Source organism: Manihot esculenta, chromosome 14 (assembly GCF_001659605.2).
Source record: "Manihot esculenta cultivar AM560-2 chromosome 14, M.esculenta_v8, whole genome shotgun sequence".
Lineage (NCBI taxonomy): Eukaryota > Viridiplantae > Streptophyta > Magnoliopsida > Malpighiales > Euphorbiaceae > Manihot > Manihot esculenta.
Window position 1 is genome coordinate 8649347 of NC_035174.2, and position 69729 is coordinate 8719075.

At 38.1% G+C, this 69729-nt stretch overlaps 9 protein-coding genes and 1 non-coding gene across 14 annotated transcripts in view; 2 read left to right on the forward strand and 8 right to left on the reverse strand.

Annotated features, from left to right (window-relative positions):
* The first annotated feature begins 3818 nt into the window (after positions 1-3818).
* Positions 3819-4887, forward strand: LOC110600346 (VQ motif-containing protein 8, chloroplastic). The gene has a single exon (XM_021737183.2). The coding sequence runs from the start codon at positions 3939-3941 to the stop codon at positions 4581-4583; it is 645 nt and encodes a 214-aa protein (XP_021592875.1). The 5' UTR covers positions 3819-3938; the 3' UTR covers positions 4584-4887.
* A 26463-nt stretch (positions 4888-31350) lies between these two features.
* Positions 31351-33091, reverse strand: LOC110631026. The gene has a single exon (XM_021778724.2). It carries the CDS (start codon positions 32535-32537, stop codon positions 31527-31529), a length of 1011 nt encoding a protein of 336 aa, XP_021634416.1. The 5' UTR covers positions 32538-33091; the 3' UTR covers positions 31351-31526.
* An 895-nt stretch (positions 33092-33986) lies between these two features.
* Positions 33987-35177, reverse strand: LOC110631182 (universal stress protein YxiE). Its single transcript, XM_021778918.2, has 4 exons — positions 34803-35177; positions 34613-34710; positions 34347-34465; positions 33987-34264 (listed from the first exon to the last, which is right to left on the reverse strand). Exons 1-4 carry the CDS (start codon positions 35023-35025, stop codon positions 34189-34191), a joined length of 516 nt encoding a protein of 171 aa, XP_021634610.1. The 5' UTR covers positions 35026-35177; the 3' UTR covers positions 33987-34188.
* Positions 35178-39914: 4737 nt separating this feature from the next.
* On the reverse strand, positions 39915-45655 carry LOC110600474. Its single transcript, XM_021737342.2, has 10 exons — positions 45112-45655; positions 44913-45004; positions 44726-44844; positions 44521-44593; positions 42467-43471; positions 41873-41887; positions 40599-40869; positions 40359-40450; positions 40142-40260; positions 39915-40008 (listed from the first exon to the last, which is right to left on the reverse strand). The coding sequence occupies exons 1-10, from the start codon at positions 45299-45301 to the stop codon at positions 39930-39932; spliced, it is 2055 nt and encodes a 684-aa protein (XP_021593034.1). The 5' UTR covers positions 45302-45655; the 3' UTR covers positions 39915-39929.
* Positions 40841-44495, reverse strand: LOC110600066 (GDSL esterase/lipase At5g03980-like). Its single transcript, XM_021736773.2, has 2 exons — positions 44011-44495; positions 40841-43715 (listed from the first exon to the last, which is right to left on the reverse strand). The coding sequence occupies exon 2, from the start codon at positions 43565-43567 to the stop codon at positions 42461-42463; it is 1107 nt and encodes a 368-aa protein (XP_021592465.1). The 5' UTR covers positions 43568-43715; positions 44011-44495; the 3' UTR covers positions 40841-42460.
* Positions 45656-45809: 154 nt separating the features above from the next.
* Positions 45810-49617, reverse strand: LOC110600067 (acyl-acyl carrier protein thioesterase TE3, chloroplastic). 3 transcript variants are annotated; one of them, XM_043950292.1, is made up of 7 exons: positions 49239-49617; positions 49057-49157; positions 48578-48665; positions 47249-47298; positions 47028-47137; positions 46347-46442; positions 45810-46271 (listed from the first exon to the last, which is right to left on the reverse strand). In XM_043950292.1, the coding sequence occupies exons 1-7, from the start codon at positions 49433-49435 to the stop codon at positions 46155-46157; spliced, it is 759 nt and encodes a 252-aa protein (XP_043806227.1). In that variant the 5' UTR covers positions 49436-49617; the 3' UTR covers positions 45810-46154. The 3 variants fall into 3 exon arrangements, with proteins under 3 accessions (XP_043806227.1, XP_021592468.1, XP_021592467.1); XM_021736776.2 differs by having other exon boundaries at positions 48578-48669; positions 49239-49279; XM_021736775.2 differs by lacking the exons at positions 47249-47298; positions 48578-48665 and having other exon boundaries at positions 49239-49613.
* A 1164-nt stretch (positions 49618-50781) lies between these two features.
* On the reverse strand, positions 50782-52225 carry LOC110630635 (transcription factor bHLH75). The gene is made up of 6 exons (XM_021778147.2): positions 51930-52225; positions 51717-51836; positions 51467-51532; positions 51321-51389; positions 51150-51227; positions 50782-50946 (listed from the first exon to the last, which is right to left on the reverse strand). The coding sequence occupies exons 1-6, from the start codon at positions 52212-52214 to the stop codon at positions 50860-50862; spliced, it is 705 nt and encodes a 234-aa protein (XP_021633839.1). The 5' UTR covers positions 52215-52225; the 3' UTR covers positions 50782-50859.
* Positions 52226-53460: 1235 nt separating this feature from the next.
* Positions 53461-53532, reverse strand: TRNAT-UGU. The gene has a single exon. It is a non-coding gene; the product is annotated as a tRNA-Thr (tRNA).
* Positions 53533-55266: 1734 nt separating this feature from the next.
* On the forward strand, positions 55267-56798 carry LOC110600317 (transcription factor MYB62). Its single transcript, XM_021737143.2, has 3 exons — positions 55267-55597; positions 55679-55808; positions 55918-56798. Exons 1-3 carry the CDS (start codon positions 55417-55419, stop codon positions 56573-56575), a joined length of 969 nt encoding a protein of 322 aa, XP_021592835.1. The 5' UTR covers positions 55267-55416; the 3' UTR covers positions 56576-56798.
* A 4808-nt stretch (positions 56799-61606) lies between these two features.
* The window catches only part of LOC110599741 (glutamine--tRNA ligase, cytoplasmic), an 11096-nt gene continuing 2973 nt past the window's right edge, over positions 61607-69729 (reverse strand). The window contains exons 11-23 of one of the 3 annotated variants that reach the window (XM_021736305.2): positions 68530-68620; positions 68365-68451; positions 67844-68041; positions 67658-67756; positions 65971-66102; positions 65743-65879; positions 65539-65638; positions 65361-65456; positions 63930-64030; positions 62633-62738; positions 62387-62476; positions 62161-62290; positions 61607-61839 (exon numbers count right to left, since the gene is read on the reverse strand). In XM_021736305.2, coding sequence (XP_021591997.1) covers positions 61745-61839; positions 62161-62290; positions 62387-62476; positions 62633-62738; positions 63930-64030; positions 65361-65456; positions 65539-65638; positions 65743-65879; positions 65971-66102; positions 67658-67756; positions 67844-68041; positions 68365-68451; positions 68530-68620 — 1462 coding nt within the window. In that variant the 3' untranslated portion in view covers positions 61607-61744. The other 2 variants (XM_021736306.2, XM_043950366.1) reach the window with 2 other exon arrangements.

Consider the following 69729-nt stretch of genomic DNA (forward strand, 5'->3'; position numbering starts at 1 on the left):
CCCAGAGAGGTTGGACGCTCATAGAGATTTTGATTTCTCAATCTCACGACACTTATGAACTGTGATGCCGAGGAAGGACGCATCTGTGGACGGTGGATGGCAGCAGACCGTGGATGGCGGCAGACAATGGTTGGCAGCAGCGGACGATGGTTAGCGGCGGTTGATGATGGATGGCGGCAGCGATGAAAGACCTAGAGAGGTTGGACGCTCAGAGAGATTTTGATTTCTCAATCTCACGATTTAGGGATCTCATTTACTGTAATTTGGGTTAAAATTCACTAACGGATCCATTAGTGAAAACACATTACATTAAAAAATAATTAAATCACTTACGGATTACTAACAGTAAAAATATCCGTTAGTATTTCACTTACGGATTATTAACGGGTATATACTTCCATTAGTGGAGAATACTGTGCGTCCTGTTCTGTTGTACATACCGTTAGTATCACTAACGGACTTCAATCCGTTGTTGAAGTCCATTAGTGATCAATATAAATCTTGTAGTGTGAGCTCGACCAAATAAAGCCAAGCTTGTGTTTGCTAGACCAATGCTATTTGCAAGATTGAATTGACCAAAAAGAATTTGAGCAGCAAAATGAGCACCACGAGCTGTAGAGGATTGGTGATTTGAAAATGGAGAGTTGAAAAAATAGTATGAGGAAGAAGAAGAAGAAAAAGAAAAATCTACAATAAATAGGCATTGGGTTTTGATTACGTGATTTTGGAATACAGAAACTTTTAGAGAGAGTCAATTTTGTCAATTTATGTGTCACAAATGACTATTTTGGATGGAAAGACTATGAATTTGGACGGAAAAGAAAGTGAAAGACTTAAGTTTTGGATCGTCAAAATAGAAAGACAGAAGTATTAATTACGTTAAATCTCAGGGATTAAAAAATAATTTTTTTAAAAAAATTTTTATGAAATAATATTTAATTTTGATAAAATTAAATTTTAAAAATAAAAATTTTAAATTTTAAAAATAAAATAAAATAAAATAATTTATTAATTATATTTTACATCAAGAATTAAAAGATAATTTTACCTACAATTTTTTTTTTTATCGTAACGGAGAGAGAAGGGTTGCGAGAGGCACGGGCCAAAAATTTTTTTGAAAAATAAGAGTATAATTTTATATTAAATTCTAATAAAATAAAATCCACCCCTGTATTTCCATCAATTTTCCTCACGGTAGCCCTCAAACACCCTCTCACCCTCCAACCACGATTCTAGCTAGGGTTATTTATGTTTCGTATAATTTTAAATGAATAAAAGAAGAATTATTATTAAATCCTCGATATTTTAAAAATTTATTAATTTATTTCTATTTTAAATGTTAATCGACTAAAATATTTTTTATTTTATAAAATTAAATTTTTTTATTCATTTTATTAAAAAATAATTAACATATTTTAAATATTTATATTATTTAATTTTTTATAATTTTAATTCATATAAATATTTATACTATTTAATTTTTTTATCAAAATTATATATAAATATTTAATCAGATTTTAATATAAAAACGAACTAAAAAATCAATCAACTTACCATAAATAAAATGTAAGAACCCCTCACTCAAATATTATTTTCACAGCAGCTATCATCACCTATATTTTTTTATTTTTTTCAAAATATTTATAAAATAAATTATTCACATATTACATAATTTATTTTTATATATTATTTTTTATTGTTGAAAAGATACAGTTATTTTTTTATTTATTTCTATTATGTGATTGAAATTAAATATTAAATTATTTAAATTTGAAAAATATATTTTGTTTTTTTAAAATAATTTTATAAATAATAGTTAAATTATTTAATAAATTTAATGGGTTTCAAATTAACAAAATATTAAGTATAATAAGTTAAATTATTTAAAATTTAAAAATCTAAAATATAGATAAAAATCAAATAATATTTTATGGGTAATAAGTTATCCTATTAAAATTATATAAAAAAAAAAGATAAATTGATTCAATTTATAAATTTTTATCACTTTTTTTTTTCTGTAGAAAATATTCTTCTTCTTTTGTTGGAAAGTGATATCTCCTACCTTTTGGGAGAACCAGAAAAACTCCTCCTAGATATAGATTGTGCTCACCACTTCTAAGTGGAGGGTGTATATATTTTCTGTAATTTTGTTTGATACACCAAGCTTCCAAGCCTCTATGGGCTACCCTCTCATGGCTGTGGAATCACTGTTTGTTCTTCTTGGCTGTTTGATCTCCTAAAGCTTTTCAGTAGTTTGTGTTTTCTAAATTGGATTCAAGAGATGATTGGTTTCACCTTGTAGAAGCAATGAAAGACGACCATGGCAGCGCATATATATGGAATCCTTCCTTTAGATTTAATATATGCTGTAGTGAATCGGGCCTCTTATGTTTTAGTATTTTTTTTAATTATTATTTTAAGAATTTTGATTCATTAAAGATTATATCATATGGAATGTTTATATAATATAACGAATAGTGTTGAGATATTTTTAAAAATAATTACTTTTTTTTTTAATTATTAAATTAAATATTTGCAAACATTAACCAGTAATTGGCTAGTAACTACAAACCAACTGGTAAAAAAAAAAATAGTCCATAAAAGACGAAAGAAAAAAGAAAAGAGAGAGAGTTCAATTTGACTTTCATAAATATTAAAACAAAAAAATTCAAAGTGTAATTATCTGTGTTTACTTTTAAAATATTATCATTGCAATTTGACCTTTGAAACCTTGACTTTTGATTTTGACTTTGACTTTTTAAATTTGAACAACTTCATACAATCATAATCTAAGCCAAGCCCAAAAAGACAATCTTCATCCTAAATTGTTAAAATTCATCAATTGGATCAAATCTCCTCACTAAAATTCAATCATCCAACGATAAACACAAATGTAATTATTTTACAGTTTCTTGATTTTCATGGATTGTATGTCTTATATTTTTGAAATCTATCAGTAAAATATTTTATTAACATAACATTTCAGATTATTGAGATTACTAATTTTTGTCTGAAAGAGTTCAGGTGAAGGAAAGATCTACAAATATGTAATAGCTAGGTAGCATTGATGCTTAAGCTTCTATTTTTAGGTTTTGGATGACCTGAAATCTATCAGTTTTTATATATAATATTGCAATTATGAGTGATAAATTAAAAATAAAATAATAACAAGAAAAAAACTATACTGACTAATCAAATAAATTAGACATATTTAGTAGCTAGGTATATGAACAGTTGTTGGAGAAAATTTAATTAATTTTTCCTGAAATTCTAACTTTTGTAATTAAGGAAATTCATGCAAATTGATTTCGCTGTTGCATTATGTGAGCCAAGTTTTATTCTAACAACTTAGCTTCATGAACATGGAATCATCCACAAGTGGCTCAACTAGCACAAATTGCTCAACAACTCATTAATAAAACATAATTCTCGATAGTTGATAGATATTGTTATAACTAATTAGTGGCAAAATTAAAAAAAAAAAAGTTTATATTTTTAATATTTTAACTTAATGTGTATCTATATTTACTGTCAATAATATTTTTAATTAATTTCAAGCAAAGATTAAACTATTCGTGGAGTGATCTTAAGGAGATGAGGACACTAATAAAAGAAAACAAAAGGCGACAAAGCCAGCCGGGAAATTAGGTATAGCAAAAGAAGGAAACTGCCGTCTAACAACTGTTTTCCGCTAAACCCTTACATCTCAACACCTTCCCTTTGTGTCAACGGTCAGAATCGCTGGCTACTGCTACATCTCTCTTTTCTTCTTCTATATATATGTTTATTTATTAACAAATATCACTCGATGTGAAAACTGAATCTTGTTTCTTGTTTCTGCTCTTGCGTCTGAAGTTGCTGTATATATATATATATATATCTCTCCTTTTCTCTCTTCTTGTTTTGCTTTGTTGGTTTCCAAGAATTCAGCAGCCATAATGAGCCCAGCAAAGTTTAATCACCAACAAAACATCATCAATGGTCTCCGTCCATCTCCATTGAAGATCAACAAAGAATCCCACCTCATTCACAAGCTGTCTTCTTCTTCTTCTTCTTCCACGACGTCCAATTCTTCTCCTCCATCTGCTTCTGTAATAGCTCCTGCTGGTGCTGCAGCAGGAGTCAAGCAGGGACGAAATCAACCGGTTATTATCTATACGCATTCGCCTAAGGTTATCCATACGCAAGCCAGGGATTTCATGGCCTTGGTGCAAAAACTCACGGGTCTTTCCAGCTCTAAGAATGACGAAACCACAAAGGCAACCCAACAAGGGAAAGAGAGCGGTGGCTTTATTAACAATAAGGGTTTAACGTGTGTTGGTAGTGATGATAAGGAGTCGTCTCCGATTTCAACTGATGGGAATTACGGTGGTGGTGGTGCTGGTGACGTTTCACCGATTCTTAATCCGCCGAAAAATCCTTGCTTTGCTGATATCCCACTTTTTACCCCAAATTCGGTTGATTTCTTTTGCTCCCCCAGGCCTGTATATAGATATTCTGACGTGGCTTATGCATCGCCAAGCATTGGGAATTCGATATCTCCTTCTGTAATGGAGTTCATGAAAGGGCTACCTGAATATTGACGTGAAACAAAGGATCAAAGTTTTCGCTAGTGAATTAACGAGTTCCTTGTCCATAAATTCTTTTATATTGTTTTCTGGAGTCTTCCTTTCCCTTATCTTTTTTCCATTTGCAAATTTAGAGAGATGGGCATCCATCAAATAATGTAAATTTTATGTTAATACAATTCATTCTTATAGGCCACAAGAGAAATTATTCAAAGCGATTATCGTTTTATCTACAATGGTTAGATATTGAGAGTTAATCATGATATGATATCACTATTTAATGCTTATAATAAAACTTTTAGTTTTGATCTTTCTGCTACTGTATGGCATTAATCATAATTAGATGAGTTCTCAGTTCAAAACTAGCGACAAGAAATTGCTTTGTCGTAAAGTTTCAATCATGGACCTTTCTCTATTATTCTCTTTCTCCCTTCGTTTTGGATGAAGGCGATCCATGCTTTACTTTTTCTAGCACTTTATAACCTGCTTGTCTCTTCAGTCTAGAAGATGCTGGTCCAATCCACCTCGTACTAGACCCTCAGTCTGTAGCATGGTAGCCACGTCCCAACTCTTGTTTGAGTTGGAATGCAGAAGGATCAGCCATGGATGTGTTTTACTTATAAGGGGACACCTTCTTTGCATATCTTCTTGTCCAGCTTGTATAGAGGATTCAAATGGCGCTGAACTCAAAGCTATTAGTAAAGCTTTGGAGCTTCTCTCCTCTCCCCCTAACATCCATAATAATGCTACTTGTGTCTGACTCTCGGATCGCACTGCTGCTCCATTAACTCAAATGTCTCTTATGTAATTGGTTTGCGAAGATTATTTTCTTAAGAGAAGCTAATTCCATTCCTCTAACGTCTTTCCGATAATTGGCCTACGGTACTCGATAATTCTCCAGGTGTTGCAATTTTGTTGTCCTCTAATGGTGTTTTTGGATGCTGATTGTGTTCTTAGTGTTGTGGTGTATATGGTTTGCTGATCATTTGTTTAATTATTACATCATCTTGCCTGTGTCTCGTTGCTTGGGGCTGTATCTTCTATTTTTGTTTTGATTATACTATATTTGCTTGCTTCTGCTCTTGTTTTATGCGCGCTTTTTGTTTTTGTTTTTGTTTTTTTTTTCATGGAAAAGAACAAAATCAATTGGTTTTATAGAATTTAATTTAACAATTTACATAAAATATAGTTAAAATAATTAATTTATATATTAAAATTTTAATATTTAAATGAATTATTAAATTATATTTATTTAATATGTGACATGTATAAAAATTTAAAATATTATTATAAAAATATATAAACTGTATTTGATTTCAGAAAAAAAAAAACAACTATATTGAATTACTTATTTATGTACACAATTTTGAATAATAGATATACAATACATAAATTTCAAATGAACCTAATAAATATACATATTACTTTTAAATTTGAACATGTCATAAACCTAATTATATATTTAAATGTGTGTTAATAATGTTCAATTTCAAATTGGTTTTCTTTAGATTCATTTCTCCTTTAGGTTTACTCTAAAACTAGTCTCCTCCCCTACTTACAGTATGGATTATCCCTCTTTCCATGACGAGTCTCTCCCCGAGTGGATTGTTAGTTGCCTTTGTTTCAGGCTTTATTTCTCTATTGATTTTACTTTAGTTTTCTTATATGCTGGAGCGGATCCTTATCCACAGCTCATTTACACTCGTTGTTGTTGTATGCGTTGAGAGAAATTTAATATTGGATGAAAGATTTTGATATTATATTAAATTTTAGTCAAGTTTAATTCATTAAAAAGCTAGCGAATATCTAAAACTCTTATAAGAGACATATTATACTTATTCCAAACGGACGTGAAATTCAACAAAAATATCCTCTTATATATGTGATGGCCATTTTTTTTTTTTTAATCTGTTTGTGCTTTGATATAATTTTAAATCTATTATTAATTATGTATGGAGGATGTTTTTTTAAATAATATAAAAAATTTTAAAATTTTTAGCTTTTTTTCTGTGTTTCAAACAGTCGATCCTTATAGCCTTAGACATTAATGAGCTCTTCTTAGTATCCTCTTTTTACAGGTCAAATTAAAACTTTAACTATACGATGATACAATTATTTATTTTGTTTATATAGTGACCCTTGAATAATTCTCAGAATAAATTTTTTATAGTGTTTGATACTTCGATTGGAGTTTCTTCTTCCACGATCTTATTAGTGCCTATCATTGATCTTGGCTCTAGGCAGTAACGGTGACAAAACTCGCTCCATCCCAGCTTGCTAGGGTTCGTTGGAGATCTTTGACCTTTGTGTGTTTTGGTGGTTTTAGACTAGTTGTTGGCCTTAGTCGTTCTATTATTATTATTATTTTTTTTTACTTAAAAAACCTTTTCTCTTTTGGTATGAAAAGTTGTAATTTTTGAATCTTAGTGCCCTCTCTCTCATCATATCTATCTTTCGATGAAAAAACAAAATCGCAACCACCCTAACCACCCTAGTTCATAATTATCAAAGCTTTGAAAAAATAAAAAAGGGAAAAATTAAATGAAAAAGACTTTCCCCTGATGACACATACCACGTGGAAAATTATTTATAATCACCTGCAACATGTGATTTGGTCTTGGTGGAAATTACTTCTTAACAGTTCCGTTCCACTCCCTCAAATTCCTCAACTCTAACTTTTAATTCAATCACTATCATGTTTTTAAACTTCATATCTAAAATTCTTGTTCTTTAATTGTTTGCTATCGACTCAAACAACAAATCTTTCATAAAATAAATTATAGAATTATATACTAATTAAATACATTTATAGCATTATTAAAATTTTAAATTCAAATTATCTTTTTCATTTCAAAAAAAAAATTCAAATTGATGACCGCTGGATTTCTTCACCCCAGAACAGGGGCTTGACCACAGCCAAAGGCCCATGACACAGAGGCCCACGTACTTGATACCCCCCAACAAGCCTGGCTCATTCCAGCTTCCGGGCCGGGCTCGACCAAGCTTCCTCACTCAGTCCAGCCTGATCCCTGACCAGCAGACCCCTCTCAGGCCCAGCGTCCAGCCCAACTCTCGGCCCAGCCCGGGGTCCAGAACAGTACTCACCAGACAGCCTGGCAGATCCGCTCGAACGTACGCATGAGGAGAATCAGAGGCCGTTACGCATGTAACAGGCAGATGATACCCTAGTACACCCGAATCTGTATGGCAGAGACGCGTGGCCCAATCCTGGAGAGACCTTTACACGTCACCAGCAAGCAAGACAATGTATAAAAGAGGAGTCCCCTCCTCAGAAAGTTTTAAGCCTTATTCTGTAACACAAAACCCTTGAAAAACCCTATTCTATTGGATCTCAGATCATCAATTGGCGCCGTCTGTGGGAAACGAAGGAGATCTTTTCATCACCGGAGTTTTCACTTTCAAAACCCACTGAGATCCACAATGGCAAATCACCAAGAAAGTAACCTTAATATTCCAAATGACTTAAGCTCCGCCCAAGAGGGGCAGTAGTTCTCTTTTTCTAGCCCTACGACGTTGAATAACCAAACACCCATCTCTCTTAATCCCTCGCCAGGCTTGGCAGGGAATACTCCCACCATGACCCTGTCTAACCAAGACATTCAAACCATGGCTCTCCAGCTACAAACCACTGCTCACTGGTTGGGGCAGATAATGCAACAAAGGGGACTTAGCACCCCAGTAAACGCACTCCCAGTAGTGGAGGAACCCAGAACCGATGAACCCCGACCTACCTCTATCCGCCTCCAAACTAACAACCACGATGCCGGAGAAGAGGAAGAACCGGAGGCCCGAATCCATGGGAGAAGGGCAAGAGAGATGATAGAAAATGAAGAGGTGGACGACTATTCTGCTGAAACAACCAGGGAAACGGGAATTGAAACAGAGGAGGAAGAATGTAGTTTGGGCAAAAGATCCAACCCAGAAGACGAGAAAATGAACCAAAAACTGAAAAGGTTGAAGGAGCAGCTCCTAGCCGAGCTAGGTAAGAAAGATCAGAGTCAAACCTCCTTGCCTACTTCTTCTCCCTTCTCAAAGGTAATGCAGCAGGAGACCGTTCCCAAAAAGTTTATGATGCCGCCGATGGCGGCCTATAATGGGGCTGGAAACCCGAGAGAACATGTCATGAACTATAAGACCTTCATGGAGTTGCAAACTCTGTCAGATGCTCTGATGTGCAAGGTGTTCCCAACAACGCTCTCGGGACCAGCGAGGGCATGGTTCAACAGCCTGGAGGCCGGAAGCATTAAAAGTTTTGGAGACCTTGCCCTCCGCTTCATCAGCCGGTTCGTAGCCGGGGTGCCAGCAAATAGGAAGACAAGCTATCTGGAAACAGTTAGGCAAAAAGCTGGTGAATCTCTCAGAGAGTATGTCGCCCGTTTCAATACGGAGGCCCTGCAGATTCCCGAGCTCGACGAAGGAAGGGCGGTAGAGGCCATACAAAAGGGAACAACCTCTGCCGAGTTCTTTGGTTCTTTGAGCAGGAAACCTCCGACCTCACTGGCCGAGTTGATGAAGAGGGCGGAAAAGTACATAAGGCAGGATGACGCCTTAGTAACGAGTAGATTTGCCAAAGGGGTGGCAGGAAAAGAGAAAGCCCCGGAGGAAGGAAGGCTGGAGAAACACGAGAAGAAGCGTGGGAAGAGGCCTGAGCCATATAAGCAGGCCTGGGAAAGAAGGGATCAAAGGCCCCCACTCCTCCCAGGGCTCATGAACCACGAGTGCTCCCCCCTTGGGTTCCTGAGAAGCCTACTCCCCTCAACGCTTCCAGAGCCGAAGTGCTCATGGCAGTCCAGGATAAGGAGTTCCTCCAGTGGCCTAAACCCATGAGGTCGGAAGCAGATCAGAGGAATCCTGACAAGTATTGTCAGTACCACCGGACACATGGCCACGATACAAATAACTGTTTTCAGTTAATCGCGGAGATTGAAAGATTGATAAAAAGGGGGCATCTCAAAAATTTTGTGAAGAAACCGGAGGGGCAGAGGCCTCCGCCCAGTCCGGCAGCCCAGATGCCCAGGAGAACCGGAGCTGGACCAGTGAATGATGGGTCTAGTGGGACTATTAATATGATTGTGGGAGGAACTGGAGGATGGATGAGCCGTCGAGGAAAGAAGAGAAACCGGGAAGGAGAGATCAGCAATGGCGAGGTCATGCAGATCGTTGAACACTCACCCATGGCCATCGTTTTCTCTTCAGAAGATGCACAGGGCATTCAGATGCCCCATGATGACGCGCTTGTTATTGAAGCAGTCATTCATAATTTTCGGGTGAAGAAGGTTCTGGTGGATGATGGGAGCAAGGTCAATTTATTGCCATATCGGGTTTTCCAGCAGATGGGAATCCCGGAGGAACAGCTGGTTCGGGACCAGTCACCCATCAAAGGGATCGGAGGAGCACCGGTATTTGTAGAAGGGAAGGTGAAGCTGGCCCTCACCTTGGGAGAAGCACCCAGAGCTCGCACCCATCATGAGGTGTTTTTGGTGGTTAAACTCCCACTGAGTTACAATGCGATTTTAGGGAGGCCGGCGTTGTTTAGCTTTGAAGCTGTCACCAGCATCAGGTATTTGGCACTCAAGTTTCCAACGGAAGAAGGAGTGGGAATGGTTCGGGGCAGCCAGGAAGAAGCAAGGGCGGTATACTTGGCCACAGTAACAGAACCGAGCTCAACTGGAGAAGCACTCGACTCGGAAGTTCTGGAGGTCAGAGATGAAACAAAAGAAGCCCGGACAGAGCCAGTCGGAGAATTGGAGACCTTCCCCTTATCAGAAGCATATGCAAGCAAGGTTTTCAGTCTTAACGCCAACCTCACCAAAGAACAAAAAGGTGAAGTCATGACTCTGATCCGAGGTCACGCGTCGACCTTCGCATGGAAGCCCTTAGACATGCCAGGAATTGACCCCAAAGTGATGACACACCGATTGAATGTCCTCCCCGAGGCCAGACCAGTGAAGCAAAAGAAGAGAGTAGTAGGAAGAGAAAAACAGCAAGCCACCCGGGAGGAAGTGCAGAAGTTAGAAGAAGCAGGCTTTATTAGGGAAGTAATGTACCCACAATGGTTGGCAAATCCTGTGTTAGTCAAAAAAGCCAATGGCAAATACAGGATGTGCATAGATTTTACCGACCTAAATAAAGCCTGCCCCAAAGATTGTTACCCCCTCCCCGATATTAATAAAATGGTCGATTCAACGGCCGGATTTGATTATATGTCTTCTTTGGATGCTATGTCTGGTTATCACCAAATCCCAATGGAGAAGTCGGATGAGGAGAAAACCTCATTTATAACTGAAGACGGGACTTACTGCTACAAAGCTATGCCTTTCGGATTAAGAAACGCCGGGGCAACTTACCAACGATTAATGAATAAAATCTTTAAGAACCAGATTGGCAGGAATGTAGAAGTGTATGTGGATGACATGGTGGTTAAAAGTTCAACTTTTCAACAACACATAGCAGATCTAAGGGAGATATTTGGGGTGTTAGATCAATACAGAATGAAGTTAAACCCAGCAAAATGTGCTTTTTTCATCAGGGGAGGAAAGTTCTTGGGATACATGGTGAGTGGAAGAGGCATTGAGCCTAATCCGGAGAAAGTAGAAGCCATATTGAATATGCCAGAGCCGACCTGCGTAAGGGACGTCCAGAGATTAACCGGGAGAGTGGTGGCGCTTAACCGATTTATGTCGAAGTCAGCAGAAAAGTGTTTACCATTCTTCAAAAAGTTGAGAAAGGTACCAAACTTCGAATGGACGGAAGATTGCCAAAAAGCTTTCGCGGAACTTAAGAAATATCTTAGCTCGCCTCACGTGCTCAGCAGTCCCATAAAAGGGGAAGAGCTTCTGATATATTTGGCAGCCTCAGAACAGGCAATCAGCGCGGTACTAGTAAGGGTAGAAGGAGGAGAGCAGAAACCTGTTTTCTACATCAGCAAGGTACTTAGAGACACTGAGGTCAGGTACTCGAACATTGAAAAATTGGCTTATGCCTTGTTGTTAGCAGTCCGGAAATTCAAAGTTTATCTGGAAGGCCACCAAGGAGTTGTGATGACGAACCAACCCTTAAAGAAGATCCTACGTAGGCCGGAAACTTCAGGACGGATGTTAACATGGTCCGTGGAAATCAGCCCCTACTGTCTGGAATACCGACCTCGGACAGCAATAAAATCTCAAGCGCTGGCTGACTTCATAGCAGAATGCTCATTCAACGAGGAGAAGGAAGAATCATCCTCGGAGATGCCTAGAAAGGAAGGAGAGCGATAGCTTTCCCAAGAATTTAGCTGGAAGCTATATGTAGACGGAGCATCAGGATCTGAGGGCAGCGGCGCAGGGATAATGCTTAAGGGGCCGGAGGGCTTCAAAGTGTGTTATGCTTTACGGTTAGAATTCAAGGCTTCTAACAATATGGCCGAGTACGAGGCCTTGGTGAATGGGATGTTGGTAGCCTCGGAAGTAGGGGTAACCGACCTCGAAGTAAATAGTGACTCTCAACTGGTGATCAACCAGGTAACGGGGGTATATCAAGCCAGAGACCCCATCATGCAGAACTATCTTGATAAAGTAAAAGCCATAGAAGCCGAGCTCGCAGAACGGGGAGTTATTGTCAGATTTCAAAGAATACCTCGGGATGAAAATGAGGAGGCAGACCTGCTTAGTCGATTGACCAAAGAAGAATTAGAGCAGCTCCCTGACGAAGTATACATACAACATATCCGCACACCTGCTTTCAAGAAGACAAACACGGTACTGCAGGTGGACCAGAGCCCAACTTGGATGAGCCCCTATCTGAAATATTTGGAGAAGGGCGAACTCCCTGAAGATAAAGACGAAGCCAGAAAGATAGCAGCTCGAGCTGCCAATTACCAAGTAATAAGGGGAACTTTGTACAGAAAGGGGAAGTCCAGCCCATGGCTCCGGTGTGTAAGTCCGGAAGAAGCTGCAAGGGTAATGGAGGAAATACATAGAGGCCTATGTGGGGCTCACGAGGGAGCAGAGACATTAGCTAACAAAATATTCAGGCAAGGATACTACTGGCCCACTGTTAAGAAAGAAGCAGAAGAGTTTGTCCGAAGGTGCGACGTATGTCAGAGATTTGCTAATGCCATCAGGACCCCTGCCACTCCTCAAGCAAGCATATCCAGTCCATGGCCTTTCTCGCAATGGAGAATTGACATCCTGGGCCCTTTCCCCAAGACTACGGGGCAAAGAAAATTTGTAGTGGTAGCTGTGGAATACTTCTTGAAATGGCCAGAGGCAGAAGCAATAGCAACAATCACAGCCAGAAAGATGATAGATTTCGTATGGGGGCATATCATCTGCAGATTTGGCATACCCAGAGTGCTTATCTCAGACAACGGCAGACAATTTGACTGCAACACTTTCAAAACCTTCACGACGAACGTGGGCATATGGCATAAGTTCTCCTCCGTGGCCCATCCTCAGACCAATGGTCAAACGGAAGTCACTAACAGAGCAATCCTCCAAGGATTAAAAAAGCGGCTGAATGGTGCAAAGGAAAACTGGGCAGAAGAACTCAATAGTATCCTATGGGCACTCCGAACTACTCCCAGAGCACCCACTAAGGAAACACCGTTCGCACTCGCTTACGGTACAGAGGCCGTAGTTCCAGTTGAATTACAGATCCCCACTCATCGAGTTCAATTTCTCAGCGAGGACACTAATGGGGACAAGTTAAGAAGCAACCTGGATGCTCTTGAAGAAGTTAGGGAAGAAGCATGTAATACCCGGCTAGACTCCGGTATCGGAATCCCTACCGTCCGGTGGGACCTCGGATGTCGGAAACCTCTAGAAGGGTAAAACCATGATTTTATGAAATGTTTTCATGTATTTCATGTTTTTAAGTAAGAATTAAATGAGTTTTTGCATGAAAAATCTTTGGAGGAAAACCCAGGTTCGGCCGCCGAACTCCCCAGATCGGCCGCCGAACATGCATGCTTTCGGAGGGACTTTAGGCGCCCGAAAGTTTTGAGTGAGGGAAATGCAGGTTCGGCCGCCGAACTCCAAGTTCGGCCGCCGAACCTTGCATGCATGCGGAGGCACCTTCGGCCCCCGAACGTGGCCTGGCCAGCCACTATAAAAGGGACCCTTAGCCGAAATGGGCGAGGTTTTCTCCCATTTTCGGCCACCACAAGCTTCCGATCTCCCTCTCCTCAAATCTTGTGTTCTTTCACTAGATCTCCTCCATCTTTCTTGAGTTTTAAACCCACATTGCAAGTTTTAAACTTTAAAGGCAAGTTTTGGAGCTTTGGAAACTCAGGAGCTCTCGTGCTTGGATCTCCGAGTTGAGTCGTCTCTTTCTCGATCTTCAAGAGGTAAGAGCCGATCTTAAGCTCAATGTATGTTTTAAATGAGTTTTATGAAGTTTTAAGGGGTAGAGATACATGTTTGAGTTAGTTGAGCATATGTTAGGTTTATGTGATTTTTGAACAATGTGGCTTGTTTGATGTGTGTTTGAAGTGTTGTAGTTGGGGTATATGTTTGTATGAGGCCCCTAGGAACTGGTATGATGTGTATGCATGAGTAGAAATAAGTTTATGCAGGTTTTGAGGTGTTTTGGAGGTTGTGGACACAAGGGAACCAAGTTTCTGCCCTTCGGCAGAAACTCAGGTTCGGCCGCCGAAGTGACTTTCGGCCGCCGAACCCCCTTGTGGAGGCAGTTTCGGCTGCCGAAGCCTGCCCCCGAAACTCAAGGTTCGTCTCTGTCTGGGAGGTTCGGCCGCCGAAAGTGCCGCCGAACCTGCATGACTTTCGGCTGCAGAGGGACTTTCGGCCGCCGAACCTGCCGCCGAAAGTGCCCTGTTCAGCCAATTCTTGCATGTTTTCATGTGATGTTTTCAAGATGTTTTAGGGGGTTTTTGGGGAGCTTTTCAGAGTCACGTTCATGTATGTTTGGTGCCTCATTTGAGTCCACCTGTGTAGGTTCGGACCCGAGGAACCGAGACCCCCGGTTGTGAGATAGTTGTTCAGAGTTCGTTGTCAAAGCTTCAGTTACCAGGTGAGTGGAACACCCCCTTAAGTTTTTAAGTAATTGAATAGATGAATGAATCATAAAGCATTGCCCATGCATCATTATGCCATGCAATATTAGGTTGCTTGCATTAGAATGCACGAATATGTTGCATTGCATAATTTGTTGTTGTTGTGGATGAACATTGAATGATCCATTAGCCCTCGTATGACATGATAGCCTATGTGAGTCCAGGTGTGCCTGCTACGGCTCTACGCCCCTGGCACTATGATTGATGATGGAAGTCCGGGTGTGCCTGCTACGGCTCTACGCCCCCGGCATGTATAAGTAAGAAAGATAGGGGCTAAATGGTGACAAGTTCATCCTTGTTGTGAAATGTTTGTGTTATGACGCATACATGAAAGCATGAATAAGAAAAAGAATGAAAATAAAAGTTATTTGATAATAAAAAATAAAAATGAATAATAATGTACCTAAAAATGGAGGAATTAAAACAAATGTTTTTAGTTTCTGCTCACTGGGCTTTTAGCTCACCCCTCTCCCCTTATCCCCAGAGTTGCAGGTGCAGGAGAGATCAAGAAGTCGGCTAGAGTGAAGTCAAGTCATATGTATGTAGTAGCTAGAGTATGTGGACATGACATATGATAAGAATGTAATGTAAAGTTTGAACAGTTATGTTTATGTAACTATGTTATTGAGGATAGAGTTGTGCTTGACCATAGTATATGTTAATCCCTTGGTATGTACATGATCTTATTTTATGATGTATATGTGAACCAACTCAACACAGATTACGTATTGCCATTGAGGCTTTGATGAAATCCCACAGAGGGACTAATGTTTATGTATATGATGAATGCAGTGCATGCACAGGTTGAGCTTGGTTTATGAAGAAAAAGAAAAGTTTTTATTCTTAAGTATGTTTGTTGATCATGAATGGGATTAAACAGGTAAACAGGATGTATGTAGGCTTGCTACGGGTCCCGGCGGCCTTAAGCCGATCTGGATCCTAGCGCCGGTAACGGGTCGGATTTCCGGGTCGTTACAGAGTGGTATCAAAGCCCTAGGTTCATATGATCGGACCTAGAGTGTCGGGCTCATAGATGTTCTAGAAGGTCAAGCACACTAGGAAAATCATGTCCACTAGGATAGGATGTAGAGTCCTGTCTGTATGATGATATGATATGCCATGATGATATACATGTGCATAAATGCTATGATGTGATGCTATGTATGTGATGAGGGTTCATGTGTTTCCACATGAACCATATGATGCTAATGATTGTTTCTGCTATGTGCTGTTTTTCAGAAGATAGAATGAGAGGAACTCGTCGATCTGCACGATTGACTGGAGTGCCACCTCAGGACGAGGGCGCTGATGCCCGTCCTTCCGCTTTGCCTAGGGCAATGTCCAGTAGGTCCAACAGAGACAGAGTAGCTAGAGACCCTAGAAGGTCTTTGGATCTGGGAAGAAGCAGATCAGTAAGGGGAACAGTGCAGGGAGGAATGTCTGAGGATATGGAGGTAGACCAGAGGAGGGATGGCAGTCTCGGTGTGAGCATGCCGGAAGAGGGTATGGGAGAATCAGAAGGAGGCACTCAGGCCTCGAGTTATGTCCAGCCACATCACTACCCACCCTACTCACACCATCCAGGGTATTCGATGGGAGGTACATCGGATTACCCCAGTTTTAGCCCTTACCCTCCACATATGCCATACCCACCTTACTACCCACCATACTCTCAGTACCCCATGTACCCACCTCCACCTCCCTTTACCAGTACAGCAAACCCTACCCCAGGGGATGTTGTACCTCCACCACCACCAGTATCTACTGTCCCGGAAACACGAGTACCCAAACCTACCTCATCTGGAGGGAGCAAGGTCAAGATGACCGATTATATGAAGCTGGGTGCTCCCCAGTTTGAAACCGGTGATGATCCGTTCGTGTACTTGGAACGGGTCAAGGCAATTACAGATGAGATAGGGGCTGACGACAGTAGAGCCATTCAGATGGCTGGGTTCACGTTTAAGTGCAAGAAGGCACGGGAATGGTTCAAGAATTATGTGAACCCGAGAGTGGACAGCATGAATTGGGAGGAGTTTGCAAACGAGTTTGCAGGTTGGGCTTTCCCTGATAGTTCAAGGGAATTGAAGATGATAGAATTCGAGCAGTTGAGGCAAACTGATGACATGAGTGTAGACGAGTACACAGACAGGTTCCTGGAGTTGTTGCCATATGCTGGGCTGAATTTGGACACAGATCAAAAGAAGTCAAGGAGATATATTATGAGGCTGCACTCCAGGTATTCCTCTTTGGTACAGTCAGCAGAGAGGGAGAGTTTCCATGCCATAGTAGATATGGCTAGGAGAATGGAGGCTAGTGCTATCGTTGAGGGGAAGGTAAAACAGTCAGTGGCACAGTCTTCTGGTTCCAAGACCCCAGGTGGGGAAAGGTTAGACTCTTCTTCTCTGAGTGCGGCAGTTGCAGGTAGTAAGAAGTGGGACAGAGGCCACAGAAAATCTAAGAAGAATAAGTTCTGGAACAAGATCAAGTCAGGTCTGGGTTTAGGCAGTGGCTCAAGCTCTGGCGCAGAGGTTACAGTATGTATGAGATGTGGGAGACCACACAAGGGAGTATGTCTGGCAGGGACAAACACATGTTTCAGGTGCGGACAAGCGGGTCATTTGGCTCGAGATTGTCCTAGAGCAGCCTTTGCAGCACCGTCTCAGCAGACAACCTCCGGCAGTGTGGTGCAGCCAGTAGCTCCACCCGCAACACAGGCCAGTGGCAGAGGCAGAGGGAGAGGGTCAGCCTCTTCATCAGCAGGATACAGAGGTGAAGGTTCATCAGCTCCGGCACGGATCTTCACTATGACTCAGCAGGAGGCCAGCACATCCAACACCGTGGTGGCAGGTACTCTCATCATTGGTTGTTCTGATGTGTATGCCTTAATGGACCCGGGTGCATCTCATTCTTTTATTGCTCCGAGAGTCGTGGAGAGGGTAGGATTGATGGTCTCTGGATTAGAGTGTCCCCTATGGGTCAGTGGACCCAAATGTGACCCGTCAGTGGCAGAGGCAGTCTGCCAATGTAGTCCAGTTTTCATAGAGGGAAGATGCCTTTCCGCCGACCTTGTGGTTCTAGATTTGACAGATTTTGACGTCATTCTAGGGATGGATTGGTTATCGACCCATGGTGCTACCTTGGACTGTAGAGACAAGGTAGTCAGATTCAGAGATCAGGATGGGTCAGAGGTCGTCTTCAGAGGAGACAAGAGGGGTACACCTAGAGGTCTGATCTCAGCTCTTCAGGCTCGTAGGTTGCTTAGGAGGGGATGTCAGGGGTTTCTAGCTCATGTGAGGGAGTTAGATAGTCATGTCAGAGAGCCCGCCTCGGTGCCTGTGGTGAGTGAGTTCTTAGATGTTTTCCCAGACGAGCTTCCAGGACTACCACCTGCAAGGGAGATAGAGTTCGAAATAGAGCTGATGCCTGGAACTAGGCCTATCTCTATCCCTCCCTACAGGATGGCGCCAGCAGAGTTGAAAGAGCTAAAGGAACAGTTACAAGAACTGGTGGACAAGGGTTTCATCCGACCGAGTACCTCACCTTGGGGTGCTCCAGTGCTCTTTGTAAAGAAGAAGGATGGATCCCTTAGGCTTTGTATCGACTACAGACAGTTGAACAAAGCCACCATCAAGAACAAGTACCCTTTGCCGAGGATCGACGATCTATTCGACCAGCTAGCAGGAGCAGGTTGTTTCTCCAAAATAGATCTGAGATCAGGGTACCATCAGTTGAGGATAAGGAATGAAGATGTACCGAAGACAGCTTTCAGGACCAGGTATGGGCACTATGAGTTCCTTGTGATGCCGTTTGGGTTGACTAACGCCCCTGCAGCATTCATGGACCTCATGAACAGAGTATTCAGTCAGTATCTGGATCACTTCGTTATTGTCTTCATAGATGATATCTTAGTGTATTCCAGAAATGCAGAGGAGCATGCCCATCACCTGAGGATAGTTTTGCAGACCTTGAGAGAGCATGGCTTGTATGCCAAGTTCTCCAAGTGTGAGTTTTGGCTTAGGAGCATTTCGTTCTTGGGGCACATTGTGTCAGAACAGGGTATTGAAGTAGACCCCAAGAAGGTAGAGGCTGTAGCTAACTGGCCTAGACCCACCACAGTGACCGAGATCAAAAGTTTTCTGGGTTTAGCAGGTTACTACAGGAGGTTCGTTCAGGACTTCTCAAAGATTGCTGCTCCTATGACCAAATTGACTAAGAAGAATCAGAAGTTCATATGGACCGATCAGTGTGAGGAAAGCTTTGAGGAGCTTAAGAGGAGGTTGACTTCAGCACCAGTGTTAGCTCTGCCAAAAGGTGATGAGGACTTCTCAGTATATTGTGATGCGTCCCGTGTGGGACTGGGTTGTGTGCTAATGCAAAATGAGAGGGTGATCGCTTATGCTTCTAGGCAGCTGAAGAAGCATGAGCTGAATTACCCCACACATGACCTGGAGATGGCGGCAGTGATCTTTGCACTCAAGATGTGGAGGCATTACCTTTATGGGGTAAAGTGTGAGATCTTCACAGATCATAAGAGCCTGCAGTACATCCTGAGTCAGAGAGAACTGAACTTGAGGCAGAGGAGATGGGTAGAGCTGTTGAGTGACTACGATTGCAAGATTCAGTACCATCCGGGTAAGGCGAATGTTGTGGCAGACGCCCTAAGCCGGAAATCACTCGGCAGTCTATCCCACATTTCAGCAGAGAGGAGGCCGGTGGTGAAGGAGTTCCACAGACTTATGAGTGAGGGATTACAGTTGGAGTTGTCTGGCACAGGTGCTTTGATTGCACAGATGAAGGTAACACCAGTGTTTCTGGAGCAGGTGGCTCAGAAACAACATGAGGACCCAGAGTTAGTGAAGATTGCCAGGACTGTTCAGTCAGGCAAAGATAGTGAGTTCAGATTTGATGATAAGGGGATCCTCCGCTACAGGAACAGATTATGTGTGCCAGATGACATTGGTCTGAAGGGAGATATTATGGGGGAAGCCCATAATACCAGGTATAGTGTTCACCCTGGAGCCACCAAGATGTATCAGGATCTGAAGAGAGTGTATTGGTGGCCAGCTATGAAGAAGGACGTGGCACTGTTCGTGTCAGCCTGCGATGTGTGTCAGAGGGTGAAACTAGAGCATCAGAAGCCGGCTGGAATGCTTAACCCGCTACCTATTCCAGAATGGAAATGGGAGAACATAGCTATGGACTTCGTAGTGGGGTTACCGGCAACATCCAACAGACTAGACTCCATATGGGTGATTGTGGACAGACTCACCAAATCTGCTCACTTCATTCCAGTTAGGAGCAACTACTCTGTGGATAAGTTAGCGCAGGTTTATGTGGATGAAGTCGTCAGACTGCATGGGGTCCCGGTATCTATAGTGTCAGATAGAGGGCCCCAGTTCACCTCCAGGTTTTGGCGGAGTCTGCAGAGTGCTATGGGTACCAGGTTAGATTTCAGTACTGCCTTCCACCCCCAGACTGATGGACAGTCAGAGAGGACCATCCAGACCGTAGAAGATATGCTCAGAATGTGCGTGCTAGATTTTGGCGGTTCTTGGAAGCAACATCTACCTTTGGTGGAGTTTGCCTACAATAACAGCTATCATGCTAGCATAGGGATGGCTCCATATGAAGCTTTATATGGGAGGAAGTGCAGGTCACCCGTTTGCTGGGAAGAGGTAGGAGAGAGGTCCTTAGCAGGGCCTGAGCTAGTAGAGATTACCAGCAGGGTGGTGCCCATGATCAGAGAAAGGATAAAGACTGCCACCAGCAGGCAGAAAAGTTATGCAGACATCCGCAGGAAACAGGTAGAGTTTCAGGAGGGGGATCTAGTATTACTCAAGGTGTCTCCGATGAAAGGAGTGGTTCGGTTCGGGAAGAAGGGTAAGTTAGCTCCACGGTACATCGGTCCTTTCGAGGTGCTTCAGAGGGTCGGTAATGTGTCGTACAAGCTAGACTTGCCTGCTTCGATGGAGAGAATCCATCCGGTTTTCCATGTTTCCATGTTGAGGAAGTTCGTGTCAGATCCGGGCAAGGTTCTTAGTGAGCCTGATATGGAGATCCATGAGGATCTCACCTATGTAGAACAGCCAGTGCGGATCCTAGACACTCAGATCAGAAAGTTGAGGAACAAGGAAATCCCGATGGTAAAGGTCCTTTGGAATCACCACAACTTAGAGGAATGCACCTGGGAGACACGGGAGTCCATGCTCCAACAGTACCCCCATCTGTTTTGAGGTGAGTGTTAGTTGTTCTATGTATTGCATGTATGATATGTTGTATGTTATGATTGATGCCATGCTTTATATGTTAGTTGAGGAACATTCGGGGACGAATGTTCTTAAGGGGGGGAGAATGTAATACCCGGCTAGACTCCGGTATCGGAATCCCTACCGTCCGGTGGGACCTCGGATGTCGGAAACCTCTAGAAGGGTAAAACCATGATTTTATGAAATGTTTTCATGTATTTCATGTTTTTAAGTAAGAATTAAATGAGTTTTTGCATGAAAAATCTTTGGAGGAAAACCCAGGTTCGGCCGCCGAACTCCCCAGATCGGCCGCCGAACATGCATGCTTTCGGAGGGACTTTAGGCGCCCGAAAGTTTTGAGTGAGGGAAATGCAGGTTCGGCCGCCGAACTCCAAGTTCGGCCGCCGAACCTTGCATGCATGCGGAGGCACCTTCGGCCCCCGAACGTGGCCTGGCCAGCCACTATAAAAGGGACCCTTAGCCGAAATGGGCGAGGTTTTCTCCCATTTTCGGCCACCACAAGCTTCCGATCTCCCTCTCCTCAAATCTTGTGTTCTTTCACTAGATCTCCTCCATCTTTCTTGAGTTTTAAACCCACATTGCAAGTTTTAAACTTTAAAGGCAAGTTTTGGAGCTTTGGAAACTCAGGAGCTCTCGTGCTTGGATCTCCGAGTTGAGTCGTCTCTTTCTCGATCTTCAAGAGGTAAGAGCCGATCTTAAGCTCAATGTATGTTTTAAATGAGTTTTATGAAGTTTTAAGGGGTAGAGATACATGTTTGAGTTAGTTGAGCATATGTTAGGTTTATGTGATTTTTGAACAATGTGGCTTGTTTGATGTGTGTTTGAAGTGTTGTAGTTGGGGTATATGTTTGTATGAGGCCCCTAGGAACTGGTATGATGTGTATGCATGAGTAGAAATAAGTTTATGCAGGTTTTGAGGTGTTTTGGAGGTTGTGGACACAAGGGAACCAAGTTTCTGCCCTTCGGCAGAAACTCAGGTTCGGCCGCCGAAGTGACTTTCGGCCGCCGAACCCCCTTGTGGAGGCAGTTTCGGCTGCCGAAGCCTGCCCCCGAAACTCAAGGTTCGTCTCTGTCTGGGAGGTTCGGCCGCCGAAAGTGCCGCCGAACCTGCATGACTTTCGGCTGCAGAGGGACTTTCGGCCGCCGAACCTGCCGCCGAAAGTGCCCTGTTCAGCCAATTCTTGCATGTTTTCATGTGATGTTTTCAAGATGTTTTAGGGGGTTTTTGGGGAGCTTTTCAGAGTCACGTTCATGTATGTTTGGTGCCTCATTTGAGTCCACCTGTGTAGGTTCGGACCCGAGGAACCGAGACCCCCGGTTGTGAGATAGTTGTTCAGAGTTCGTTGTCAAAGCTTCAGTTACCAGGTGAGTGGAACACCCCCTTAAGTTTTTAAGTAATTGAATAGATGAATGAATCATAAAGCATTGCCCATGCATCATTATGCCATGCAATATTAGGTTGCTTGCATTAGAATGCACGAATATGTTGCATTGCATAATTTGTTGTTGTTGTGGATGAACATTGAATGATCCATTAGCCCTCGTATGACATGATAGCCTATGTGAGTCCAGGTGTGCCTGCTACGGCTCTACGCCCCTGGCACTATGATTGATGATGGAAGTCCGGGTGTGCCTGCTACGGCTCTACGCCCCCGGCATGTATAAGTAAGAAAGATAGGGGCTAAATGGTGACAAGTTCATCCTTGTTGTGAAATGTTTGTGTTATGACGCATACATGAAAGCATGAATAAGAAAAAGAATGAAAATAAAAGTTATTTGATAATAAAAAATAAAAATGAATAATAATGTACCTAAAAATGGAGGAATTAAAACAAATGTTTTTAGTTTCTGCTCACTGGGCTTTTAGCTCACCCCTCTCCCCTTATCCCCAGAGTTGCAGGTGCAGGAGAGATCAAGAAGTCGGCTAGAGTGAAGTCAAGTCATATGTATGTAGTAGCTAGAGTATGTGGACATGACATATGATAAGAATGTAATGTAAAGTTTGAACAGTTATGTTTATGTAACTATGTTATTGAGGATAGAGTTGTGCTTGACCATAGTATATGTTAATCCCTTGGTATGTACATGATCTTATTTTATGATGTATATGTGAACCAACTCAACACAGATTACGTATTGCCATTGAGGCTTTGATGAAATCCCACAGAGGGACTAATGTTTATGTATATGATGAATGCAGTGCATGCACAGGTTGAGCTTGGTTTATGAAGAAAAAGAAAAGTTTTTATTCTTAAGTATGTTTGTTGATCATGAATGGGATTAAACAGGTAAACAGGATGTATGTAGGCTTGCTACGGGTCCCGGCGGCCTTAAGCCGATCTGGATCCTAGCGCCGGTAACGGGTCGGATTTCCGGGTCGTTACAAAGCACAAGTCCGAACTGCTGCTTATCAACAACGAGCGGCAAGATATTATAATCAAAAGGTCAGAGAAAGAAGCTTAAAGGTGGGAGACCTGACTTTAAGAAACTTGGAAGCTACAGGAAAAAGAGCAGCCGCAGGCAAGCTAGCACCGACCTGGGAAGGTCCATTCAAGGTGACAAAAGTGGTTAAGCCCGGGGTATACCGAATTGAAGATATGCAAGGAAACCCCGAGCCCCACGCCTGGAACATCCAGCACTTAAAAAGGTACTTCCCTTGAAATATATGTAAAGAAAAATATTGTACTCTGAAAGGCACAAATAAATAAAATAACGCCATTCTTTACGCAATGATGTTATCTCCATTAAGAATGTTACTTCTCTTTGAAAAAGAAAGAACAAAACTAGAAGACCGGGATCCCCAAGATCTCCCGGATGCAAGACCAGGATCCCCAAGATCTCCTGGCGAAAGAAGACCTCCTTGAGACATAGAGACCTCCTGGAGGTAGAAGACCGGGATCTCCAAGATCTCCCGGATGCAAGACCAGGATCCCCAAGATCTCCTGGCGAAAGAAGACCTCCTTGAGACATAGAGACCTCCTGGAGGTAGAAGACCGGGATCCCCAAGATCTCCCGGACACAAGACCAGGATCCCCAAGATCTCCTGGCACTAGAAAACCTTACTGAGACATAGAGACCTCGGTGAGGCAGAAGACCAGGATCCCCAAGATCTCCTGGCACTAGAAAACCTCCTTGAGACATAGAGACCTCCTGGAGGTAGAAGACCGGGATCCCCAAGATCTCCCGGATGCAAGACCAGGATCCCCAAGATCTCCTGGCACTAAGAAGACCTCCTTGAGACATAGAGACCTCCTGGAGGCAGAAGACCGGGATCCCCAAGGTCGTCCCGGAATTACAAGACCAGGATAGGTCGTCCCGGAATTACAAGACCAGGATCCCCAAGATCTCCTGGCGAAAGAAGACCTCCTTGAGACATAGAGACCTCCTGGAGGTAGAAGACCGGGATCCCCAAGATCTCCTGGACACAAGACCAGGATCCCCAAGATCTCCTGGCACTAGAAAACCTTACTGAGACATAGAGACCTCGGTGAGGCAGAAGACCAGGATCCCCAAGATCTCCTGGCACTAGAAAACCTCCTTGAGACATAGAGACCTCCTGGAGGTAGAAGACCGGGATCCCCAAGATCTCCCGGATGCAAGACCAGGATCCCCAAGATCTCCTGGCACTAAGAAGACCTCCTTGAGACATAGAGACCTCCTGGAGGCAGAAGACCGGGATCCCCAAGGTCGTCCCGGAATTACAAGACCAGGATAGGTCGTCCCGGAATTACAAGACCAGGATCCCCAAGATCTCCTGGCAAAAGAAAAACCTCCCTAAGACATAGAGACCTCAGTAAAGAAGAAGACCGGGATCCCGTAGAACTCCCGGAAAAACAAAATAAAGGATAGCCGGTGAGGCCCCAAGGTCACCCCGGCACAGCCAGGATCTCGTAAGACCTCCTGAAGGTAAGAATAGTTGGTGAAGGACTTCAGGGCCCCCAAAAAACGAAAATTTCCCATAACTTTATGCAGGAACAACTTACAAAACTATATTTCCGACCTCACAAACATAGAGAGGTCCGGCGCTGCCGAAAAAAAAAAAAAAAAAAAAAAAAAAAAAAAAGAGAGAGAGGTCGAGCTCCCAGCTCGGACCGATAAGCCCAAGACCGAGCTCCTAGCTCGGATAGATTCATTTATTCAAAAGATCAAGATACGAAAGCCAAAAACAAAGGCCGAGCTCCCTCCATAGAAGAACTCATAAATCCTTAGGAGGATACTAAGGCTATAATCAAAAGCCTACATCAGTTTATTTAAAAATAAATATACAAAGTCACAACGAAGAAAGAAGGACTAGAAGTCAAAAACTAGCATGACAGTTGCCATCAAATGGGTACGAGATTTGATCTCTCAGACGACAGCTAAGAGCTGAACTCACAACTTAAGAGTAATTTAGAGCTTCTGAATAAACATATGAAGTCTACATTACACATACGAAGAGTAAAGATAAATGTCAAAAAATATGAAAAACAAAAAGGAAACTAATATTCCATTAATAACTATTACAATTTATTTCTCCGGTGAGGAAGGAGGATGAATAGTCCTTAAAGGACTTACATCAATAAGAACACCCTCACTATTTCTATTTACAGCCACCCCTGAAGGAAACTCGGTGTCCTTTGGACCAGAGCTCTCAATAGTAGGGGCAATTTCTGACCCAGGGTGAAGGCCTTCTTTCACAGAATCAGGATCGTCCTCCTCCGACCCTAGCTCGGATCCCTCTGAAGAAGACTCAGCTGGCCGATCTCGGTCCCTCCGGCAATCTCCTCGGGGCAAAGGGAAATCATCCTCCCCGTATAGCACTGACTCGCCATCTGAGTCCACTTCGCGCCTACGAAGCTTGGCTAAAGGAATATCAGGAGCCTGTCTAGCTTCTCTTAAACCGCGATTGTAGCCAGTTACATACATGCGGTAGGCCTTATCAAAGATAGCCTGTTTCATTTCACTAGAAGCTTTATACTCATCAAGATGTTCTTCACAAGCCTCGGCTACAAATTCCTCAAACTCAGAAGAATCTTTGTAGTCCTGAAGATGAGCTTCACAGGCCTGCTCAATTTTACCCTTTAGCTCATCAGACTCCTGATACTCCGCTATGTACTGATCGCGCTTCAGCTGAGCCTTCCCTTCGGCATACTTTACCACCTCAAGTAGGGCTAAACATTTACGTTCCAAAACTCTGACTTCATTTTTCAGCTGTTGTTGGCGAAGGTCGAACTCTTCAGCCGAGGAAGTCAAGTCTCTGATACGGTCAGAGCTTGTGCTCAACTCCTGCTCAAGGACCTGCACCCGAGCTAAGGCCATCTCTCTCTGAGCCTTTACTTCCTCCAGATGAGTCTGAAGTCCTTCGAGATCAGCCTTTAAGGCATCAAATTGGCGCTGGACTTCAGCTTTCTGGCTAACGGCCTCATCTCTCTCCTTGAGAGCCTCTGTCATAGAGGACAGCTGCTCTAGCACTCCTCTACAGCGAACCTCCAAGGTAGCTGCCCTCTCATCAGCCTCCTGGAGAACATTGCGAGTCCGAGACAACTCATCTTCTAAGGACGAGGTATGCTTTGCCGTCTCGGCTGTTTTCTCTTCAGCCTTTTTGAGGGCCTCCAACGCAGAATGCAATTCCACCTGGAGGGACTGGATCTGCTCCCGAGCAGCTACCAAATTGCCCCTCGCATCACTGGTGGCAGATATATTCTCCTCCAGACGTGCCTCTTCAATTCGGCGATCTACGGACTCCCGGAGGGAGCGAACGGATATCCACCTCCATAAAGAGGCCCGTCACCTAACATGAAAACGCAACCATCAAGAAAAAGAAACAAAGCAAACTGAAAGGAGGGGGAAAAATGACTTACCATTAGAAGCATCTCCCTAATGGACGATCCGAGCTCCTCACGAGAACGAGACTGGAAGGATGCTTGCTCCTTGGTAAAGCTGGCTAAAAGGCCGGTCAGAGCAAGAAGGCGTGGATCCGAGGCCTCTGTGGCTCCACCAAACATTTGCTCCCTAAGAAGGTCGACAACAGCACTGGCCGGAGACTCGGATGTAATACCCGACGTCTTTAGAGAATTGCCAGGAGAAGGCAATGACGGGTCAGCAGCAACACCTTTCCCTTTCCCAATGGGAGGAAGAGCTGGAGAAGATCCTGTTGCAACCCTGGACTTCTTCCGGACAGGAGAAGAGGCAGATTTTCCAGAAGAGGCTGGGCGCTTGCCTCCGATCTTTGCTGGAATGCCCTCAGAACCCTCAGGTTCAGTCCTCACAGGGGCAGGGGCACTTTCACCAGAAACCTCTGGACTTTGACCCCCTAGGAGGATGATCTCCATCCCCGTCCCAGAGGTCTCCTTGTCTTCAGCAGGGGACTTAAACTTTCCCCTTGACACCTCCTCAGTAGAATGGGCAGCACCCTGTCCCACTTGTTCAGTAGACTTTGAGCTCAACCCATCACGGCTAGATGGCTGAGCTGATTTAGTGCTGTGAGAGCTCGGCTTGGAAGCTCGAGAAGAAGCTTTACCAGAAGGCCGGCTGACCTTCTCGGAGGAAGCGACCTGAGCTAGCTCTATAGCAATCTCAGTTACAGAACGCCCATCCCCGAAGGCGTCAAAAATTGCGTGCATGTTCTCCCGAGACAGGTCAAGGTTCTTGGGGAATTTGATGCCGTCCATTTTAACCTCAGAAGCTGCAAAAAATAAGAAGTTATACAGAATCAGCATATTATCTGATATTCTTAACAACGAAGAAACAGAATAGCCGGACAAAGCACTATACCCGTGTCCTGGATATCCCTAAGGTTGGCCGCAAACATACACTTCTCGACATCATACTTCCTCTCAACGGAAGTCAGTCGAAGCAGCCCAACCTGCTCAATAAGACTCAATTCGGGCAGATCATTACAGCCCGGAAAGATCTCCCCCCAACTTAGGCCCACATCCCACGATCGGCAGGACCCTAGTTTCAGCTCCGCCACAAGGAAATTCTCTATCCACCCCTTTATAGAATCCTTGTAGCCCGTAAGAAGAGATAGCCCATTGCGGGGGGAAAAGTAATAGAAGTTTTGCTTCGCCCTAACCAGGCGGAAAAAAGTAACAAACAGACAGGCCGTAGGTGTGAAACCCCAACACAGACAGATAGACTCGAAACAGGACATGAATAAAATGGAATTTGGGGATAACATTCGAGGAGTTACCCCAAAGTATTCAAAGACCTCAACAAAGAAAGGGGAAAAAGGAAATGGTAGACCAAATTCTCTCTGCTTTAGGAAAAACACTATGCTACGACCCTCTTGGGGATCCACTAAACCAGGAGGGGGAGGGTAGGGAAGAACTATCCTCTCATTTGGACGAGGTGCTCGAATAAAATACAACGGAGTATCTAGAAGCCTCCAGGAGATGTGATCAGTTATATTGGAAGACGTAATACGTGACTCAAGGTTAACAACATCAGGAAGCTTTGAACTTGCCATTGCAGAACAAGGGAGCGTACCTGAGAACACAATAAGGTGAAAAACGCAAAAGGAGTCGCAGGAAGCCAGAGAGCAGAAGAGAGCTAATTTCTTCGGAAGACAGAAGGAATTCGAAATGAAAGGCAATGATGAGACGGAACGTTGATCTGAACAGTTTTGTCTTGGAGCGGCGCGATCATTAATTGCTCTCGAAGTTTACCCTCTCAACGGTTAAGTAATAACCGGAGAGAAGGTAAAGGGGCAAAAGGATGATCGCTAGGCTTGTCTACATCTATCAAGGGCCAGGTCCACAATGATAGCCCATCACTTAAAGGCCCAGGCAAGCCCAACTTGTTCAGACCTGATCTCCAGCCAAGACAACGTAACCCACAAGATTCATCACTTCACCACATCCATGGCAAGTATCAAGGAAATGGAAAGAAAAACTCAAAGATGCAAGCAGATGAAAGCATGATAAAGGTTAGACCTACTCATCACATAGAATATATAAGATTTGACTTGTTAAAACAAGGGTACCTCGGATCTATACTGAGCTGAGAGCTTAGAGTTCAACTTATCAGAAGCCGAGCTCATAGGTCGGAATAGTCCAGCTCGGACAACATGACCTGAGAGCCCGGCCAGCTAACCCAGAGCTCATTTCACTAAGCGAAAGACAGAGCTCTCAGGTCGGCTAGTCTAGCTCGGACAACGCACCTGAGAGCCCGGATGAAGGAGACTCAAAGCTCAATTCATCTAAGTAGAGACCGAGCTCATAGATCGGTCAGACAACCCAGTTTGGAAATATGAAAGCCCAGTTGGCTAAATGGATCCGAAGTCCGGCTCACGAGTACAGTTAGTTCAGCTCGGAAAAAACAAATTTCAGTTAAAGCTACGAAGAAAAGCAGTTTCAGTACTCCATCCATGGTAGAGAAAGAACAACTCAAGTATGAACGAAAACGAGAACTTCATTAAAAGAAAAGCACATTACAGCACGTTACAAAGGCCTACACTACGGGACGAAAGACTATCCTTAAAGGATTTACATAGCCACATGCATCATCATCAACAATTGCATCGTTATCACCTATCCTACTACTTCGGCCTTCGGTTCGGAGAAACTCTCGCAGCTCGATATGTGAGTTTGGCGGAAAGAGCTGCAGAAAGCCAAGAAGTTAATCCTCATAAGCGTTTCCCATGGATCCTCTGTAGGTCGGCATTCGGTTGCCCAAGTGTGATACGCGTGACAAACTCACATGTCATATGCTGTGTGTATATCACGCATAAAAAAACACGGGCTTCAGATTACGACCTCAGGAGGATCGCCGGGCTAACGTGTGAAGGTACCAGCAGAAGCTTGACTGAGTGTAGCAGATCTCAGTCTCGCGTAATACTGGTACTTCACATCAAAGAGACTAATAATACTGGTGCTTCACATCAAAGAAAACAACAAGCCGAGCACTTGAGCCCCGTCCATTTATATCCAAAGAAGGCAGCAACGGGGGAGGTCGGCCAGAAGATTTGGGCAAAATAATTTCAGCAACTTGCCGAATGGTCCCACCCATCAACCGCCCTACCAGACGGATCCCCAAAGCAACATTCAAACTCCTTAGAGGTAACATCCACTCCTCTGAAATTTTGAATTGACTCATCTTCGTCTCAGGTACTACGAAAGAGTCCCAAAACAGAGATAAGTTAGCACAATTTTCCGTCGAGATGATAAAAGTAAGATTAAAACAAATTCCTGGGGCAACACAGCAATGTAATATCAAGCTCGCCTTCGCCCGCTTGAAGAAGGCACCAAATGGATCCTTCACAGATAAAACAAGAAAATCTCTCTGTTCCAACAAAGTGCCTGGGAATGGTAAAGAGGTGAGGTTAATATATATATCCAAAAGTTTATGTTTTGCAGGACAAGGTAGAGCCGAATTCTCAATTAATGCTGTCAGAATCCTTCAAAGATATTCATGAGAAAGGAAAGAAAAGACATGTCCAGATAACAATGACAGGAAAGCAAAAATAACCGAGAACGCGGAGAATAAAGAAAAGTCCGAAAGAGGAAAGAGCAGATAGGATTCAGAAACTGCGCAAAGATAAAAAAATGAAAAAGTATTATAAAGACACCTGGACACGAACAGGCGCGGCCATGATGGTTCTTGATATTCACCCCCTCGGCAGTTGGAGCAATAACTCCCGAGAAGGTGAAGGGGCAATTGATGACCGCTGGATTTCTTCACCCCAGAACAGGGGCTTGACCACAGCCAAAGGCCCATGACACAGAGGCCCACGTACTTGATACCCCCCAACAAGCCTGGCTCATTCCAGCTTCCGGGCCGGGCTCGACCAAGCTTCCTCACTCAGTCCAGCCTGATCCCTGACCAGCAGACCCCTCTCAGGCCCAGCGTCCAGCCCAACTCTCGGCCCAGCTCGGGGTCCAGAACAGTACTCACCAGACAGCCTGGCAGATCCGCTCGAACGTACGCATGAGGAGAATCAGAGGCCGTTACGCATGTAACAGGCAGATGATACCCTAATACACCCGAATCTGTATGGCAGAGACGCGTGGCCCAATCCTGGAGAGACCTTTACACGTCACCAGCAAGCAAGACAATGTATAAAAGAGGAGTCCCCTCCTCAGAAAGTTTTAAGCCTTATTCTGTAACACAAAACTCTTGAAAAACCCTATTCTATTGGATCTCAGATCATCACAAATTATCCTTTAAGTGGATATTTATGTAAATTATTGGTTAAAATATATAAAATTGAATGAATTTGAATATTTTAAATAATAATAAAATTTTAGAGAAACAATAAATTACAATGAAAATTTAACCAAATTTAAAATGAATTTAAATATATTTTTTTTGAAATGGTTAAATATTTTAAATATACCAAACAAAATTAAATTTGAATAAAGTGACTTTTATGAATGCCTTACCTGTCATAAACCCCTAATTCCGTTAGATCACAATTCACAAAACCATCCAAATAAAACAAATAACCAAATTATAATAAAATAAATAAATAAATAAATATTTAGTTCACAATTTTTTTGCATTTCTTTTTTTTTAATTATTACAAAATAAATTAATATTTACAGGGTATTGACTGTTTTGCCATTTCAACCATACAGGTACGACTTTTTTGTTTTTCTCCAAAAGACAGGTTAGACTTTTAGACTCTTAACTCTTAAGTAGTTAACCGCGTCGCAACAACGAGTCACTTCCACTCAACTCGTCAACAGACTCCTCTTTCGCGACTATAACGGCATCAGCATCCCACCATGTATCCACGTGGGATTCCATGGCATTTGCTAACGGTGAGCTGACCTTTCTCATGTCACCCACCGTTAACCTCCCACTGATATCATCTCTGACGTAAATTTTCTTCCCTCCGTCGGCACTTATTCCGACAAATTTTCCCAACCTTGGTCTCCACTCTGCGAGTATTTCCGGTATCCAACCACCGACCCGTGTATCCCACACCCTCAACAAGTTCCCGGTCACGTTTGTCTCGGCGGATACGATCACCGCCGGCGATGAGGACGACGTGGTAACGGTAGGAATCTCGCTTTTCTTACCGACAACGGAAAATACATTGAGCTCTGTATTCATATCGTAAGCAGAAATGCAATTTCTTAGCTGTTTATCAACGTTCAATCCTAATCCGAACCCTAAGTTATCCCAGAGATTCACTACGCTCTTCCCATTTGTGAAGTCAGATAACGATGAAAAGAGGTCTTCAAGGCTGCTGTTTCTACGTCTCCTCAAATTATGATTGTGCAACTGGTTGTCGGCGTAATGACCGGAGCCTTTCACACTAAAATCCTCATCAATGGACCTCCAGCTCTGTGAAGAAGATGATGCAGGTTCGTATTCTTCTTCTTGGTCTTCGTCTTCTGACAAAGACGAACAAGACGTGTCTGTTTCGCTGCTGTAGAAAAAATCATCATCGGTGATAAGAGGAGGCTGGGAAATGATTAAATAATGGTTTCGAATTCGAAGGATAAGAATCTTAATTCTATAGATTATGGGGGAAAAAGAAGCGAGGAGGGCAAGAATCAAAGCTCCCCATTTACAAAAACTGTATGCGTGGTGAATCTTTTCGACCCCAGATAAAGCAAAAATCTGGGAGAGAAAAGATGGGTTTTGCAGAGAGGTTATGCGGGCATCGAAATCGCCTATTCTGTTGATCACTGGGATCTCCATAAACAGAACGTACAATAAGTCTGCAAAGAATCGGCAAAGATAAGGATCTGAAATGCAATTGAAATTGAAAATTTAAAGTGAACGAAACGAATGAGGAAAAGAGAGGTTTTGCAAAGGGCAGCGGATAGGGTTTTTAAAGGCCAAAAGCAGCGAATTATTTGATTTTTTTAAAAGAAAAAGAGAGATTGGCAACTGATGTGGCAAGTAAAATATTGGGTATATTTCATGGATTATAGAGCCACGTCAGAGAAAAGCAGCTAGATTATTGGAAAGAAAAAAAAAAAGATCAAGACTTTAACCAATAGAATTAAAGATAAAGACAGGTGAGTCAGCAAGCATTGAATGAATGCTAAAATTATTTGAGTTGTTTAAAACAAGATTCCTGGAAATGGTAGTAGTTGCTATGTCATTGATGAGTCATTAGCCAAAAACTGGAAAGAAGAGGCTGTGCCATGACAGCTAATGCAGTTGTTGTTTTGTTTAGATACCAAGACAAGCCACCGCCTCCCTTGGCCAGGCTGAGGCTCCATTATTATTTTTACTATTATTACGATGTTTTTATGTGAGAGATTCAACATTGGCCACCATCGCCACCAGCACGGCAATCTCATTCTCATTGGTCACAGTATGTTACTAGTTCAAAATACTCGTGGTCCAAAACCAAACCAATAACAACAAATATTTTCTTCAATTTTGCTAACTAAAATTATATTGTTAGAGGAAAAAAAAAAAAAAGCAAGCGAAACAATGGAATGAGTTGTTAAACATTTCTTAACTGATAACTGATGATTCATGGTCTCTCATGTTTTTTAAAACAGCTATTGAGAGGATAAGCCACGTGATTCTTGACAAAAATTCTGCACATTTTTTTTTAATACAATGTTCATAAATAAAAAGAAATGTACTAATCATAATTGTACCCATCAAATCGCCACCTCTGAATATGAAATTTAGCACGCAACTTGGAATACAAAAGCGATGCATATGTACCAATCCAATGATCCTTATCCTCCCAGATCACACTATCCACTTTTACGATAAAGAAAATTGACATTCAGTATCTATGATGAATTTGAATTTAAAATATGTTAATAATCATAAATTAAAAAAATATGTACATTCATTGTATTCCAAATATTATCCCAGCTTCTTGTATTATGAAAAACAATGTAACATGAGCATAAAAAAAATTTCAACAACGGGAGACTTTTTTATGTTTCTGTATAAATCAATTCAATTTTATCTATTTTTATAAAAACAAAAATCATATAATTTTCACTCAATTATCTCTTAGTATATGTAAGGAGAAGAAGAGCCCAACTTTTTGGTTTGAGCCCAAAATAAACCTAATTCATATTTTTCACTCAATTATCTCATACTAATAATTCTTGCAATGTATTTACTGATGCATGTACATGTAATTCCAACCACTGTTAGAAGCAATAGAAGGAGACAAAAATAATAGTGGTTCATATTTTCCATGGAAACATAACGTTTTATCAACATAATTATCACATCACCCAAACAGACAGCCAGAGAGGGGAGGGGGTTCTAAGCTTAAATACAATCTTTTTGTGACACCATAAATTCTTCATAATTAGCACAGCCTATTAATATACATCAGAATAATATCTAAAAACATTTGAAGCAGCTATGGTTTCTTCACAACAAGAACAGGGCACTTAGCATATCGAACGCAATAACTGCTCACGCTTCCCAGTAAAGCCCTGAATAAAAATATCGGTATCATCCAATACTATAACAGTAAAGGTAAGTAATGAACTCTAGAAAAATGTAAGGAAAGCTAACCTTTTGATTTTTCCAAGGCCATGATCTCCTAAAATAAGCATGCCGATATTTAGCTTCTCAACTACATTGCATATGGCTGTTTTAGCATCCCCTTCCTCTGTGAGTATCTCTGCATTCACCTGTAAAAAAACAACCACCACTCAGTAACAGTTGATATTTAGTTCCATCGGTTGGCATGCCTTAGAGAATCATAGATCAAAGGTGTATTAGGATAAAAGAACTTGATAAAAATGTATCAGCAAATAGTAAAAGAAATCTGAGCATACCCCTCGACTGGCACAAATTTCCTTAGCTTTCTCCAGGAAAGCTAATGCAAGCTTCTTATTATTCTCTTTGACAGAGTTGAGAAAATCCGGAGCTGACACTGGTTTATGTATATCAGATATTTGTTAACTAAAAGTTAAATGGGCAAAGAAATTAAAATATGTAAGCAAGCATCAAATAAATATCACTTACCGGCAGAAACAGAGCAGTACATTCGAGCAGAGCCGAGGGAAGCAGCGAAAGGGTAGTTTCTGGGAGGGGGCTGGGCCATGAAGATAAAAAGGGGTGATCTTGGGAGAGATTCTTTAAGATTGTCAAGTACCCAGATGAGAGCATAGTGACTATACTCGCTTTCATCAATGGCCACCATCACTTTTCTCTCATCTTCTCCTTTTGCCATCACTTCCTCTGCCATTTTCAGCTTTTAGAATGAAAACTCAGATTGAAGATGCCTCAGTTTACCTGAGAACAAGAGTCGAGGACACAGCTTTATGAAATGGTAGTTGGGAAAACAGAGGGCGGAAGTTCGGGTCATAACCGCTAGTCAATTTTATAATTTAGCTCCATGCCATCTGAAAAGTGGGTACAGGGAATCATACGTTTTGCGCTTTTATAAAAAAGCCAAACAGAAATTTAGTTAAATTTTCCTGAAAAAACGAAAAAAACATCAAAGAAAATTAGTCATGGAAGTTTTGATTATTGCTTTTACTTAAAAAATTTTTGGCGAGTTAAATTAAATAGAATGGATATAGAAATATATATATATTTTTAAAGTAAAACTAGGTATCAAACAATGAAGATATCATCATAAACAGAAATAATTATGTCTAATAGATTCTCTGGACAAAATATGAATAGTTAGAGTAGTATTATGACAAAACCATCTAACAGAAATAATTCGATAAAGATACTCCTCTTTTTTTCTCATCTTTCGAGTATAAATCATTAAAATCTCTTGAACAAAAAACCACAGATGAGAGCTTCTACGAAATAAAACTCGAATAAAGTTTCAAAACTAACGTTATCGTTGCGATTCCGGAAACCATTAATAACTAATAAACCTCCATTGAACATTACCTTCTGAAATAATTGAATCTATAAAATTTGAAGAAAAGCCAACCAAAGAAACAGATACATAACTCTTCTATATTAACAAAACGTCTTCTTTCAATCCTTGTCTATTGATTAAGAAGCAACCATCAAAATGTAAAAAATTATGAAAAAATTCCATACGAGAACTAAGAGATTTTGTTTCCATAAAAAACAAAATGTCTGACTTGTAACTAATAACCAAATCTTTCAATGCATTAATTGTCCGAGGATTGCCAAGTCCTCGGCAGTTCCAATACAGGACGATCATTGCTTTCGTTTATCCCGACTTTTGACGGGATGAGTCGTTTCACTGTTGCCTGTCAAATTAACATTCGCAGGAGTGTTGTTAGAGACATCCTGTTGAGAGGAAGGAAAACTTGTAACAACATTATGTTTAATGTTCCTTGGCCTTTTTTTAGCATCATCATTTATGCGGGCTGCAATCTACTCGTCAAGTTTCTCAGAACTGCCTTGACCCACAGAATTTTTATCCATGTCCATAATATAGTCCTCAGTCTCCTTATTTACAATGGGTTGACTTTTGCCAAATAAGTAGAATTGCCTATTATGTGTTACTAAATTAGTGTTTTCAAAATTGCTAGTTGATGCCAATCCTGCTACAAATCCCGGCAAAGCAGAATTGCAGGAATCATGCAGCCACAGACTTGTCGGTCTCTGGTTCCGACGAATAGGTACTCTGAGGAAATCACCCCAACTAAACTTGATATCTTCTTTCTTCAACTTCAGCCGCAAGTCACAGAAAACTTCTACATGACCCAGTTTTCTACATAGATAGCAAAAAATAGTCAATTTTTCGTATTGAAACTTCACATAAACACAGTACCATCATTTCCAACAAACTTCTTTCGGCGTTTCAAAGGTTGCCGAATGTCCAAACAAATTTTAATTCTCATAGGACCTGGCGACATAATTGAAGCATTCTTCATATCATACTCTTTATAGTGGCCAACAAAATCCCCAACCAATTTAGCCAACATCTTGTTATAATAACCAGAAGGGATATCTTTAATCAGAATCCAAATATCAGAATGAGTTAGAGGGATTTGGTGAGGATTTTTATTACCTTGTATCTCCTTCCAAACAAGCAGGAATCTATTGTACAACCAAGAGCCCCCATTTCCTATATTTTCAAAATCGACATTATTAAAAAATCGAAACATATATCTTTTTGCCTCTAATTCCATAATAGATACCCCTCTAAATAATGCCATAAATATGTCAAAGAGGTCTGCATATTCTGAAAATTGATTGAATTGTATATGAGAAATATCACCACTATACAGAAATCATAAGTGACGATTGGAATATTTTTGGAGCTCTTAATATGGACAACCACATCTTCTTCTTTATCGATAGTCAATTGATGCAGATCGTCTTCCATGGGAAAGGGGAAAGAAGAAGTGAGATTTAAGAAAGAAGAAGTGAGATTTAAGAAAGAAGAAAAGGCGAGAGCATCGAGCTACAAAGAAAGTACAGAGAGAAATTTGCGTCGAAAATAATTATAGAAATATATTTTTAACCGATTAAATATAAAGTTTCTTATATATTTATTTATTTACTATATATTTTTTTGATAATTTCTTCTTACCTCTTCATTATTTTTTAGGTAAAACTATATTACTTATACCACTTAATTTCATATTTCTATAGACAGATCATTTAATTTTGAAAAACTTTATAATAAATTATTATATGTACAATAATTAATTAATTATTAATGATGATGGATCTACTTGAAATATGAGATTTAATTTTGCTAATTGTTTTATCTTTCTATCTATCCTTATTAATTGAAACATTAATTAAGGGATTAAAAGATAATCCATATTAATAATATTAAGAGTTTATAAAGAATTATTTATTATTGTAAAAATCAATGATAAAAAGTTTAAAATTAAATCTAAAAATTAAAAAATGGATAGAAAAAATAAATTGTATAATAAAGTTAAAATTCAAAACAGATTATGGTTTTCTAGAATGCACAGAGTACTTTTTGGTTTCGATATATTTCAAAAAGAAAAAAAAAAAATCCCCGGTAATAACTTGCCTTGTTTGGTTTTTTGGATAACGTCCGATATTTTTCAAAATTTTCTTAAGGACAATCACGGAAAAAGAGGGACGCCCGATATTTTTCAAAATTACAATCATGGAAAAAGAGGATCGCTGGTTTAATCTGAATTTATAATTTAATTTTTGAATATTATTATTATTAATAAATTAATTTTTATATTTTTAAAAATTTATTAAAATATTTTTTTATTAGTAAAATAATTTTTTCGTAAATAGATAAAAAATAAAAGAGAAAAATTTTAAAATTCAATTTTGCATTCAAATGAAATTTTTTATTTAATAATTGAATATTATTATTATTATTATCAAGTCAATCCCTATATTTTTAAAAGTTTATTAAAATATTTTTTTTATATCTATTAAAATATTTTTATTATTTATTTCTGTCAATAAAATAGTTCCTATATTTTCTTATATGTATTAAAACATTCTTATTGTTTCTTTCCATTAACGAAATTGTCCTTTCCTATATTTTTAGAAATTTATTAAAACAGCATGATTTTTTCTCATATCTATTAAAACGTTCTTATTATTTTTTTTCATCAATGAAATAACCCCTATCTTTTTTCATATATATTAAAACGTCCTTATCGTTTTTTTTTGTTAACGAAATAGTCCCCATCCTCTTTCTCCTCCTACAAAAAGAAGAAGAAAAATCGAGAAAGAAGGAGAAGGATGAGGAGGAGGAAAAAAAGGAGATAATTTAGTCTTTTATTATACTTTTAATGGCAAAAATAAATGGAATGACTATTTTATTGACAAAGAGAAAATATAAAAATATTTTAATAGGTTTCTGAAAATGCTGACTTGTTAATAATAAATTATAAAATTTTCATCTTTAAAATATTAGTGATGCCTGAACCATTTAAATGTACGAGCTTATTCATGCGTGAAGAGGTCTACTCTAGCAAAACTCATAGTAATTTTTTTAAAATAAAATAGTTTTATAAAGTAAAATATTAAATAGATCATAAATTCGTTAAAAATTGTGATCTAATTTAAAAGAAAATTAGTTATTTTTCTAATATGTTATATATATTTAGCCTAAATATTTCCAGAGGCTATCGTTGCTCACTTTTGCCCTACGTGCTTGAAGTCTTTAATAATCTTTGGATTATCAAATATAATTAGTGGGCAATCGAGAGATTTAAATTCAAAATTTTATTCATTCTCTATGCATTAAAAATTAAAAAAAACAATTAAATTATTTTTGATTGACATCTATGTTAAATAATTGTTAGACTTAAATATAAAATATTTGATAAAATTAAAGAAAAATATGAGTCGAATTTAAATTTAATCCACTTTTTAAAAACTAATAAATTAGATAACAATAAAATTATTTTAAGATCAAATGATAAGGCTCAGCAGTAAGCACCTATAACAAATCCCATGATGGAATATCAACAAGGAAAGATCTAACTTGAAGAAACAAAAGAATGAAATTGAAGTTTATTCTCATTTCAGAAAGAAAAACTTTTCTTGCAATATTTTCATTTTGTGTATGGTTAGCCGGCTTTCTTTTTTAGAAAGTAAGTTACTTTCTAAATTTTAAAAATCTTAGCAAATAGTTAAAATTTTATATATTATCAATTTATTAACATTCTTTATTTTCTAATATCTAACCAAATGATAAAAATATATAATTCCTAGAAATACTTTTCATAAAAACATTTTTTACAGTGAAAAAAAAAATTCTTTTATATGTAAGTTTTCTGTCATAAATAAAAGAAACTTTGAATAGAAAATATCTTAATAGGACTGAATAAAATATATGAATCTAACTTAGATCCAGTCAACTTTTCCAAAACTAATTTAGTGAGCTAATTATAAAAATCAGTTTAAAGTCAAATTATGACAAGACTCAACACCTAACAATAACAAATCCCACGATAGAACCTCTACGGGTAGAGATCAAACTTGAAGAAAGAAAGGAATGAAATTGATGTTCCTTCTCATTCCCCCCCACAAAAAAAAAAAAAAAAAAAATCTTAATCATCATGCAATATTTCCTCAACCACAGGTAATTCAGATTGATACCATGTCTCATAGTAATTCACAAGAAGTAGTACTACTGCAAAATATTGATTCATCAGCACAAAAGTTTCTTGCTTTTTATGGGTTTAATCCTCTCTTTCATTCTGGTTTCTTCACAACGAGAACAGGGCACTTTGCATTATTCAGGCAATAATTGCTTACACTTCCCACAAAAGCCCTGTGTCAATAGCTGTTACTTTGCTAGAAAAAGATCAATCAAGCAGCAAAACTTATACATTTGAATATGCAGATTATCTAGTAAATTTTCTTGAAATATGGGTGATTAAGAAGAAAACTTGCCAGATACTGACCTTTTTAAAGCTCCACTTTCATCGTTACCCAGAACAAGTAGATCAATTCCGTAGTTTTTAACAGCATTGCATATCAGCTCTCCGGGTTCCCCAGCTTCTGTAATTGTCTCCACTTTTACCTTAAGAGTTTGGACACAAAATTCTCTCATTTTTTTTTTAATGCAGATTCTTAAAATAACTGTCGAGATTGAAAAGTGAAAAATCCCTCATTGCATACCCCTCGACTGGCACAGATGTTCTTAGCTTTCTCCATGAGACCCAGAGAGACCTTCTTATTTCGTTCTTGAACGGTTCTAATCATATCGCCGGCTGCCAATGAAAAGCTAATGACAGTTAAAACTGAAAAATCCTTAATTCTGAAACTCAGATGGCAACTTTTGATACTGTCAGAAAAGCACTATATAGATAAAATGACCAAACAAAGCTTGAAGAGGAAAGAAGAGCAGGAAAACTCAACTGGGTGAGAATGGAAAGTAAATGCGAGAGAAGCCAAGTTGTGCAGCATATGCACTGTGATTCATAGGAGTAGGCTGTGCACAAAAGATCACAAGCAGCGAGTTGGCAATCGAGCTTTTGAGATTGTCAAGAACCCACATGAGTGCATGGTAACTGGAATCTTTTTCGTCTATGACCACCATTACCTTCCTGTCACCCCTCTCTTTTTCTTTCTCCATTTCGACAAAGTTGAAGCAAGCCAGCCCAGCCTTGAGTTTATAAGCAAAATAGAACTAGTTGTTGGAGAAAGGAACCTCAACCTGAAGTTGACATGTTAACTTTTTTTTGAAGAACTCTTTAAAAGTCTTCACAATTGGAAGTGGAAGCTATGCCAAGAACGGGGAAAAAAACAAAGTATAATGTAGAATGTAACGGACAAACTTATCACAATTAATTTAGAGTCCATCCGCTCTCGGAAAACCCCCAGCCAATACACCAATTAACGCCATTCAATTTCAGAATCGGTTATGTGCAATTTCCAGAAAAATACCAATTAAAAAATATTTCCTTTTCACTTAAATTACTTCTCTTTTTCTTCTTCTTTCTCTCTCTCTCTCTTTTTTTCACATTTTTTCTGCCACTAAAACGACAGAAAATAAAGAAAGCTGATACAATATTGAAGGAGACATCTATAGTGAACATAAAACATGAAACCTTTTATTATGTTTTCTTGTCATAGGCACAAGATGGATCTGCTACAGTTGCACTTTACAAAATTAAAGATCATTCATCAAATCAAATTACAACTGATATACTAATTTTGGTAAACTAGAATTTGAACCCTCACAACTCGTTATTGTATACTTTCTTTTTTAGGGCACAGAAAATGTAAACGAACCTATTTCATAAAGTGAATATTGCACTCGTCTTACAAGAAATTATAGGATACAAACTTGTATGTAGAGTGGTTCCACATAGTTTTCCATCGTAATCAATAATCAAGCACATCTATTTTATATAGAATAATTGCACCGAATAAATTCTGTCATCTTCATCCGCAAAATCTGCCTGATCTGTGTGTTTTGCTTCTGTGTTGTCCTCTCCCAGGCTTGGTGGGAGATGGGGCTTTGGCAGCGATAGAGTCTGTTGTTCCTCATTAGCCAGCCCTCACCTTAGATGGGCCATTGAGCCGTTGGTTGTAATTGGTCTTGGGTTAGCATTTTTTTATCCCCTCTAACTTGGGCTTTGTGGGCTAGAAGCTAAACCCACTTGGCAGCTAAATATTAACACAATTACCTTATCTCTAGCCCCCTGAAAAAAGGAAGTAAATCTAGGCCGATAAATAAAAGAACATTGAGCCAAGCATTAGTGCATATGTAATAGCCTAGCCAGGGCTTGTATCTGGCTGATTAAGGAAGCAACTGCACAAAACTGCATTTGTTGACATGAACAGTCTGATGTATCATTACGCAAACCCCAGAAAAATGGTCGCTTACTGAATTTGGTCTAAATATTTTTTTGGTATTTTAAGAAAAGTTTAACAATGTCACTCTACTGTTAAAGAAACAAAAATTCAAGGATCCCCATGAAAAGACTAGGCTGTATGTAGAATTACACCAGCCGCCGCCGGCTGCCTAATGAACTTGCAGAACTCGATATATAGTTCAGGTATATACAAAAATCAAATCACAAAAGGATTAATAAAGCCTCAAAAATATTAAATGAGAATAAAGCCCAGGCTTCATGATTAACAAATTGGATAAAGAAATAGCACGAAAGAAATTTTAACTATTACCTATCTAATACTCAGGGAAAAAAAAAAACAAAATAAAGGCAAATTACATAATATTGTTTCTAAAGAAGAGAACTAATGATCTAGCTCTATCAGACGCACTGGATATTAGAAAGAATGCTGCTAATGAGAAACTCTGACATGTGGTGATAGGCCTCCTGTGTCAAATGCACACCGTCCCAGCTAATGTGTTGATGCGGATTAGGGCAAGCAAACACACCAGGCGACCCACACATCCTACTTCCATCGTAGTTATATAACCCTCCAGTGCCACAGCAAGCTCTCAAAAGGGCTGTTTGATCAAATCTCAGATATGGGTTACGGAGAACTGATTGGAAGGCAGTATAATAGTCACCATAGAGGATCACTGCATGAGGAAATTCCTGTCTGAGCAAGGCCAGAGACTGTTGAAGATAACTGTTATGATACGACGCGAATTCATTTAGTCCACTCAGGCAACCCTTATCATCATAAGCTAAAGGATTTGTTGAAGGAAATGAGGAGAGATATATAGGAAAACATCCGACAGGGAAGTTTCCAGGAACAACAATCCTTACAGAACCAAGGCGAATCACTTCTCTTACAGCATTAACTATTGCTCCGACCACATAGGGCACATATGTCCGAATTTCTTCGATAGGTTTCCCTTGGAAGAATGCATAGTTGTAGTCATTGCCTCCTATTTCACCCACCAGGAAAAGAGCCCTCCTAAGAATTCTTGCACAGTCTCCTGATGTATGGCAAACAGAGCTTAGATGTGTTCTGAACCAATAAAGCTGACGACTTAGAGGACTATCAGAAGACGGAGCTCGAATTCCCCTTGCTGTAAAGAATGAACTGTTGAGTGCTGTACTTCCCGCTACTGCAAAGTTGACACCATGATCAAACGAAACACCTCTTTTCAGGTAAGGGTTGAGAAGAGAAAGCTGAAGAGCCGTAGAAAGGTAATCGATCATGAGAAGTCCATTGGAGCAGCGGCCTGTAGGCCTGTGAAAGGTTGTTTCACCATAAGGAAGACGAGCAGCATAAGATGCTGCTCCCACAGGACCTTCGAGAATAAGGTTGCCTGTATCAGAGATTGAATCTCCAAACTGGTATATGGCCTGAAAGGGACATATCGGCCCTTGCCCTTGTTGGGCAGCACTCACATGGAGCAGGAGGAATATGCACAAAATTGCAGAGGCTTTGGTGCGAAGCATGTTGGGATTTGTGTGAAAAAACTATATGAACGAGGATGAAAAGATCGAGAATGCGGGGGCAGAGTACAGGAGTTGGCTTATATAGGAGCTCGTAAACTTTGCCTTTAATCAAGTCCCAGTAGAATCAGGAGAGTTGAGAAAATCTGATCTGTCCAAGTAATTCTATTCCAATTAGGAGAAAGAAGGGGCCAAATTGTAATTTACTAATAATAACGTATAAATATCAATAAATTTTAATTTAATAATACCACATTCATCTTAATTAAATTGATCCATTTCTTCTTTGTTGGTATCATATGCCAATTTCGTTGAACAATGAAAGCAATTTTTTTTTTCTTTTAATCTCATCTTGAAGGTAATATGCAATAATTTAGAAAACCAGAAATTTTGAGTCCTAATTAAAATTATATTTATATGTATATACAAATTAGTTAAATGTATACCATCCAAGTTTAGCACATCGATATAACCAGCAAATCGAAATCACATCTGGTTGGATAAGAATAAAGATGGTCCCCTGCCTTCACAATTCTGGAAGATCCATGAATAAACTTGATGGTCTTGATACCGACAACTAAATTTACTTTTACAATAAAAAAAGTTAGTATCTAATTGCACCCTAGCATAAATATAAAATCAGTTGCAAAATATTAATTTTGGAATTCAAGATTAACGTTGATGCCAAATTCAAATGTCCAAGAATGTAAGATTTTTAAAGTTTATAAGCAACAAAACAATGATTTTATAAAACAAGGAAAATGAAATGAACTGCATTTATTTCATATTTGATAAAGTACAGAGATTGATAAAACCTGAATCTCAAACATATCGCCAACATATCTTCAGCTATTCTCTCTTAATCAACACACAACACAATTTGGTAATACACAACATAACATAAAATTTGATCTTACTGCTCTTCTGGGGACCAGAATTTAGCAAAGCTCTTAAGCTGGTTTCTTCACAACTAGAACAGGGCACTTTGCATTGTGAACACAGTAGTTGCTGACACTTCCAAGGAAAGCCCTGTTCAACAAAGACTTGGCTTAGTGTACCAGAAAACAGAACTATACCAAATGATCTTGCAGTAGACACCAGAATTTACAGGCAGATTAGAAAACTAGATTCAAGAATCGAAAGAGATCTTTGCTAACAAACCTCTGTATAGCACCCCGGCTGTGACTGCCTAATACAAGAAGTTGGATATTGTGCTTTTCTACTGCCGCACATATTGCCTCTTTAGGATCTCCAGTCTCTTTCAATGTCCCTGCAACAATCTATGGCAACACAGAGTTGAAGCATAATACACATCATCCAGCAGAAATCATAAAGAGTAATACCATACCCCATGTTTGGCACAGATGCTTTTAGCTTTCTCCAGCAGAGCTATTGCAATCTTCTCTTGATTATCTTGCATAGATGCAATCAATTCCGGAGCTGCAAATCCCAGCAAAAACAAGGATATTTAGAAGTAAAGAAGAATCAATAAGAATAAAAACCCACGTTGATACTGAGATTTTGAAATAGAGAGAGAAAATACTGACGAGCAGAACCAAAAGAGGAAGCATAGACATAGCCGAAGTTAGTATTGGGCACAACAGTGAAGATGACAAGATCAGAGTTGACTAAGGTGTCTTTCAAATGATCAAGGGCCCATTCGAGTGCGTAGTGGCTAAACTCGCTCTCATCTACTGCCACCATCACCTTCTTCTTCTCCATATTTCCTTCTGCCATTTTCTTTCTTTGCGATTGCGTCAAATTCCAGCTTCACCTCTTTTTATATAAGCATCCTACTGTAAAACGTTATGTAAATCTGATGGGGCCTATGATGATCACTGATCAGGTGGATCCATGGACCGCAGGATCACAGGTAGGGCCTTGGTGATAGAGAATATCACAAGGAAAAATGTGGAACAAAATGTACATGATCGGGCCCGTTGGTCATAACTTACAATCAAAACCATCACGTGCCATGGAGGAAGTGAATATGTATAGATATATACATATTATATTGGAAGTTGGTTGCGATGTAAAATAATTGAAATCTCTGGCGAAAATCTCGAGGTCAAATGTATGAAATTGGATCTCGTGCACGACTGTGCTACGTGTGGGCACCTTCCAGTCATGCACTTTCTTTGTATTCTATTATCTAGCAGACCATGCCGTTCAAATTCAACTCTATGATGATGTTTCCAAGATATATATATATATATATATATATATATTAACTGCAAGTGAAAAGTCTTCAAAGGTCTGATCCGATGTTTCCATTAAGGCTTTCTCCCCAGGACATGGGTTGAAACAGAGAATCTGAACAGATATACAACAGTTCAGAAGAGCAAGAATGCTCACATTTTCTTCAGTATGCACATACGAGAGGCTTTTTGTATTGGGTACAAAAATAAAGGACTCAACAATTGTGATGAATTATATATTTCCATTTCAAGTCAGGAGACATCCTGCTTCTAAAGGTAACTATGGATAATCTTTCTAACATCCAGCCTATTTTCCACCCTTTTTTGCAAGTAAAAAAGGTTCATACGAGTGAGAAGCATGGAAAATTTTGTAGCTGCATGTCATGATAAAGCTAGCCAGATTCGCGTCTGAGAAATTGAACTAATTTTGATCTCAATTCGGATGGAATACGAACAGGACGATAATTTTTGTCTAGCCAAACTGCTGTGCCTTTTGCTTCCAAAATAGGCTGCATAAAAAATAATCGGAGTCACTCAGCAAGTTAAAGAAAACCCAGATCAGTGCAATTATAATAATAACGAACCTCTTCATTTGGCAGTTTGAAGATGAAGTGCTCAAAGTATAAGCGAGCAGCAGAGGAGCCACAGATCCTCACCTTTACAACAAACCTGTCTCCACTCTAGTGGCTCCAAATACAGCAATGAGTCGATGACAAAAAATATGATCAAAGTCTACTAGAAACGTCGTAGCTTTTGAATAACAAACAATTTCCTTGTTTTCACCGTTGAAGAAGATTGCATAAGCATAAGCATTGTGCACCGACTTTCCTTCTTAATCAAACAAAAGAATTTTTTTTTTTTTTTCAAGTACAATGTTTTGTTCATAATTGTAAGCAAAGGGCGTGAAATTTATACCCTAGGCAGAAATAAAATTGGAAACCCCCTGCAAAAACAGGCTATTGTACAACTTTGATAGTTTTAATGGGAAAATGTACAGTTAGGTGCTTTGCAAACCATAGGAATTTCAAGCTTTAAAGTTTAAACCCTATCACTATGCAAATTCTTCCTTTTAACAACACCCTCATCAAATTAAAGTCAGTAGTATTCTATTCTCTAGAAGATTCTAACAAGGCTAACATAGTAAATATTGATGGGTGCTCAGAGCCAACTATTTTGTTCAGTATTGAAGAAAACAGAAAAGCAACAAAGAATTGCAACATACAACTCAATTTAGTAGTTCAAAAACATGAAGACCAAAAACATACTCTTAGAGGAGCAAGGAATTTGAGTGACAACTCTGACAGTGCCAATGCATCACCAGTGCGAGCAACAGTATCAGCACTGACACCTACCCTTTCCAAAAGCTCATGACGACCTGATTCAGATATTGAAGAATAAGTACTCAATATATGTCAGCTGACCATATAAATGAACCAAGAAGGTCCTTTGCAAGAACGGAATAAGTACTCAATATATATTAGCTGACCATGTAATGAACCAAGAAGGTCCTTTTTCGGGCAGTGAAAAGTATAAAACCTATTTCCAAGGGACAGGAAAAAGCCAATTTAATATCTCCAATCCAGAACCATCAATAATGATATTATGGAGATTTATATTGCTTCATATTGTATAATACTATACAACACATAAGAATGGCAAAAAGGGAAGTCATCATTTTCCTCAAATCATCTTGGGGCAACAATATGCTCAGCCCACATAATCAAGTTGATTTTATTTGGCCATAATACATTAGAAATAAAGACAGACTCACTTACAATGCGCATATAAACCTATGACAAGAAAGTGGAAGCTACAGAACACTCCATCCCTTCAGGGTAGTATCCATGAACATGAAACCCCCTGATTTACCAATATGGATGACCGATTAGCAACTTCCTACAGTGGTTTGATCTCATCCCTTAATTTGAATTCCAATTTTACACAGACTCAAAACTAGCTTAGCTGTTCTCTATCGTCTGTATTGAGAAATAGAAAACAATTATCGAGATCCTTGGAGAGATAAAAATGACTGATAACCAAAACATCAAACAGAATACACCAGAAGGTTAAAAGTTGAACTTGTCGATTTAAAAGTTAAAAATCAATAGAATTAAGAAATCTGTTTTGGAAGATTTTGCTTAACAAAAGTTACTAGAACAGCAAAAAGTTTGATCCATGAAGCATTGCAGCCAAATCATAGAATCAGTGGCCGCAAGAAGTTAGCAAAATAGATAAACAGAAGGAAGAAGAAGAAGATAGCAGAAGTAAGGAAGAAGAAATTAAAACTACATTGCGTTTATTGTGTGCATTTTCAAGTTCATTTCAAATATTCATGCAGTCTAATATCATGAATGAAGATTAGCAAAAAAGAGTTGGGGATCCAACTCAGGAAGGGTAGACAAAAAGGGCAAGAAGGAATGTACATGGCTGGTTGGTTTATTTTAGAAGGCCAAAGAAAGTTAAAGAAGATGAACAAGCAGCCAGCAAAGCAGCATTCAGTTAGCTGAGATCCTGATGGAGGAAGAAGCCATGAGTCAGAAGGCAGAGCAAAAGCTATAAAAGGCAAGTCACATTAGAGGGAAGGACATGGGAAGAATTTGTATGGAAATCCCAGCTGGTTGCAGCTTGGGCAGTAGCAGATACTTTTCTGTTTGAGATTTTTGAATTGTTCTCTTCTTCTGCCAAATTAATTCATAATAACTCTACTCTTCCACTGGTTTCCTCCAGTTTATTACTGGAAGTCACTTTGAATTGATCATCCAAACTCTTTCTTTCATTTCTGCGATTGAATTTAAATCAATACAAATTTCCTTACTCAATAAAAGCCACAAGTTCTGTTAAGCAGTGGCTTCCAATGAATCCAACCCGGAGTTGATATGTCATAGATTCAAAGAGTCGCAGGCCTTTCTGGGTTCAGAGAAAAAAAAAAGGCTCTGATTAATTATGACATCGATATGTGATCAATGATCCAACATTTTTTAGCACCTCCAACATGGATCAACAACCAATGTGATGCGACAGAGTATGTCATAAAAACAAAATGCAGATAAAAGGAGCAATTCTTCATCTAACTAGTTCTACATCAGAAAACTCAAAGAAGCAGTCAAATGAACAGTTAATAAGTTGATCATCTACAATGCAAAGCCAGTGGCAGAGGCGCAGAACCTTGTAAAGCATAAAGAAGGAGGAAAAATAAAACAATCCCATGTCGCCTAAAACTGTAAGGAATGATCTTAAAACGAAACAGTGGAAGCAACAGATTACTCAAATATGCAGGTAAATAAAAAGAATTACCATGTTGACAGTAATTAGCATAAACGGCATTGTTAACAACTCCATACTGATCCAGCTCGTAATCACGCACCTTCAGCTCAACTTCAACGAACCCACTCATTCTACAAGTCGAATTTCGATATGCATAGTACGGTTGATTTTAAGAGCTAACGTTATAAACAAAGAAAAGGAACAAATTTTACCCTTTGCCGCCTTTGACATCAAGAAATGGCAGTCCAGTGCAGCTCCTTACGGTGGGAAGTGTGCGAACAAGCGGCGGCAAAGGCGGACGGATAATGAGAAGAGATGCGGGTGATGATGCACGGTGGAGATGGGTCCAAGTTATCTTGGCACGTGAGACGGGGAGCGTCACCGGGGACACCAATGCGTGCAGCGACATAGCTTGTGCTATGAGTGGGTGATAGATGTGAGCAATTGGTGAATTGTGCGGGTGGAAACGGGGAAATTGGAGGTTTTCTTCTTTCCGGCGTTATAATCCATGGGAGCTGGCTGCTAACCGTACCTGCAGCCAGCCAGCCTTACATTGGGCATTTTCTCTTGTTGCAGGGTTAAGTTTAATTTGGATTTAACGTAATTAGGTGAATTACTGTTCAGTCTTATATTTATCAAAATTAATTATTTAATTCATATTATTAAATCACTTATTAAAATATTCTTATATTTATAAAAAATCTTATTAATTAAAATATTAATTAACTTAATTTAAATTTAATTAAATAGATTAAACAATATAAATATTTAAAATCATCAAAACTAAATGATATATAATTAAATTTGTAAATATTTAAGATTAAAATACTTATTTTGAAATTATTCAATTAAAAAGCTCTTAAATTTAGTGAAATCGAAAACACTAATTGATTTTTATAAAATGGAAATGATGGCCCAAGAACCCCAACAACTATGGCCATCTTGGTAGTGCTATCATACGAAGAAATCATGAAAACATATCTCTCCTACTGCCTTGCCTTTCATTTATAGTTAGCTGTGCATTTGCAAAGGTATTGGACCTCAAAATTGGGGGCTGAATCTGCCCACATTAGCCAAAATAAAATGCCAGCCCCACTCTTTTATTTACAACCTCATCATGCACACCAACCCAAACTCTAATAAAACTCCAACAACAAAAATACCCCATTCTTTTATTTTATTTTTATATATCATCGGACCCATTTAGATCTCTCTCCTCCTCCGTGGTTGGGTGCATGAATTCTCAATCACAAACACTATCAACTGAAATCTCTCTCTCTCTCTCTCTCTCTATATATATATATATATATATGCCCTAATATTTAAAATAAAACTTTAATATTCTGCAAATTAAAGTAGATTTTAGTTTTACAATAACAATCATATTTTATGGGTTGTTAAATTTTAATTCAATTTAAAAATATAGAATATTAGTTAAGAAAAGATAGAGAATGTCATTTTCTTTGGTCATCCCATCATGATCAGATAGATGCAATTTACATCAAAAAGATGTAGGATTCTTGATGAAGAGATAGGATTCTTGATGAAGAGATAATCTACCTAGCAATAATTTTCAATCACATGAAGTGGCTAAGACAATCCTAATCACCAAACAGAAAAAAATATGTTATCTTTCTCCTGTCCTTGCCCAATAATTATATTAATTAATGCTGCCTCTAACATGTAAAAGATAAAAGGTACAATAAATTATTATAGACAAAGTACAAGATTTTACATTAATAATAACTTTATGGTTTATATATATATTTTTTATGTTTTTTCTTTGCATGTATAGAAAAAAAAAATTATGTAGAACTAATTATGATTTTAAAGTCAAAGAGGCCTTGCTGATTGAAAATAATTAGAAGGTAGCCCATACCCTTCTCTTCCCATCTCTTGTACTTCATATGCATTTGTCCCCTGAAGCATAATATATGCCAGAATTAATTAATCTCAATCAAGATAAACCTATATATGCAGAAGATATTATTAAGAAAGGATGCCACATTTTCAAAGACTAATAATATTATCTTGACGTTCATGTATTTGTACTTAATAACTGGATTTTTAAGATATGCTCAAATTAAATCCTTTATCCACAAAGAAAACATTAAATTAATTACCTGCATCGTTTCTATATCGTCTCTATCCAAGTTGAAATCATAGTACATACTAGCTGCTGAAAGCTTCATGGAGAGAAACTATGAACAAGAATATGAAATGGAAATTAATTACTGAGTTGTATAGTAAATGAACAATATGCAATAAGATTTTAATTATGATTCATGACTTACTTCAATTTGATTCTGGAGTGATTGAACATAGTGAATAATGACATCTAACATTACTGCCATTCCCATTGTCTGTAATCGTATAGTTATACCATTAACACAAAGGAGAATAAGTGTACAAATCGACTTCTAGTTTTCAATTAGTTTACCTTGTAACATCCAGGAACCAAGTCCTGTAAGTGTCTGAGCTTCTCGTTGATTTTCTCTCTTCTTACCTGCATCACAACACCAAAATATGTTTACATATAATTTTTACTTAATGTTTCTTTCCCTTCTAAGTTCTGAGAAAATAACTATCGGCTCATTTTCATAAATGATATTGCATTTCTCATTAAATCATGGATGAATTTGAGAAAAAATTTAACTCAATAATGAAAAAATTTATATAAAAATTAATACCCTTTCTGCCAAACTGTGACTATCAGTAGCTTGGCCTCTTTTTGCTCTCACATGAACAACATCTGTTGGTTTCTGCAATTCTTTCTCGTCCTTTCTCTTTCTTTTTCTTCCTCCAAAGCTCTACAAAGTATCACATTAATTGTTAGACACCCTAAAACTTATTAAGACACAGATTAAGAGCAGAACTGCAGAAACACCATATCGATTTCTGACCTTGATGTTTTCACTCAACCCAGTTCCAGGAACTGCAGGAGTAGTAGGAGATACGGGCACCAAGCCTTGAATATTACTAGCGAAGTTCATAGGGAGATAGGGTTGCTGTTGATCATTGGAGTAGCTGTTGCCATTTGAGAAAGCTATAAAGTCTCGATCATCGGTTGAGTTAAAATTCTCTAATGCTCTCAGCTGATCGTTCCCTGTCAACAGAAAATTTGCATAGTTGATTCCTGAGAAAAGGGGCTTTAGGTTTTGTAGGTCCTCAGTAAACTCATGAGCCATCTGATTCTGAATAAATCTTGTGCAAAATATGGGAGCACTTGAATAAGGGTGCAACATATAAATGAGCTCCTTTGGACCTACACTTTTTTTTTTTAAAGAAAATTATTATTATTTTTTAAGAAAGTTATCAAAATTGCATAATATGCTTTTGAAAAAAAATCTTGGTTCCACGTGATGTATTATACACTCAGAAACTTTAATCTCTCTTGAGAAAATTAAAAACATAAAATGAGTATTTCTTCGAATTTTTCACTTTATTTATAAATTAAGGGAATCTTTCTTGAGAAAATTAATTTTTAAAAAATAATTTAGTCATAAAAACATAAAATGATAAAATAGTTATTTCTGAAACAATCTCAATGTCAAGTAAATTCTCAAATATAAAAAATTCTAGTTCTTTAATTCAAAATCTAATAAATAAAGAAAATCCAAAAATTCCCAAAATGAGTATAGTATTATCCTTGTGATTCCATGATATGTTAATGTTGATTAATACATCAATTGGAAAATAAAGATACTCAAAGATCTATAATTATTACATTAAAATTGAATCAAAATCATCATAAATTTGGAATTATATTAATTTCAGCAATACATATTCTTATATATATATATATAATTTAAAAAAAAACCCAATATAGGTTTGTTGAAAAATTGATCACCTATACAAAATTCCAAAAATAGTGGAAATATATAAATGTGTTGCATGGGGGAAGAGAATCTTCAGTATAATATGGGAGGGGGGTATGATTTTCATGCTCTTAGAATTTGACATGTTTTGTAACAGTTGGAAGTACTTAGTCTTTCAAAACTCAGTTTCATCAAATATGTCAAAATTTCCATTATTGTATCCAACCAAAAGGCTGTTAAGCTTTACCACACTGCTTATAATTTGCCCTACCTAGTGTTTTTGGTGGTGGTGTGAAATCAGACTCTCACCTTCTTTCATTAAAGCCATTTAATGATTTTTTTTGTTAGGCTTGGACTTCTGTTCATCTAATTTATCTTAAAAAAATTGCAAATATTAAAATTATGTTCATTTTCATGATGAACTTTGAAGACTAATAATTAAAAACTACCATGTTTGATTCCATGGAGTTTCAGGCCTAAGGGATACGAAGCCCTTATTGTGCATTTGGGTACGGTTTATTAAAGCCCAATATATGTATCCTTAACGCTTTCATTTGATTATCAACCTCTCAAGCAAGCAAACATTTACCAACACTGGAAAAGGGCAAAAAAGTTATGCCCTCACGCAGGATCGAACTACGGACCTTCAGTTTACAAGACTGACGCTCTACCACTGAGCTATAAGGGCAATTGTTTAGTTTTGGATGGTTCTCTAATTTGGAAGAGAGCTCAAAGCGCCAGAGGCCCTAGAGAACAGGAATATTCCATGGAAAGTCCCACGTATTACTATGCATTTATCACCGAAAAGCTTGTGGAAATAACAAATGCTGAAGATAGCCTTTTAGACCCAACTCAGAAAATGAGTGGCTATACATGCATTCCAATTTCTCTGACATTAATTAAGTTTTGAACAAGAAACAAAACTTTCATTAATTACAAGTTGTTACAATTTTCACCATTCTGAAAATATCACCAAGCTAATTTTGTAAAAAAAAAAAAAAGCTTAATAATAACTAATTCTATGAGGAATTAATTTAGATGAATAATTATATATACTTAAGGTAATTTTAAAAACAGAGGTTCAATTAATTATTACATCTTCCAATGCATGCAGTGCATCATCACCAACATTTCTCAACGCATGCACAAGAAAATATCCTTCCGAAAACTGTGACAATAAAAAATAATGTCAATTTAATGGAATTTTATTCAAAATCAATTATGCTTAAAGCCCCAAAAGCCCATTTAAGATCTTAAATATTTTTGACGTAATGGATATTATATGTTTTAATCACTGTTCTTGTAGTGATGCATCACATGAAAAATAATAATATAAAAAAGCAATTATTAATTATAATTCAAATGGATTTTATAAAATAGGTGGGTGACTCACATGATAAGATTTTAGCATTTTATATTCAAAAATGGAAAGTTACAGATGCATCTCCTTCCACTACTACTGGTAGCAATAGGCTCAATATGGAAACCTCTATCCTCTGAACATGAGTTTCCGGCTTCAATTATTTTTTTTTAGTGGAGAAGGGGACTGAGGACTTGAAACTGGATCTCTAGGCTATTTCGACTTCAATTATTAACTCTTTGTATTCTCGTCTTTTTCCCGATCTTTTCGCAGCTTTAAACTCATAACTTAGGGCCCCCCACTAGCTTACAACACATTTAAATTCCCCACTGCTTCCTAGTACCATTTTGTCCTAACGTATCTTGCTTTATATGTATGCATCTGTATCATCTCATTTGTCAGATTTGCCAAGGGAGAAGCCCTGGAGGGAGGAGATAAGTGTGGATCCTTAGCAAATAGCTGAACTCAAGACGTAGACACCAACTGCACCCTGAGGGTTAAGTGTCATTAAATCATTGGTTCGTATCTTATCATTTTGACAATCGTGTATATGACGTTGGAAATGAACTACTTTATTAAACATAGTCAAATTTAACTTGCATTATGAACAGTGAACATTTTTTTTTTGGGTATAATAACACGATATAAAATAATTATTATTATTTTACTTTTTATGAAAAATGTTTTTTTTTTTTTTCAAACTATATGATCCGACATAGGGTTTTGTATTTAACCTATAATATATTTTATCCAGTCAATCACGTTTCTTGCGAAATGAGTTTAGGACAAAAATGGGGGAAATGGACTGAATCATTGCCCTTAAGAAATACGCAAAATTCATTTTCTTTAAATCATGAAATATGTCAAAGAATTGGTTTTGAGATATATAAATGAACAGGAAGCACTTTGTACTTGCATGATAATTAATGGTATGTGATTTGCTTCTTTCTTGATTGATAATTAAAAATAAAATAAAAATATGAATATTCCAACTTTAAGTCTGATTATTGATATATGCTATTGCGATGTGTAGGACCCATAAAGTGGACCATAGCTAATGCTATATTTTCTTTGCCACTTATGCAGGCTAGCTAATCACACATCGGAGATGACCAATGCCACACGCCCAGAAAATTCCATTCATTTGTGTATATAAAGGGAAGAGCTTGTGGAGACTCTATAGTCTCCAAGTTTACCAATTTTCTCTCTGAGATGCACAGTATTAGACCACCTGTGCGTGCTGCTGCTAGTGTTACAAAGAGGATGTGCAATTCTACTGAAGAGGACAGCCAGCTGAGGAGAGGTCCTTGGACTCTTGAAGAAGACACTTTGATCACTCATTACATTGCTTGTCATGGCGAAGGTCGTTGGAATATGTTAGCAAAACATGCAGGTAATTAATTAATTAAACTGCTAATTACAAAATTAATCATTATGATGAGTGTCATGTTTTGATTAATTAATGAATTTTCAGGACTGAAGAGAACAGGAAAGAGTTGCAGATTGAGATGGTTGAATTACTTAAAACCTGACATTAAGCGTGGCAATCTTACTCCACAAGAACAACTCTTGATCCTCGAACTTCACTCCAAGTGGGGTAACAGGTACACTCAATTAATTGATTTATTACCTTGATGTTTTCTTACAGTAATCTCACGAGGTCAAATCTTAAATAGCTAAGTTTTCTTTTTTTTGTTCTATCTCTATGTTTAGGTGGTCAAAAATTGCACAGCAGCTGCCTGGAAGGACTGACAATGAAATCAAGAACTACTGGAGAACAAGGGTTCAAAGGCAGGCACGTCAGCTCAATATTGAGTCTAATAGTAAGAGGTTCCTTGATGCTGTTAGGTGTTTTTGGATGCCAAGATTGCTTCAAAAAGTGGAGCAAAATTGCTATTCTTATTCTACTTTATCAACCATGGATTCACAAACTGACGCAGCTGCTTCTGCATCATCAACAAATTTTACTGTTGATAATTCTCTGTCGTCAGAATCATTTCCTATACAAACCAAATGGGCAAATTACTCAAATCTTCCAAGCGAACATTCAAATTCAGTCACTAGTCCTAGTGTTCTCTCTACAGATTCCAAGCCAATCTCACCCCAAACTCAAACTCTTGAAAACCCAGCAAGTATTAGTCCACCAGTGCTTGATAACACAGTCTACGACAATCTAATTGTGGGTGACTGTTACTATGTGGAGAACAGTGGCTATGACATGGATGGACTCAATACTGCTTCTGTGCCTGAAATTGTCGCTTTTGGTGATTCAACATCAGAATGCCAAATGGCAGAAAGCAACTGGGTATTTGATAATGACATGGCAGATACTCTTTGGAACATGGATGACACATGGCAGTTTAGACTTTAGAGAAAGTGAAAGAGGAGGCCATATCTATATAACATCTACGGCTTACATGTTGGCTCTGTGATTATGGTTAGGGTCTTGACTCAGACAATTATACAGATCTATATTGGGTTTGCAAGGATGCGTAATGAAAGTATGAAATGCAACCCATCATCTATAGAAACTTACAATTTGTAGTTCATCAAAAAAACTTTCATATATATGATTATAAATTATTTATGCAGTACTTTCTTTGTGTTGCCTATGACCTTATTTTCATTTCTTAAATTTGATAACCCATAGAAATTTAAGAATAGAATTTACTGTTGAAAAGAAAATGATAAAGACGAATTTAAGGATATATCCACATTCCAGTTAGTATCCCTTTAACCTTACTCAATTGGCTGTTTTCGTTGCATTTTCTACAAAAAATACAAAATTCGCAGGCCTCCAAATGGTAACTGAAAGAAAAAGAAAAAAGAGAACACTAAGAAAGGTGGCAGTCAATTCAAGAAAAGTGACTACTTATAGGATCAGAGGTGGAGTCATGTCTGAAGAGTACATTAAACACTAACATGTTAAGAGAAGGATGTGGGGGTTGTTATTATTTCAACTAGCTAGAAAGAGTTGCCTTAGAGAAAGCAACTCAAATGGGAGGAGGGAAACACTTGCACATCATTTCAAATAAAGTTATTGATAATGTATCTAAGATGTGTAAGTGCCAAAGCAGCAGAGATAAACAAAAAAAAAAAATTATTATTTAATTTTTAAAACGTTCTCAATATAAAAAAATTAATTATATAATTTTTATAAAATTAAATTTTTTTTATATTATATATAATGATTAAATAATCAAATATTATAATTAAATAATAATATTTTAATATATTTTTTAAAATCGTTAAAGCCTCCGTATATAACACAGATATTAAATTATCCGAGATTTTTCTTGAAAGAAGATAACGATAACTTAATTTCAAACCTTGTCCTCCTCTCCACCATGGGATCGGGTGAGTCTTCACATGTGGCCAATCCCATTGTTAACTCATTTACAACTTGTCCTATATTCCTCAGTTATTCTCACACGTGGAATATATGTTTCAACAACAATTTCATCAATGTTAAATAATTTAATTATGTTGAGAATATATTTTTTTCTAAACTTATATATAATTATAAATATAGATATTAAATAATATAGCTTTTGAGGAGAATTCCTTGATGTCAACAGTACCAAGCTATAAAGTTCAACTAAGATAGAGACATTAGTAATTGAAGCCTGGGTCATCCAAACACACACAGAGAGATGAACAAAATTGAAGATTCAACATATACAGCTACCAACTACACCTTGATTTACAAAGTTATATATAAATATAATGATTAGATTTGACAAGGATAAGAAGTTGCAAGGCTAATGAGGTAGGGGAATAGCATCTTCCAGGCTTGATTAACGGAGAATATCTGTAGAGAGAACAGATTGATTGCTGGAAACCACGAAGATCAATGATGTGACTATCCAAATCTCTTTCCTATATTCAAACTCCATGTTTCATTCTACTCTTCTTTTCTAAATCGTATAGTATTTCTTCTCACTTAAAAACATTTTATATATTTAATTCTATATCATATTCATGTCCATGCAATAAATTAACATTTCTTCTTCTATATTTCTCCTGGGTTGTTAATCCTCTTTATTTTCTCAAGACTGCAGGCTTTTTTTCTATACTAAAGATTCCACCAGATTGGCATGATCAACCATTTAGCCTTTGACAAATCACAGATATGTAGTCTAATCATTTTTGTTAATATATATATATTGAAAAGTCTACTGAATTAAGATAATATGAAAATCATTTTATGTAATTTTTGAATCCAACACTATTCTAATAATTGAATGAACACTCTCAGGATTAAAAAAACTGCAGTCCACCTATAGATTTGGAAAAAAGTGAGAACTCAAGTGTCTAATCTGAAGCAAGTTGATCCCAACATCAAGAATAGATTATGATGCCAAGTTGACAAGTGAAAATATGCATCCAACAGAACCATCCACTATTACTACAACTTATTATACAAGAAAAATCTTGGTATTCAGGGAAAGATTGTGGGTTTTATTTGCACTCAGCTCCAAGCTGTGGCTATAAATCCTTTGACTAATTGGGTTAAGTCTACAACACTGAAAATTATTAGGTAAGATGTGATAATTAAGGGGGAAAAGGAGAGTTTGCACTGAAAGATATATAACACAATAAAAGAAGACACTTTTCTTCCTAATTATGGTTTCTAGGGAAGGAAAGAAGCGTACATAATATTTAAAGATCAAAAACAGATGCAATCAATCAGTAACCATCAACTGTTGCATCCATTTTTGTAGTTTTTTTTTCTTTATATATACATATATATATATATATGCAGTAGGAGCCAGGATAATCATTGGGATTAAGATAAAGAGAAGTACTAGACCTTAAGTCAAATTGCAAGTTCATTACTGAATGGGTCTACACTTGGGGAACTGAGTTTCTTTTCTTATAATCTTTATTGATTAAGGTAAAGAGGGTCTACATATACCAAAAAAGGATGAAAAGGATATGACTATAGCCAAGGATCTAGGGAGGGAAAGTACACATAATATTTTTTAGTAAATGATGCTTTAATCTTTAAATTTTAACGTAATTAATAAATTAATTTTTTATTTTTAAAATTAAAAACTTAAATTTTGATGGAAGTTGCATGTATAATACAAAAGCTCAATGCACAATATAGGACCTAAGGCCCAAAATAAATATTACTAAGGCATAAACTAGTTAATTCTACCTCCCAAACCCAAGAAACAATAGTTTCATAGTCTTTTATCAACAAACCCTAAAACTATCTGGTGTTTGATCGAAGATAGATGAAGATCCGAGTAACGAGAGGCAAAGGCGACACTAAGCCGTCAAAGCACCAACCAATATGCCAATAAAGACCTTTACTAACTGTGAAGCTCAAAAAACAAAGAAGATTATCATTGATGATATTAAGCAAAGGCACCAAAGCCAAGCAATCACCCCTCAATCAGTCCCCTTAGATGCCAATAGAGGACCGAAGACCTCTATTACATGTATTGACAAGTAGACCTGAAAGAGCCAACAAACTAGACATATATGGTAGAAGCGGCAAGAAGTGCTCAAGATAGTCTCATTCTCATCTAACCATTAGGGATAAAAAGCCATAAATATAGCACTGTGGGCGTCTCTCAAATTGCTGACCCAACAAAGAACCTAATAATAGGAACACTACAAGAATAAAATCATAACACTCTTCCTCTTAAAAACTCATATTTATCGGTAAAAAAAAAAATAACTAAAAAGGACTACATACACCCATCCGGTAGTAAAAAGAGTGAACCTATATTTAGGCTAAGGAGAATTGATCTTCCCCTGCTTGAAAGGATAGGTAAAGACCAATGGATACTATAGAAAGTGGAGCTGTAATCTAGACTAAAAAAAACAAATGAGAGAACCTTCTCTCTCTAAAAAAATAGAGAGACTGATATAAATAAAAAGAAAAAGGGTTTGTCCATCCACAAGATAAAAATGGTTAAAAGGGATTTAAAGTTGCAAACGTATGATCTTAGGGTAGCATATCAAGTTGAAGGAAGGAATATAATTTGATCCCAATTAAGCCCTATATCAGCATCTCATTGTAAGATGTTCTTATTCTTCTTCTTCGTAAGACTCCCAAGTAAAGATCAGCTTAAGTTATCCATGGAAAAGAAAGACGCACTTCATCATGTGAGAGCTAAAGAATTTGCCTAGATACTCATCCTTTTAGATTTTCTATCATATCTCCCTTTCACTATCACCCATAAAGCGTGAAGAGACTAAACTCTTGTGATAGGGGCCTTTGTTTCTAAGGACTGCCAAAGAGTGCTTGATCTCCCTTTTTTATCCTTAAGAGCCCCCCTCCTTCAAAATTTTTCTCCCCCCAAAAATTAAAAAAAAAAAATAATAATAATAAAAAAAAAACAAGATTGGGATTGTGGTTCATGAACTAATAAGGTCCTTTTCGGTGATTGTAGGTCCAATTAATGTAGTGAAAGTCACCTTCTTTCTCGCTAAGGCAACCATTTGTTCTCTAAAGATTCCCTCGCCATATGACTCTCAAGGGATTGGATAAGAATATGGTCACCAAGATTTTATCTATCTTCCTTCTTATGTTCCCTAAAGATTTAATCATTCCCTTAATCCAAAATGCTTTAATTACCATGATTTGAAATGCTAATTGCAAGTTAAGTATTTTTGTGGAAAGGCCTAAGTACCACAAACAATATGTCAAGGCAACCAATTAGCAATATGAGTAAAAATAATCATATATTTAGATTCGAATAAGTTAATCTCTAGATTTTCGCATTTACCTCTTCCCATTAGCCTCAGATTTCGAAAACAAGAGAAACCCAGCAGCCACTCTTAGAAATTAGATGATATGGTGAGATCTCTCTAGATGTGAAATTGCATGCCTAACTCTCTTACAGATAATTAAAGAAATATTGATTAATTTTAATATATGCAAAATTAGATTAAAATTTTAGCAAGAACTATTTGCATGACTCGATTGGTATATTAAGCAACTTGCATTATGTTTGCATAAAGAAGAAAGAAGCATCTATCACCTTGAAGGCAGCCCAGCTCTAGCTGACTACCACTTTAGACGATTGTTTACGGAAGGAAAAGCTCGTCACTGAAAATTAAAATCACCTTCATAATTTAGGCCACCACGTACCCTAGTTTAGCATTTCTTGCTTTCTATCAGGGAAAGAAATAGGTAAAATTGTTTACAAGCATCACAACGCAACGTCTTTGCAAGTTGGCATGGCAACCTTTTCAGCCATTTTTTTTCCAAAAAAAAAAAAAAAGAAAAGGAAAAATAAGAATGCTACAAATGCGTATGAAGATAATTGCTACACTACAATGAAACTAATAAAGTTACGGCAGACGACAATTCTAGAGTTGCACTGGCTTGCACCGAAGATAAACCATCCAAGGGTCGTAAAAACTTGCATTCAAATTTCCATTGGCCATCAAAATTTAATATATTCTATCGCATTCACCATGAAAAGTATTGTATACATGGTTTCTGGTATAATGCTAATTAATTTACACGTATGAAATATAAATAAAACTGCTCACCCCATTTGGATTTTGCTTTAACCTACTTCCCAGCCTTACCATAGCTGTCTCGAAGGGTCACAGTACGATTGAAGACCAGCTTATCAGGCGTGGAATCCTTATCAACGACAAAATACCCTGTTTTGCATATATAAGAAATGGATTATTAGACGGCCCAAGAAAACTCCACATGTCATGTAAGAAAGAATACCGTCTTTTCTTTTTTTTTTTTTAACTGCCAGTAAAAACCAGCACTTATCGATTCTAACAATAAGACGTTATGACAACATTCACATCTAACACCAAATGAATAGCCAAAAGATGTAAGAACTAAGAATTATAGTTCCCAACATTAGGCTTTAAACATCACCTAAAAAGTCGACAAAACTTGTACAACTCGAATTAACAGTCTACAAATATCCAAAGTATTCATACATAGAGAGGGTTCTGGAATTTTACCAAGGCGTTCAAACTGGAATCTTTCTCCAGTAGCGGCATTTTTTAGTGATGGTACTGCATATGCACTGGACATCACCACCTTGGATTGTGGGTTCAGATCAGAAAGCCAATCATCAAGTTCAGCTGGATTCTGATGCAATCAGTGATAGGAGAAGTTATTAGACATCACATTGAAAGTGTGGAAAAAGAATATCAAAAGGCCCCACCGAAATTAACAATTGCGAACCTCTGATTTAAACAGTTTGTCAAACAATCTGACTTCCACCTTCAGAGGATCAACCCCTGGGGAAGGTTCAGCAACCCAGTGCAGAACCCCCTGCACAAAGACAAATGATATTATACAAAATTAGCAACAAGCAGAAATACAACTCTCAAAAGAATACCGCTGGATGAAATCTCATTTTGCAAATACCACACTACAGCATTTGCAGGGATGGAGAGAAACAATAACAGAAAGGAAAAGAAAAAGGACCTTAGGTTTCGTCTTCTTTGAAGGATCATATTCAGCCCGAATCTCAATAACAGACTCATTATCATCAGCTAGGACTACTTCCGTGCACTTTATAGGGAAAGCATACCTGCACAGAAGCAAAATCCTCTAGTCTTGATGCGAACTTTCAAGTAACTGGATTGCCATTCTGAGATCAAATCTTCTCTAGTGTTATGCTTGGATGGGGGGCTCAAAAGAAGGGATCCTTTATATGATTTTTCTATTAAATTTATACAATGAAGTTCAATTCACTTTTTTTTTTTCTTCTTGAGAAAAACACAGCTTTAATGCTCAAAAAGCCGAAGCAGAGACAGAGTGCGACTTATAAATGGGATCATCCCAATGAGGAGTGGCAGATCCAATTTGAAAAGAAAAAAGAAAAAAGAAGAGGGATAACTATTTAAAAAACTAACACCCTTGATATTTTTATTTTTAAATTGATCACTGATAAATTTAATTATTGAACCCTCTTTCTGATAAAATTAAAATTAAATTGATTTATACGACCTGAATTTAGCTATCTGGCCCCTCTTTTCATTAAAAAAATACTCCCCATGTATATTTATTTAAATTGACCCCCGATGAATTTAATTCTTGAAACGTCTCTTTGATCAAATTAAAACTAAATTAGTTATTTATATGACTTGAATTTGGCTAATTTTCTCCCCATTTTTTGACATAAAGGATGATAGAATAGGCCATTTCAATTTTATCATACTGTATGTTTAGATATTGAGTTTAAAAACTTTGTATCTTATATATGTTTTTTTTAATAAATGTATATTCAATCACAAATAAGTTTGAGTCAGCTATCTATATATTTTATATATTGACCTCGGAAAAGAGGGGGAAAAAAATGAATGATTAGATCTACCACTGGAGAAGCATGCAGACAGACCCTAGACATGAGCCAAAGTTTTAGCTTGCCTCCTAGTCCACTGCCAAGAATAATCAGTTTCTTGGGTGAAAAGTGTTTTGCAATCAGCTATGATGAGCCATACTCAGGGACATCTTCAGCATTCAAAATTCAGAGCATTCAAAAAGTTCAATTCACTTTCTAATTGATTATAATCACACATAGATTATAACTTACTTGGGTGGATTTAAAATCACCTATAATAGATATTTCAAATCCAACCTTACATAGGTTTTTTTTCCACATTAGTAACCTAACTTCTAGTTCATTAACAAGGAAAAAAAAGGAGAAAAATTTGTACATTAACAAATCAAAATCTAATTTCAACTCTCTCCATCCAAAAACAAAAAATAATCAGCATACCTGAGTAGGACAGATTTACCCGGTGCAAGCCCATAGTAATCCTTTGAATCTTTCATACGGAAATCAGATTGTTCAATGTATACAACGTTGGAAAATGGAACCTGAAGGAAGGGCAGTTGGAGTAAAAATGTAAAAAAGTATGAAGAGTAAAAGTATGGTAAGAAAATCTAACAAACAATCATGATTCTGACAATGAATTAAATGAGAAGTGATATTTGAACCGGTCTTAGAACAGCAGCAGTTAGCAACTCAGGTAGGTCATATAAGGTCATGCCAAGCCACCAAAAGCCAGATCACATGGTTAAAAGGGGGAACATGGTGAATGTGGCTAAAAATCTTTAGATTTGTGCTGCAATGCACTCTTTGAAAGGGACATTTAAGAAAACAATAATATTAATAATATGCTGTGCCAACTTCCAATCCTGACATTTGGCAAGTAGGAAGTGTCACTACTCAGACCGACATTTGTGAACCCAATCTCAAATGTTATGGGAACAGAGCCATTAGCTTATCCAAATCAAAAAAATATAAGTGTATACGTAAAGGGTCGAAATATGGAGATTTGTGTTCTAAGGCTCCGTTTGTTTGCGGAAAATAACTTGTATTTAGAAAATATTTTCGGTAAAAAATATTTTCCAATGAAATAACTTACTTGCTATTGCTTAATTTTAATTTAAAAAGTAAAAGTTATTAATAAATTTATATATAAAGGTCTTAATAAGGATCTCAGGTGTGTAAAATGACTTCCTCATTTCAAAAAAGGAAGTCATTTTTCTTAAAATCGCTTACTTTTTCCTTTGATCAAGAAAATATTTTTCATTGACTAAATTTCTGTATGCTCCAAGCACCAGAAAATACAGAAAATGTTTTCCGTGAAACAAACGGAACCTAAATGGTGATTGTCCATCTTTAGCTGACACTTAATGGAAGAAACCTAATCTTACATTCTTTCCTCTAATTGCTCTTCCATCCTCTTAGTTTCTTTCCTACACTTACGTTCTTCCAAATTGAAAACCCCAAAAGGCAGCAAAAGAGAAAGAAATATAGACTACCTCATAAAATCAAGCAAAGACTCTGCCCTCTTATTAAGATATAATATCTGTTACGCATTTATCAAGTTAATAGTAAATTCTAATATTGCAGAAGCATTTAGGATAGTTGTTTATCTTCTTCGCTGCCAATCAAACTTGCCCTAACCTATTTTCACAACTCAAACCAAGTGCAAGAAAGCTGCACAAAAGCATATGTTAGCACTTAGCACTGATTGAAACTGACACTAAGATATGTCAGGCCCTAACTAGGACAGGTTGCATAAGTATCAACATCAGTTGAGTAAGAAGTGAGATTTGTTGTTGAGACATTTCAAAATTTGATAACAGTATTGCCTATCGAAATCTAAAACTCTGGCTTGAACCAGAATTATATATTCACCTTGTAAAAAGCATCAGTATCATCTGTGTGAGCATCAGGCCATTTCTTTGCCTCAAGATCCACAATGGAACCAGATTCTAGGTTGGTAATGACCACCTAAAAAAAAGACAAGTTGAATTGAACCCCGAAAAAAGAACCCATAAAAAGTTTTCAAACAAAACATAGATAAGATGCAGACCTTTAGGGGATCCAGGACAACCATTGCACGAGAGGCTGTTTTGTTCAATTCCTCTCTTATGTGATACTCAAGGCGATCCAAGCGTATCAAACTACCATCACTGTAGCATAATGCACAGAAAGGTATATGAAACAAATAAATTTTACTTATTCAAAAATAATTAAACATCATAGGTATAGCATAATAATCAAACATATGTAAAACCTTCTAGTGATTCCAATTCCTCGAATGAAAGCATTGATAGCAGTTGAAGTTACACCCCTTCGCCTTAAACCAGCTAGTGTCATAAGTCGGGGATCATCCCAACCATCAACATACTTCTTTGTCACCAAGAAATTTAACTGCAACAGCAAACACAGAAAAATAATTAGGTTTATCACAAAATGGCAGATGAGATCAAAATTTCAAGCTATCCAAAGAAACGTTGCTCACTTTACGCTTCGACATAACAGTATTTGTAACGTTCAACCGTGAGTATTCCCACACATAAGGCTGATATATGCCCAATGCATGTAACAACCAGTAATATGAAGCACGGCGTGTCTCAAATTCCAATGTACACAGCTGCATAGAATTTAAAAAAAAATGAAACAGAACCACGATAACACTAAACACAAATATATAAATCAAATCAACTGATTGTCAATAATGGAAACTGGAAGTGGAACTCAGAAATAGAACTTCATAGAAGACACGGGAATTCAAGCCAATTTAGGATTGGAATTGGAAGTGTAATCACTGAATAAAATTAGCTTATTTTATGTCAGGAAATATTATTATTTATAAATTATTTGCGAACAAAAGCCACCAACTTATGAGAAATGCCCCAAGTTTTGCTATAATGACAGTCAATTATAAGCCAGAAATTCCAAGAATAAACCCATTCAATTAGCTGAACAAAAGACAATCTTGAGTGCCTTGAGAACTCAGTCTATCAAAAATATATAATAAAACCAAGCACAAGTTAGTACCAAGTTCAAGTCCAAAGCTCATTCCATTAATGGAAAGAGGGAAAAGTAAGCTAGCTAGTGCATAATCGACAAAATGACCATTATATTATGTTCAAATGGCAAACAAGTTCCCATCAAAAAAAGTTACAACAAATACTCAGCTTGAGAGAGAAAGATGCTTTGGAATTGCTCACAGAATCTATTGAGATTTGAAAATGGAACTATGTTTGCAGCTGGAATGCAACGTTAGGGCCATATTCCCTACAGCATAAGGCAAGATGTAAAAGAGAACTTGAGTTCATTCTCCCTGTAGAGATTGGTTATAAATTGCTGGCAAAAGTAACTGCCATTATTCAAGGATAAAGGTAGGATGTTTGAATTGATGTGCAGTCAGCACACTTTTCTTGCGGAAACAAGAAAATTTTCCATTCTTTCCCCACTGGAAATCAATTAATGGGTTCAATGATCATAGGGGAGAATACAGGTATTGTTAAAAGAATAGTCCTTCCAACAAAATTATGGAGAGAGTTAATAGAGCTAAATGGATGATATGGCTGACGAAGGAAGTTTCTTCAAGCAGCTACACTTTCCTTAGATGACTCAACTGTATTTTTCTCTCATAACATGTGTAAAATATGGGCAAGGACCTCTTTCTTCTTTTTTAGCTTATCCAGGTAACAGAAGCTCTTTGGGAGAAGTTGTTAGGATTGGAGTTCCCTAACAGAGTAGAAAGGAAGGGAAGGAAGAAACCAGAGAAAGAAAGGGAGAGAGAGAATAGAGAGAAAAGAGTAGAGAAGATATTGTTTCAGTTATCTTTCTGGAATGAATCCTTACAAGGAGATCTGTTGACTTTATACAGTTGCTAGCTACTTGGTAACTGCCTCTGTAACGACTCCAGTAACTGTTAACAGTAGTTATAGCAGAATAACTGCTTCTAATTCCCTCCAGAACTCTACAAGACTATCCAGATCTCCCTAAATCCGCATGTGAACACATTTATTCCCCATGTGCTAATTCTCAGTAGCTAAAGCTGCATCCTTCTCTTTCTATTATTCTTCCTTGCATATGCAAAGTAAGGTTTCTCCCCTTTGATGTTCTTATTAACATAATTTTCAAAATCCCATAATGCTAAAGCATTTAAAAAGGCCTGAAGAAAGAATATAATTTACCGAATGGGTGACATTCTCAAGCGAATCGACAATGCAGTGAGCATAATCATAACTTGGATAGATACACCACTTGTCTCCTGAATGTGGATGGGGAGTAAACTGAATAAAACAAATATAAACCATTAATATATGAAGAAAAAGGAAAATTTTCACACAGCCAACGACATCTATTTGTTGAATACTTGCCTTGATTCTATAAGCAATGAGGTCATACATATTGTAATTATCACTCTGCATGTCTTGCTTCATTCTGAGTGTTGCTTTGCCTTCTTCAATCATGCCTCGTCTCATTTCATCAAAAAGTTTCAAAGACTCTGCAATAGGTCTATCCCTCCAAGGACTGTTCATCTTTTTTTCTCTATATTCCTTGATCTCATCGGGTGTCTAGGACCAGCATTAACTTAAATTAACCCTTCTGACTTCGATGTTAACCAGTTCAACATAAAGTTGCCATGAGTATAAATTATCATTTCATGCAGACTACTTTCATTGATTTAAGAACTTTCCAACAACTTGCCTCATGCAACTAGCTAACTTCTAGAAAAAGCAAGCCAACTAGCATAGCATGAAGTTGCTCAATGAATTGAGCCACTGGATTTGTGTGTGTTGGGTATACAAGGAGGTTAGGTCTTTAAGCCTCCAGCAGACACCATAACAAACACAAAATTACACTATTAATTTCTAAACTATTACTGTTTGGCTGCTACCTGGTGATCAATGTATGCATGACCCCTTCTTATCAGCTCAACAGCTAAGTCATAGAGATCTTGGAAATAATCACTAGTGTACGTGATCTACAAAATGATTATGGAAGTTAGAATAGCCACATCCACTCATTATACATACCAATCAAATAGAATAAACAACATTACCTTGAAAGGTTTCCAGCCCATCCACTCGACAATCTCTTCAATGTGATCAATATACTCTTTCTTTTCAGCCTCAGGGTTTGTATCATCATACCTAGAAGTGTCAGAGATGAGGGATTAACACTAAGAAATAGCGGCAGATGAAACATCCATAAGTCATTTCTTATCACAAGAAGTTTGTGAAGTTCAAGCAACTATTTATTGGTATGACAAATGCTAGACTTTATGAGATCCTCCAGTCTCATATATAAGCATTTTTAACATATCTAAGTTCTAGGCACAGCCAACTCATAGCAAAAAAAAAGGGAAGGAAATTTAGTGACTACGTAATTATTTCAGAAACCTGAGACCATTTCAATCTTATTTTATTCCCCAATCATAAGGATTTGTTGTGAATTCACTTGTCTGAATAATTTCACTACTAGTCTAATTAACAAAACATCTAGATAACACCTAAACTCACAGGTTATTTTCCTTTTTGGTCTTCTTCTTACATATATCCTCCTAATTGGGTTTGCCACCAAGAAGCACAGCAATGGATTTGCATGAATAAACAACACATTGAAAGACACTATATGTACATGATAATCTAAATTAATCTAATTTTATAAAAAATCATAGTTCAAGTATAGCCGTCTATTAATATAGAACGTCAATTCAAGTACCATAAGTTACACTATCCAATATCCATGCAGATGCAATAGTTTTTAGTAATAGAAAAGAGAAATATGTTTGTTGGGAAAGCCTATGTATAAGGTATGTTTTTACAGTTATTTTATCCCAAACAACATGATAATGATATATTATCCCCCAATAGAATACAAAAATTTTGCTGATCAAATATCAGTTAAATCAAACTTCCATACAATCTTGTCTGGCTCATCAATTCACCCTTCATTATTGAACAAAACACCCTCCAATACCAGCTCACCATATGGATATATGGATGTCCCAGTCCGAACATATTTGAACTTAAAATAATAAATAATAAACCAGAAAAACCTTGGACAGTGGCAAAGATGTCCAAGCAGAACATGTACTCAAGTGTCCAGCAAGAACATGACTCGAAATAAGCATGTTTGGACATTAGGTGCACCTTTGCCTTTTTTTATCAAAAGGTTGCATAAAGAGAGAAATTATTGCAAAATTTATCAGGGTACATATATTATTAACTATAAAATCAAGCCGAATTGAATTTTAGCA

Coding starts and splice junctions, on each gene's coding strand:
- LOC110631026 (XM_021778724.2), bottom strand. CDS start 32,537: ATGGAGATCCCAGTGATCAACAGAATAGGCGATTTCGATGCCCGCATA.
- LOC110630635 (XM_021778147.2), bottom strand. CDS start 52,214: ATGGCTCATGAGTTTACTGAGGACCTACAAAACCTAAAGCCCCTTTTC. Junction 51,533..51,716: donor GTCACAGTTTGGCAGAAAGG/GTATTAATTTTT, acceptor GTTGTGATGCAG/GTAAGAAGAGAGAAAATCAA. Junction 51,390..51,466: donor TGGTTCCTGGATGTTACAAG/GTAAACTAATTG, acceptor ATACGATTACAG/ACAATGGGAATGGCAGTAAT.
- LOC110600346 (XM_021737183.2), top strand. CDS start 3,939: ATGAGCCCAGCAAAGTTTAATCACCAACAAAACATCATCAATGGTCTC.
- LOC110631182 (XM_021778918.2), bottom strand. CDS start 35,025: ATGGCAGAGGAAGTGATGGCAAAAGGAGAAGATGAGAGAAAAGTGATG. Junction 34,711..34,802: donor GTACTGCTCTGTTTCTGCCG/GTAAGTGATATT, acceptor TACATAAACCAG/TGTCAGCTCCGGATTTTCTC. Junction 34,466..34,612: donor AAATTTGTGCCAGTCGAGGG/GTATGCTCAGAT, acceptor GTTTTTTTACAG/GTGAATGCAGAGATACTCAC.
- LOC110600066 (XM_021736773.2), bottom strand. CDS start 43,567: ATGCTTCGCACCAAAGCCTCTGCAATTTTGTGCATATTCCTCCTGCTC.
- LOC110600067 (XM_043950292.1), bottom strand. CDS start 49,435: ATGTCGCTGCACGCATTGGTGTCCCCGGTGACGCTCCCCGTCTCACGT. Junction 47,299..48,577: donor GAACTTGTGGCTTTTATTGA/GTAAGGAAATTT, acceptor CCTTGGAAATAG/GTTTTATACTTTTCACTGCC. Junction 47,138..47,248: donor CCTTCTTGGTTCATTACATG/GTCAGCTAATAT, acceptor TATCTGAATCAG/GTCGTCATGAGCTTTTGGAA.
- LOC110600317 (XM_021737143.2), top strand. CDS start 55,417: ATGCACAGTATTAGACCACCTGTGCGTGCTGCTGCTAGTGTTACAAAG. Junction 55,598..55,678: donor TATGTTAGCAAAACATGCAG/GTAATTAATTAA, acceptor ATGAATTTTCAG/GACTGAAGAGAACAGGAAAG. Junction 55,809..55,917: donor CACTCCAAGTGGGGTAACAG/GTACACTCAATT, acceptor CTCTATGTTTAG/GTGGTCAAAAATTGCACAGC.
- LOC110600474 (XM_021737342.2), bottom strand. CDS start 45,301: ATGGCAGAAGGAAATATGGAGAAGAAGAAGGTGATGGTGGCAGTAGAT. Junction 40,451..40,598: donor TTACTTTCCATTCTCACCCA/GTTGAGTTTTCC, acceptor TTTCATTGGCAG/CCGGCGATATGATTAGAACC. Junction 40,261..40,358: donor ACATCTGTGCCAGTCGAGGG/GTATGCAATGAG, acceptor CAAACTCTTAAG/GTAAAAGTGGAGACAATTAC.